This window comes from Chenopodium album, chromosome 11 (assembly GCF_948465745.1).
Source record: "Chenopodium album chromosome 11, dcCheAlbu1.1, whole genome shotgun sequence".
Taxonomy (NCBI): Eukaryota; Viridiplantae; Streptophyta; class Magnoliopsida; order Caryophyllales; family Amaranthaceae; genus Chenopodium; species Chenopodium album.
In genome coordinates this window covers 5,664,788-5,736,876 of record NC_137844.1, presented here as the reverse complement: position 1 = coordinate 5,736,876, position 72,089 = coordinate 5,664,788, and the positions used below count along the sequence as shown (strand labels likewise).

Sequence of the window (72,089 nt, the reverse complement as noted above, 5' to 3'; positions counted from 1 at the left end):
TTCTAGAATACACCTTGAGAATCACCGTCAGCAAGCCGCCGCGCCGTTACCGAACTCCACCGGAGATTTGAGAGGAGTAACAGAAGCAGAAGACGCGGCGAATCGGGATGAAAAATCAGGGTAGTTACCAGCGAAATCCTCATCAAAATGACCATTCTGCCCTTCATCGAAGTTAAGCGCGTAACTCAAGGGGTCATACTGAAACTTCCCGGGGGACTGCTGGTTGTGGTGGTGGTGGTGACGGTGGTTAGGGCGGCGGCGATTGATGCGGCGAATGAAGGTCTTCCACTTAGGACCGGCGACAATCTCGGACCATTCTCGAATCTTCTTGAGGGCGGTGAGAGGGCGGGACCACCAGCGGGATTGGTTGTCGGGGGTGCGGAAGCGGTCCCAGAAGGAAGAGGTGGGGTCGGAGGAAGGGTTTGCGCCGAGGGTGATGTGGCGCGGAGTGGTGGAGGAAGGAGAAGGGGAGGAGCCAAAGCAGGGGAGTTGGAAGCAGCAGCGGTGGCGTTGGTGGTGGTTGAAGGTGGTGGAAGGGGAGTCGTCGTCGATGATTACTCTCTCTTCGATTGACATTTTGTGTGGTGAATTTGTGTGGAGAGTAGAGGAGAGAGAGTGAAGGGGTGAAAGGGGGTTTAATGAGGGAGATTGTGTGAGGAGAGAGATAACTTTGAGGGTGGTTGTAACTTGTAACGGGAAAGAATGTACCGGATTACCGGCAGTTACCGGTTACTTTTTTTTTTGGTTGGGGGGGGGGGGGTTGTTTAAACAAGGATGGAACTCACTCTTGAAAGACTCCTTGAAACTAATTGAAAGATTTTAAATATAAAAAAAAAAAAAAAAAAAAAAAAGAAGAACAAAAACAAGGTGAAGTCGTTTTTTTTGGGTTGGATTACTCCATATTAAACTTCACAAACCACAATCCTCACACGATTACAGTAGTCAACTTCATGTCGGTTTAGTTCACTTTATATTTGCTTATCTGATTTAAATCGAACTTCTTTTTTTCTACTACGTAATATTAAAAATTATATCAAGTGAGATCGTATTATATTAACATGTAGTTTTTAAAAAAAAAATCATTATGAAATTAAAAATAATTAACTAAAAAAATCGTACAAAAATAATAAATTATGTTTAAAATTTATTGTTCTAATTTGTACTTATTTTTTTTAATCTATTTAAAATACAAGTACATGATACGAGTGAGCACTTAAAATAAATTGAAATACGGTGTATATACATAGCAGTATAGCATTATTATACCTATCTTAGGGCCTGTTCTTTTCAGCTTAATTTCAGTTCAGCTCAGTTTAGTTGAATTCAGTTCAGCTCCTAATTTCTTTCTCTCATAAACATTTCAATTCAATTCAATTCAGCTCATTTCAGTAAATCAGAATAGTTCTTTATTTACAATATGAGTTAAGCATATCAGCATATGGATAAGATATGTTTTAACAATGTGTTTTACTAGTTTATCATCAAGTAAATATCTCACTTATAGTTTCAAGATAGCATTGTTTCTCATGTGTTGAGCCTAGCTAGAAGTGGCAATTAAGTTTGGTTTAGATTTGAGTATGATGGCCATAAAGCACAATTTGTAAACCTATCGAATCCTTCACTCCACAAACTTAACTTTGATGGTTCCTTTCATTCAAATGGTAACTACACATTGGGAATTTGGGATTTTTTTTCACAAGACTATGCAAGATCTCTATGTCCGTTTGGTTCAAATTTAATTTGTCGATTACCATTTCAGAATTCTTGTAGTCGAATTAGTAGGCAGTAGCTCGCAATCTCTTTGTCGTTAACATAGAAAGAAATAGTCTTTACATCATCCATTTTATAAAGAGAAAATATTACTCCCTCAGTCTCCTTTTAATAGTCTCTTATGGACATTTTTCACGAAATTAATAAACACAAATAAGAATAGTTAAAGTACATTGAAAAAGTAAATTGACAATGTGTATGTAAAAAAGTAGAGAGAGAAAGTAATAAAAGTACTCGGGAAAACAAAATTTACATGAGAAAATTAAATTTGCACAAATATTGTTGCAATTTGGAGGGAATTAAATTTGGAGGGTATCTCTCATTATTTTAAAGAAATTAATTAGGCGGCAAATTTCATGACTAATTTAAATTGTCATACTGCTCGATCGTTTCATGTCTCATAATGAATTGCTTTTCATTTATTTAAGACAAGCTGACAAGTGAATCAAAAATAAAAGGAAAATTGTTCCGTGTATCGCTAAGGTTTTAAAAAATGCATCATGTATCCTTGAAAATTTTCAAATGCACCATGTACTCCTGATATTTGTAAATAAATGCACCAAATAACCCTAATTTTCTAACAAATGCACATATCATTGACTTATCAAACTAAAATCATGCCTACACACTGACTCACTTTTAGTATTTTATATTTATGTAGTAAAAACCGCCTAAAAGTATAAATTAAATCAAAATTTAAACTCCGTCGATCATTTTAAATCCTAAATTTCTGGGTGTTAGAATTTGCTTTATTAATTAAGTTTACTTATACTTAAATGATTTAGCATTAAGGTAACATTAAACTGTAATAATTTAATGCTTAGAGAGTCTCAATTTAACAAAATTAGCATTTATTGTGAGTCTAAGGGTATTTGATGTAATTTTATACAAACCTCAAGGGTACACGGTGTATTTAAAAGTTTTCAAGGGTATACGGTGCATTTTTTAAAACCTCGAGGATATATGGAACAATTTCCCAAAATAAAATTAGAATAGTGTACTCTATTTAAAAAACAAAAAACAAAGAATAGTGTACTCTATCTAAATGATAAATTGAAAAGTATCGTCAGCCCAATCATTTACTTAATTTTTTATTTTATTGGCAAGTACACCAAAAAAAGCCTCTAGTCTACGCATCTTCTAAGTTAAACAGTGGACCTACGCTTAGGCGTTATCAATTGCGAGAGAGACCAAAATAACCTGATGTTTATTGTGGATTTGTGGGGGACTAAGAGAAGGTATCAAGGTATATCTGATGAGTATATTTGAATAACAAAGCAAAGATATTTTATTTTAATTATATGATAGCTATAAAATTATTGTACTTGTATTATTATGCAATATATATCCACATACTCAAAGTCCCAAATTATAACAAAGCATATGCCAGCGTTGCATTTACTGGATGACAAACTTGATAATCATTGGTGTTAAGCTCTTAATTACACTTGGTTTTAGGTGGTTCGTATTGTAGTCAATTTGATTAAGGACTAATTCAATGATTAGAAGGATTATTATATTGATTCTTTTTGTGATAATCTACTTGTATTAAAATTGGTTTAGAATATCATTTTATTATATCAACGGGCTTGTATAGCTAAAGTTTTAGATTGTTTTAAGGGTTGGCGTTTGACCAAAATTATTATCAATATAATTTAAGAGCAATTAGCCATTATAATTACATTACAAATTGTTATTAAAGAAGGACAACAATTTAATTAGTCAAACTATCCAAACTCATACCTCATTACTTGGTATCCAAGTATGTACGACTTCTTATGTAATAATTATGTAGTAATGATGTCAAAAAAAAAAAAAAAAAAAAAAAATACTCCGTAATAATATGTAGTATACACCAGTTCGTATGCAATACAAGTATATTTTTGATTAAAGAAAATAGGAAAATTGTGATTAATAAATTGTTACACAAACAATATATATGAGTACAACAAAAAATTAACCTTATATATAAGATAATAATATAGCCAATAACATTAACTTTAAGGGTTTGTTCTGTTCACCTTATTTTCACTTATTTCAGGTGTAATGAGTTCAGTTAAGTTCAAATCAGAAAAAATAAGTTTCGATAAGGGTTATATAACACAAATTACAACTAAAATAAATTTTAATAAGTTGTAATTGTATGGGATGAAGTGTGAAATGGGCCGACATCTTAATAAATATGGATATGAACCCAACGTATCTATTGAATAGGCTGATATGTTCCATACAGCAGACATATCGGCTTGTCGGTACTCGGCACGTGGCAGCAATAGATTGACACTTGGCAAGAAAAGTTTTGCATGCTTTGTAGCCACCTGTCATGAGGTTTATTATAAATAGTAGGTTAAGCTCCATTAATGGTAAGCATTTATTACTCTCTCTCTCTCTCTCTTTCTCTCTCTCTCTCTCTCTCTCTCTCCCTCTCTCTACTTTCCCTCTCTTACTTATCTTCTTTTTCTTAAACACATTCTAACTTTATCATCGGAGTGGTTATCTCCGGATCACCCCGGGGTTAGCTAACTTCTGTCCATTGTGTAGGTTCTCAGCTTGTCGATAGGAGTATCAGGATCTTGGACTCTCGGGTAATCGCATCCAGACAAACAATTTGGCGCTAGAAAGAGGGGCAGTGATCACTTCTATCGCCTAAGAACCTCACATATAGAAATAGTAACAATTATGGCTGGAAATAATTGTTAGTTTAGATGAACTACTACGAGAGGGGGGGTGAATAGTAGTAGGTTCCAATCGCGGAACTTAAGCGGAAATTAAAAACAAAACACAAAAGGAACTTAAGGCACATAGCAATTTTACGAGGAAACCATCCAGTGCCTAGCTGGAAGTAAAACCTCGGCCCTATTGGGACTTATAAACAAATTCCACTATAATAGGCAACTCTCCTAGTACAACCTATTACACAGACCTTTGCTTCGTAAGTTCCTCCACGGACACTTACTAATTGATAAGAACCTATCCTATCAGACCTAAGACACACTCAGGCACCTTTTTCGACCCAAGACACACTCAGGTACCTTTCTCGACCTAAGACACACTCAGGTTCCTTTTTCCCACTATGCACCCCAAGGCACACTCGAAGTGACTCACTACCACTCAAATTTTAGAGAATTCAAACTCTTACACTCAAATGTGAATTTAAGAGAATTCACAATCTCACCCCAAAACCAATTACAACACAAAGACTCACTCTAACACATAAATGGAAAGCTACACGTGAAACCCGAAACCAAAATGATAAAGCTTAAACCTTTGGCAAACTTAATCTTAAGCACTAAGTGGTTTTCACGCTTTAAACTCTCATTTTGCTTCGCTGAATTACTTCTATATTTATAGAGGTTCCTCAACTCACCAAGTAAGGTTTTCGTAAATAAGATAAGTTAAACAGAAACCTGATCTTATCTCTTTAAAACCGAAACCAAAACAGATTTAGTTTCGCTTTATTTAAAAACCAAATTTTATCAAATTCGTTTTAGTTAAAAGATAGAATTTTATGAAAAAGATAAAACCGAGTTAAAACAGATTTTAAAGAATAAAATCAGATAAATTCTTTTTCATAAAACTTATAATTATCTTTTATGAATTGATTAGTTTGCCAAGCTTTATCTGATTTCTAATAAGTTCCATGTATAACAACCATTAACAAGTTTACATCAACCTACAAAACAAACTTATCTTTTATACAACTATAAGTTATGAAGTCCATCTTTTTCTGTTGATATCTCGATCTTTGCATGGATCCTTGGTTGTTGAGGCTTGCCCCAGCATTACACCGGAACCAGGTCGTTACAACCCGTTTTGAAGTCCCTGTAAGGAAACTTCGGGAAGTTCCATTTTTGGAACTCTTCTTCTGTCTTTACTTGTCCTCATGGACCTTCTAAAGTTCCTTTGTCTCAGTTCCTACTTTAGCTCCCAACGCTTACTGAACCTGCAAAAATCACAACACTAGAAAATCCTTATTAGATGGAAGTTTGCTCAATTCTTAACATCATCATCAAAACCTCATAAGGGTCAACAATAATGGAACACCTGTGGTTAGTAGAGTAATAAATCAATCGGTGACAACACAACCTGAGATTCAAATAGAAGATGAAACCCATACCTTGGAAGATAATCCATACCATATGCCGTTAACTCCGCCAAGGCAGCCGGAGACAGTAGTAGACGCTATGGTTGAGTTCACCCCAGAAGATTTGGAGATAGCAGCAAGGGTGATGAGTGCAATGAGTAGGAAAAGGAAGGAGGCCGAAACGGCTCGAGTTGGAAGAGGGGCGCCGTTAATAAATCAGGTTGAGCAACTCAATCAAGCAACAAACTCGCCAAGGCGTCGCCAAAATGAGTCGCCGGTAAGAACACATACCACATCACGGCGGACAGAAGATCAATCCTCAAGTCACACCGTCAGCACAAGAACTCAGCAGCAGAGAAGTTTTCAGGTTGAGGGGCAAGCAATGCGAACTGTGGTTCAGTTAAGAGCATCACCGTTTGCACATAGCATCTTGGATCAACCAATGGATAAAATCAAGATGCTGACCTGCAGGTATGATGGAAGAGGGGACCCGAGAAAACTCATAACGTCCTATGAGGGGCATATGATGTTGTACACCAATTCGGATGCTATTTGGTGTAAGGTTTTTCCGACTATTTTAACTGGGGCTGCAGCAGATTGGTTCAATAATCTGGAAAATGGAACGATAGACAGCTTTGAGAAGTTGACCGAGATGTTTGTGGGGCAGTATGTCAGCAACAGTGTGCGGCAAAGAACTTCAGGAGAGTTGATGGCGGTGGAGCAAAGACCGGATGAATCCTTAAGGGATTTTATTAGACGATTAAATAATGAAGCAAATACAATTCCAAAGTTGCAGCAAGAGATAGCTGTTATGGCTTTGATGAACGGCTTAAATGACTCTGACTTTAAGCGTTACCTCACAAGAAAAAATTTGCCGACATTGGCAGCCGCTTTTAACAAAGCTCATGATTACATTAGGAGTGAAGAATTGATGAAGACAAGTAATAAGAATGTAACTGCCGGTAAGGGGCAGTATCAATTTGAGGGTGCAACCTCTGGAAGTGGAAGGCCGAGAACTTCGACCCCGGGTAGGGGAGAGGGAAATCGGCAAGAAGTTAGGGCTGCAAAGCCACCTATGCGGTACAGTTCGTATACACCTTTAAATACACCTAAAGCAGCAATTTATTCGGTGAATCAGAATAGAGAAGGATGGACAAGGCCAATTCCGATGAAGGCAAGGTCGAGAGATGTCAAGAAGTATTGTATGTTTCATAGATATGTGGGTCATTATACTGAGGAGTGCACGCAGTTGAAAGATAATATTGAAGAGTTGATAAGGAAAGGGCACTTGACTCAGTACCGGCTGAATGAAGGAGGAAGTCAGCCACCATCTCGGCAGATTGAAAGGCAACAATTAGAAGCAAGACCGGAAAAACCACAAGGTGGAGTAGTTCGATAAGGGGACAGAGGAATGCCACCGTTATCAACAGGAAGAGTAGATGTGATAACGGGAGGGCCAGTGCATGGAGGAACAATCAGTGGAGCTAAAAAGCAGTTGTCTGAACATCGTCATTTGGTGTATGCCTTAGATGTTGACAGTCGTCCTCGGCCAGCTTCAATTCCTGACGTGCTGTTTACAGAAGAGGATGCCAAGGGAATTTTTTTCCCACATGATGATCCGTTAGTTCTGATAACAAAGATAAACGGGGCCGATATCAAGAGGGTTCTGGTTGATGGGGGCAGCTCGGCGAATTTTCTGTTTATGAAGGCTTTCAATGAAATGAAAATAGGAAGGCAATATCTGACACCAGTGTCTTATCCGGTTATTGGGTTCAATGGGTCAACAGTGAGGCCGGAAGGAAGTATAGTGCTACCAGTCAGACTGGGTGATGGGCCGAAAGCGAGAGATGTGATGGCAGAGTTCCTGGTGGTTGATGTGCCGTCGGCTTACAACGCAATTATCGGCAGACCAATAATCCATGATGTGCAGGCAGTAGTGTCAACTTATCATCTCACGATAGCTTATGTGTCGAATTTGGGAGCTGTTGAAAAGGTCCATGGAGGCCAGGTAATGGCAAAGTCTTGTTATGTAACAGCTTTAAAGAATCCAGTTAGGAATGGTCCGATATCGAATAATCCAAGAAAAGAAAAAGAGCCAACGGCGCAGGATTTGGCTATGAAAAACTTTGATGTAAGGCCAGAAGAGATCCCGAGGCCGTCACCGGGTGGAGAAATTGTACAGGTTGAGTTGCAACCAGGTGATTCGAGTAGGATAGTTAAAGTTGGGCAGACATGGATGTGGATATGAGATGTCATTTGATAAGTCTGTTGCGTGAGAATGCAGATGTTTTTGCGTTTTCGGCGAGTGAGATGCGGGCAATACATCCAGAGGTGATGGAGCATAAGTTGAATGTGGATAGAAAGTTCAGACCGATAAGGCAAAAGAAGCGCAACTTATCAACTGAAAAAATAGAAGCCATACAAGCTCAGATTAATAAGCTCTTAGCGGCAAGGTTTATTGAACCTTGCACATATCCAGAATGGTTGGCGAATGTGTGTAGACTTCACCGATTTGAACAAAGCCTGCCCCAAAGATTGTTATCCATTGCCCCGGATAGACAGGTTGGTGGATTCTATTTCCGGCCATGCTATGCTCAGTTTCTTTGATGCGTTCTCGGGATATCATCAAGTCAGTCTTCATAAGGCAGACAGGGCGAAAACGGCCTTTATAACAGATGCTGGTGTGTATTGTTATAAGGCGATGCCGTTTGGGTTGAAGAATGCAGGGGCAACATACCAGAAGTTAGTAGATAAGATCTTTGAAAAGAAAAAGGGGCGAAATGTAGAGGTATATGTGGATGATACGATTGTGAAGAGTAAGGAGAAAGAGGACCACATAGCAGATTTAAGGGAAACATTCGAGACGTTACGAAGATATCAGATGAAGTTAAACCCAGAGAAGTGTGTGTTTGGAGTTCGGTCAGGGAAGTTTTTAGGCTTCATGGTCAGTGAACGGGGAATAGATGCAAATCCTGATAAGGTGAATGCGGTATTGGAGATGAAACAACCGAAAACTATTCGAGATATTAGGTTGACTGGCGGAATGGAAGGGTTAACTAGGTTTATCAGCAAGTCAGCTGATAAGGCTTTACCGTTTTTCATGGTTTTAAGGAAGAATAAAACGTTTGAACGGGAAAAGGAACAAAGTGATGCACTGGAAGTGGTAAGAAACCACCTGAGATCTCTTCCGACGGTAGCAAGACTGGAGAGGGGAGAATTGTTACAACTTTACATCTCGGCTTCGCCAAAAACAACTGCAGCAGTGTTGTTAGTGGAAAGGAAGAAACAACAGATGCCGATATACTTTGTTAGTCATGTGCTGAATGCGGCTGAGCGCAGGTATCCAGTGATAGAAAAAATGGCGTTGGCAGTGGTGATGGCGGCAAGGAAGTTGAGGCCGTATTTTGATGCTCACCCTATAGATGTTCTAACGAGTCATCCACTGGAAAAATTGTTGCATAAGATGGATACATCGGGCCGATTATTAACATGGGCAGTTGAGTTGTCGGAGTATGAGATACATTATAAGCCCAGAACATCAATCAACGCTCAGGCCCTGTCGGATTTCATTGTTGAAACCTCATATAGTGATGAAGAGGAAGAGTTGGGAACTTGGCAAGTATCAGTGGATGGTTCCGCAACGTCAACAGGGTCAGGGGCAGGAATTGTGATAACAGCTCTAGATGGCAAAGTTTTTGAGTATGCAATGAAGTTTAAGTTCAAGGCCACCAACAATGAAGCCGAGTATGAAGCCGCAATAGTCGGACTTCAGTTGTCAATAGCGGTGGAGGCAAAACGGCTAGTTCTAACAACCGATTCTCAGTTAGTGTCCAGTCAGTATATCGGAGAATATGAAACACGAGAACCAATAATGATAAGATATCTTGAAAAGATGAAGCAGTTAACGGCACAGTTGCAGTATTTTGAAATCAGATTGGTACCGAGAGTGCAAAATGCACATGCCGATGCATTGGCAAGATTGGCCAGTTCAAGCTTTAATGGAGAGAACAGTCATGGTGGAGATCTTGAGGCAAAAGAGTATAGATAAAGAATCAGATAAGGTGTTGTGTATCAGTAACGGCATCCAGTGGTTTGACAGAATATTAGCATATCTCCTATATGGAGTGTTGCCACTTGGTAAGAGGGAGTATAAGAAGTTGCGAAAAGATAGTGTGTGGTTCATTATGCATCAGGGTCAGTTATATAAAAGAGGATTTTCATTACCGTTACAGAGATGCATAACGGATTTTGAGTCAGCCAGATTGATTGAAGAAATACATGAGGGCACTTGTGGCAATCATCTCGGCGCAAGAGCTCTATCACGAGAAGCAATGAGAAGGGGATATTACTGGTCGACTATGAATGAGGATGCAATCAGATATGTGAAAAAATGCGAGAAATGCCAGAATTTTGCGCCTGCAATCAATTTGCCACCAAACGATTTAACGCCGATACTTAATCCGGTCCCTTTTGCTCAATGGGGGATGGATATAGTAGGGCCGTTTCCTTCAGCGACGGGAGGAAGAAAATTTCTCATAGTAGGGGTGGATTACTTTACAAAGTGGATAGAGGCAGAGCCGGTAGCAAAGATAATAGCGTTAGAAGTGAAAAAGTTTATCTGGAAAAGTATTTTCACCAGATTTGGGTTGCCGATGGCAATGGTCTTGGACCATGGGTCACAATTTGATTGTAAGCCGGTCAAAGATCTTTTGGCAATGTATAAAGTAAAATTTGCATATGCGGCAGTATGCCATCCGCAGTCAAACGGCCAGGCATAGGCAGCGAATAAACAAATCATAGTGGCAGTTAAAAAGAAAATTGAAGATGTGAAGGATTTGTGGGCTGATTTGATACCAGAAATTCTTTGAGCAAACAGAACAACGGTTAGAGAAGCAACAGGGGAATCACCCTTCACATTGGTGTTTGGTATAGAGGCAGTGGTGCCAGCAGAGGTAGGGTTGCCGACATTCAGAATTCAGCATTACTGTGAAGATCAAAATGATTTGCTGTTGCGGCAACAGCTAGATTTCCTGCCAGAAGTACGGGAGAAAGCAGTAGTTAAATCAGCTGCCTACAAGGACAGAATGTCAAGAGCTTATAACAGACGGGTTGCTTATCACCCTTTGTGTAAAGGGGATCTGGTTTTGCGAAGAACAACAGCAACAGGAAAGGGGAATGAAGACGGAAAGTTGATAGCGAATTGGGAAAGGCCATATCGGGTTAGAGATATGGTAATGCAAGGGTCTTATTACTTGGAGACAATGGATGGAAAATCATTGAAAAATGTATGGAATACGGCGATACTGAAAAAATACTATATGTAAGTAAAGTAATGTAAAATCATTTTGTAAACAATGAAGTTGATATCAGTACAAGCAGTATCAGTGATAAATATAAGGAAGTTGCCAGAAAATTTGTTGGAAGTAGGCATCCTCCACTTAATAGACCACCGTTAAGTGGGACGGACAGCTCAAAACCGCTTCCGTGAAGTTAATGCACTTACAACCTAATCAGTTGTAATCATTAACTCGCGAGGTTGCTGGTTCAAAATATAATACCGGTAAAATCAATTCGGGTATATGCCGACAAGAGGCATAGCCTGGATAAATGATCACCGAGTGGGTACCTAACTGGCTATGAAAGTAAAGCAGTAGGTGACCGATATTGTACTCTGAGCCAGCAACATCATTCCCGGCCTAGTGTATATATTTGGTATTCAACTATATGCACTAGGGGGGCAGGAGATAGAGATAAGGAATGAAGTGTAAAAGGTAATGTAAAGGGCGAATGGCTGATAAGATTGCTTTAAATAGGAAGTTGATATGGCTAAATTTTTACAAAATTCGACGCTGACATGACTAAATTTTTACAAAGTTCAGATTTTAGCAAGTTAAAACTTGAAGTGGTAAAAACAGGAATAGCCGATAATTAGAAATGACATGATTGCTAAATATGAAATATTAGAGAATAATACAATAAGTTCACAGTAATTAAAGATGACAATCGACAGGCATCGCCACAAAAAAGGGTATATGCCGATAAAACAGCATTGTCAAAAAATAGTTTTGAACAAAACAAAAGATTACATATCCAAATTATAACTGATAAGGCCCAATTATGCAAGACCCACAAGAGGATGTCGGTGATGACTGCCCGCCCCTTCAAGCTTGTGTATCTTCAGGCACTGGGGAGTTCAAGATGATGGGATCTTTAGGGCCGTCATCAGCACTCGGCGCCAGGTTAAAAAGATCTTCGTCCGAGAACTTTTGTTCCTCGAAGCCGGAAGGAATCTTATAAGCTTCCTCGTTGAAAGCCTTTTCAACTTTAACCCAGTTCTCTCTCTTCCAACCGGCAGCATGGGCAATGCATCTCTGGGCAGCAGTCCATCCTCCATCAAAGCGGTCTTGAAGCCGTGTACAAATTCCTGAGATGCCAGATAGCGACCAACTTCTCTTTGTCGGACTCCAGGCTTTTCGGCTTCCAACTTCTGAACCTTGTCTTCAAGGTTGTAGATGGTAACCTTGGCGTCATTGAGATCCCTCTCAAGGGTAGGAAGACGCTTAATGGCTTGGTTCTTCTCGGCAATTTGAGTCTTAAGCCTATTGAACTTCCAGCTCAAGACCCTCCACTTTGGAAGCCTTGTCCCTGAGAGTTGACATCTCAAGATCATCTCTCTGCTTGGCTTCTTTCAGATTGTTTAAGGCCTTATCAGCATTGTCTAAGGCCGTTTGAAGTGCGCTCTGCTTAACAGAAGCTTGATGATGCTGCTCTTGATAGTATCGGTACATCTCAACAAGCTCAGTGCCAGACATAACGGCCTGGGGGTGGATAAGGTGAAAGGCAAGTTAACATTCCAGTGATAAAAGTAATAAATATAATAAAATTTTTAAATTATTATGATGAAAACGTAAGTTGAATACCTTCATCATATTATGCATATGCATGGCAGCAAGGGGGCCAATGGGACCAGCAGGTCTATCCACTAGGAGGGTCAGGTTACTTAGAAGCCGGTAACCAAGAGTCCCACCCTGTATTGGGTCATCAGTAATCATCGACTCATTCCGACAAGCATCGATGTCAGGTTGTCACCGGTCTCCAGAATGGCCGGCTGGGACAGAAAACCCTTTAATCACTACTTCCGGAAACCTTTCGTTAGGACGCTCAATCCATTGGTTAGACCGATAGATAAGGCCGGGAATGCTTGTGTCAGAACCGCCGGCAGTGGTAGGAGCGATTAATGCTGTCGGCTGACCGGAAGTGTTAGGCTGAGTTGGACGGGGAGATTCAGGAGTATTGGTGAGATCTTCAATCTCTACTCCATCTACTACCTTCTTAACGATTGGTTCAGAGCTTTGAACCACCTTTTTCACTTGAACCCTAGGAGAAGGAGGAATCTCTTTGCTTTCTGCCTCATTTTTCTTAGCGGCACGCCCTTCAGGTTGTCTTGGGTTGTTATTCTTAACACCGCCGCCTCGCCGGTTGGTAAGGGATGTCAGCCTCCTCTTTTTAGCGTTGTCGTCAGCCATACTTTCAGCCTTTCTCTTAGCACTGACGACAAGAGCGCGGCTACAATATGCAACAAGAGTATCGTAGGAAGGCTTAGAAGCTTTTGGGCAGCGCTTTATGACCCTCTTTCCGTCAGCTGACAACCCAAGTTGTTTGTTGTCCAACTTATCAATACCTAAAATTTTGAAAAACAAAAAACGTGAAGTTAAATCCAAATTTTTTCCTAAAACAAAGTTATATACATATGACAAAATAAGAAATGCAAAGGTGTAAAATTAGTAAAACTTAATGAATTAATACCATGACTATTGGTCCAGCAAAGGCCGACATGAGACAAAGGAGCGTTGCCGAGAATATAACTCACATTCGGCACCCACACCTTAGGGGTAAGACGGACTTTACCGTCACCATTATCAGATTCCAGAACGTCAAAGTGATTGACAGCTCTGAGCTCATGTTTGCTCTCGGGAATAGACTCGAACCTTGGATGAGGTAGGAAAAATGTTCTCCTGAGGGGAAAATCCTCATGAACCGATATGAAGAAAAACTTATCTTGCTAACCCTTACAACTTGACAATTTAGGATGGACGGTATATTTACGGGGTTGAGTATACAAAGACCACCACCCTTCCGATTGGCCATCTCTTTTTAGGGTAAGCAGTCATCTGAATGCATTAAGGGTTAAGGGATAATTCCTATACAACATAACCCATACCATGGCTATAACGGCACGAATGGTGGGAGGAGTTAACTGCACTAAGCACACATTCCAAGCTTTCAAAATTTTTGCAACAAAAGGGTGGAGAGGAAAACGAAGGCCGAAATCAAAATGCTTGGCATAAACGGCAACATGACCGGCAGGGCAATCCAACACTGAAGACCCTGAAGGAGGAATCGTCAACTCATACCCATCAGGGAGCTTGTAAAATTTCTTGGCACGAAGACAGTAATCTTTCTCAAGTGTCGTTTTTCTAAAGTTATCACTTATTTTAGCCTTTGCAACTTTGCTATTGGCAGCCAAGACGAGGGGTTGTTAGAATTCTGCACCATCAGTTTCAAAGTTATATCCCTCATCTAAACTCTTTTCCTGAATAACTTCTGCGGTCATATCGACCACATCTTCCCTATTCTCGGTATTTACACTACCTTCTTGAGTCTCATCGTCATTAAGAACAGAGTTAACGGCAGACTCATGCACAGGAGATGGTTGATTTCTTTGTGGGTTTGGAGGAGTTTCTATATCAGACTCAGAAGAACTCACAACTTGACCCTGCCCAGGTCTCTTACTGGATTCAGCTTCCTCAGCGGCATCACGGGCAGCTACATCAGGTGATAACTGGTGCGTTTTACTCTCGGCATAGTGTTTATACCTATATTGCTAACGTTAGTGCCGTATTGATCAAAATGCCGTTTCTCGACAAGGCTGCGTAAATGATAATGAACGCTAACAGGTTCAACGTCAAGAATTTCAGTGTCGGCAGGGATATCAGGATTGTTCGGGTTAAGAGCTTGTTCATAATGGGCAATAATTCTATGACGAATATAGGCACGATTTTGCTCCTTGGAGGTTAAAGGTTCAAAAGGGTAGTCAATGTTATCGGAAAGTGATGATGAATTGCCCTGACCCCTACCGATTTCTTTGCCTAAAGATTGTCTAATTACACGACGCCTAACAGTGCTAAGACCAAGCGCTTCTTCCTCAATGCTGTTCTCAGACATTTACAAAAGAAAATAACCCAAAAATCGAGCAAAGAAAAACAACATGCAAAATTAGAGTTAGGGTTTGAAAATACCTTCAACGAGAATCAGCGAAAAGAAGGTGACGAAAAAAACTTTCACTACCGCAAAGATAACGCAGAGAAGTTGCACAGTGAAGAATGTCAAAAAGACGCCAACAAATTTTCAGAAGAAATGTGAAGAGGTTGGTGAAATAAGTGCTTGAAGGAGAGAAGTGAAGGAAAATAAGATGTAAAAAGTAAAAAGTGAAAATGAATTTTTGATCTAAAAAGGGAAGTTGAAGAAACTGTTGAAGTGAAAAGCGGTTCAGAGATCCAACGGATGAAATAGAAATAACGTTTTAAAAAGCAACGGCGGGATGAATGACACGTGTCTCTAATTTCCTATTTTTCCCGCCCAATGAAATAAGGCCCTACAACTTCCACTTATCGGATTCCAGTAATTTTGTCAATTAGACCTTGTCTGCTATCCGCAAACAAGGTCACTTGGGGGGGAAAACGGAGTTTTTTCGCTCCCTTGAGGGAGAAAACGGAGTTTTTTCGTTCCCTTGAGGAGGAAAACGGAGTTTTTTTGCTCCCACTCTTTTTGTCAAGTAGACCTTGTCTGCTATCAGCAAACAAGGTCACTTGGGGGGAAAAACGGAGTTTTTTCGCTCCTTTGGGGGGGAAAATGGAGTTTTTTCGCTCCCACTCTTTTTGTCAAGTAGACCTTGTCTGCTATCGGCAAACAAGGTCACTTGGGGGGGGGGGGAAACGGAGTTTTTTCGCTCCCACTCTTTTCGTCAAGTAGACCTTGTCCGCTATCGGCAAATAAGGTCACTTGGAGGGGAAAACACAGTTCTTGGATTCCATTTTATTGTCATTGCCACAAACAACAATCTCCGGAAGTTAAATACAACGGTAAGAATATACAAGCCAGGAAATTTCAATGTAATGTTAAATTACAGCTTTCAAGAAGTCATCCTAAATTTTAGAATACATAATTTCGGAAAAACGCTCGAAAGAGTACAAGAAACATTATAATTATACCAAATCTATTTGTATTACACTTCAGTTCTGGAAAAATAAAGCCTGGACATGTCATCATATTTAGGGATAGGAATATTCAAACCCAGATTCCTAAATGAGAAGTATAACCCAAAGTTTGTTCAGTATACTAAAGTGAGAACGTCGATCTATAATCAAACGTCCTCACTTGGGGGGCTAGTTGTATGGGATGAAGTGTGAAATGAGCCGACATCTTAATAAATATGGATATGAACCCAACGTATCTATTGAATAGGCTGATATGTTCCATAAAGCAAAAATATTGGCTTGTCGGTACTCGGCACGTGGCAGCAATAGATTGACACTTGGCAAGAAAAGTTTTGCATGCTTTGTAGCCACCTGTCATGAGGTTTATTATAAATAGTAGGTTAAGCTCCATTAATGGTAAGCATTTATTACTCTCTCTCTCTCTCTACTTTCCCTCTCTTACTTATCTTCATTTTCTTAAACACATTCTAACTTTATCATCGGAGTGGTTATCCCGGATCACCCCGAGGTTAGCTAACTTCTGTCCATTGTGTAGGTTCTCAGCTTGTCGATAGGAGTATCAGGATCTCGGACTCTCGGGTAATCGGATCCAGACAGAAACAATAATGAGTTTAGATAAGTGAAAATCAGATAAATAGATTACAGATTACACCCTATAGATACTTACAAAAATTAATTTGAAATAGTTTATTAGTAGTTGGCAGCCAACCACTATAGAATGGCATCAATGTTGATCTGAAGTTCTTTTTTGTTTTTTTTTTTTCTTTTATTTGGGGAAACAAATCATTAGTGATATGAATTAATTTGCTAATGCCCAAGAACAATAATTCAAGTTTGCAAGTATGTGCAGTTATTAACTTGCTAACTTCACTATATGCAAGCAAGTGAACAATTACAAGTCTACAACCCCATACGACCATACGTGTTATTCTGAGAGTCATATCTCACAATTTGACAAATTGCAATTACTTTTTTTTTTTTTTTTTTTTTTTTTTTTTGAAAATACAAATTGCAATTACTAGTTTACTTCCTTTGCTTGGATTGCGACATTATAAAAAATACATCCCGCTAAAATACATTATTAGCTTATAATTCTGTAATAGCCTTGCTATCAAAAATAAAAATCAAAATATCTCAATCGCATATCATACATTTAGCAAAAACAAAATTTCTTTTGGCATCAAAATAACGAAGTGTATGGTAAACATTATGCACTCCTCAAATATTGGGATGTAACTATTCCAAAAAGTTAAATAAACAAATACCTAAATACCTATTCAAGCACAACATTTTTAATTCCAATGGTTGTTTTATTCTCCCTGTCTCGTAAACAAGTCTGTATTTATCCGACTAAACTAATTGTCATCTATGAACACAATTTTATGTTGATGAAGTCAATATTGCGTCCCAATAAAAACAATGTTGTTATCGTGTTTATGTGGCTTGTGGGACATGAATATAATCAACAATGTGAATATTTGCAATTTGCAACACTCAAAATTTTGGCTAATAGTATTAAATAAATACAATTAATTGTTTAAAATAATAATCTATACTAAAGAAAAAAGATTAAGAAAGAGAAGAATTCCCATTCTTGCCCAAATCCACAGATGATCTACAAGAGTTGGGAATAATAGCAAAACGAGAAGAAAAATCAGGAAAATATTCATCATCATCCAAATGACCATTTTGCCCCGGACCATCATCAAAGTTAAGCGCATAACTCAAAGGGTCATAATGGAATTTCCCAGACACATTAACATTCTTCCCACCTCGATTAAACCGACGAATAAAAGTCTTCCATTTGGGCCCAGCAATAATCTCGGACCACTCCCGGATCTTCTTAAGGCCCTTTAACGGCCCAGCCCACCACTTACTTTCAATCTCAGCCGTCTGTTGGAGCCTCTCCCACATGGATGGAGAGGATGATGACCCGCCAAGCCCGGATAATCGGGTCGGGCTGGGCTGTGACCCGAAACAAGGAATGAAAGAGCAGCATCTGTTGTTAGAGGAGAATGATTCCATTATCAATGCTTCGTTTTCGTCGATTGCTTGTTGTTGGACGGAGACCGGGAGTTCCGGTGTGTCGGTATCGGGTTCGGTCTTCTTTGACATTTTTTCTATCGGATACGGATTCCCTTTTCCTTTCCCGTCCATTGTGTCGTACTCCCGGGTGTATAATAGAAATTGCCGATTAGTGCTCGAACTTGGAGTCAACTATGATTGTAGGGGTAAAGGAGAGAGAGAGAGGTGTAAGGGAATGAATAGAGAGAAGGGGGGAATGTGAAAGATGATTTGGTGTTATTTATATACATGAAAGATGACAGTAGGATAGGAGCTGGAAATATTTCTATCTAGGCTTTGGGAGGTCGAGATGGGAAAGTGAGTGCACATCATATTTTCTACATATGTGCCGAACTGCCGACTAGTCCTTTTAGTTCGTTTGGTTAAAGTTTTGAAGTTGATATACTTTACTTGAGACTTGAGATTGATCTATTTTCAAGAGAGGAAAATAATAATAATAATCTACATTTCAATATACTCCCTCCGTTCTTTAATTATATGTCTACATTTTTTTTTTTAAGATCATTAAAATTAAGTGCATACGGAGTATTTCTATTTATAGATTGTACTTTATTCTTTTTTTGATGATTTGTTATTTTTTTCTTTTTCTTTTTTGTACTTTGACTTCAATTCCCAATAAATTCTCTTTCCTAATTTTCAACCATTTTTTCTTTCTCTCTATCTCTCTCTAACCCTACATACATATTTGTACTCCCAATTATTAATATTAAGAAATCTTTAAGTTTCTTAATTCCCGTGCAAAATGGAAAATAGGCATATAACAAAAGGACGGAAGGACAGTATATAATATGAAGTATAAAGTATCGTGTACACTATATTCAATATAATTTACATGAAATATAAAATTTCATAATCCAGTGATTTATTTATAGTTTAGGTGATAATGAGCTATATGGTGAAATATAAAAGGAAAAACACACTTTAATAATCCCAACTATTGCCAATTTACTTCTAATAATCCCAACTAACGTTTACTTTTTTAATAATTCTAACTATGCCTTGAGTTTGCTTCTAATAGACCCAGCCGGTCAACACCAAATTAATGACTTGATATCACAAGTAACCAATACACGTGTCAGCACGTGATTGGCCTAAAGATAAAAGAAAAATAAAAAGGAAAAAAAAACAGTAAACCCTAACAGCCACCACCCCTCCCCTGTTGCCACCGCATATCCTAATGACCAACCCCTAATAACCCATCGAAAAACAGTCGACCGTGTCCACTAACCCCCCCCCCCCCTAAACGGCCTAACGACCCTTCCCAACCCCCTAAACCACCCTACCCAGCCCACTCCCACCCGCCAAACCACCTAAACCTCCCTCGAAAACTACCTCTACACAACTGACCCTCCTCCCTTCCAAACCCTCGAATTCGGCTCCCTGGGCGGTTTCGAGGGGTGTGGGAAGGGAGGAGGAGCGGCATGACGTTGCTTTTTTTTTTTCTTTTTTTGGTTTTCCGGCAAAGGGGGAAAGAAGAAAGGGGAGTGGTTTAAGGGGTTGGGGTGGGTCGATTGAGATTTGTTGGGGGTTGGGAGGGCTGACCGGCCATTTTCGGGGGACTAGGAAGGTGGCCGATCGTTTTTCGGTTGGCTGTGGGTTGGCCGGTGGTGGAGAGGTTGGTTGTCACGATTGGTTCGATCTGTTTTTTTTTTTTTTTAATTTTTTAAAAATTAGGTCAATCACGTGCTAACATGTGACATTTAAAACACACACACACACACACACACACACACACACACACACACACACAAAAACCTCCTTTCAGCAGATAACCGATTTTTGGGTCTGTTTGAGGCAAACTCAGGGCATAATTAGGATTATTAAAAAATAAAGCTTAGTTAGGATTATTAGAAGTAAATCAACAATAATTGGGATAATTAAAGTGTATTTTTTCGATCATATAAATTTGCATAATCCAGTGATTTATTTATAGAATTATAGTTTAGGTGATAATGAGCTATATGGACTATGGAGTACTTCCCATAAACTTACAAAATGCTTGAGTATGTACGCAATTCTCATTTAAGAACCAAGGACAACCGTTACGAATTGAACCCCCACATCTATACTTATATATTAAAAAGCGTTCCTAAAACAGAATATGTTTCATGTGTCACCTTTTTCAAGTTCGACATGCCATCAATATGCGCCACATGTGATTATAAACATGACATGTCACTTTCACATGTATTGGGTTTGCATTTAAAAAATGCTTATAACAAGACTTGAACTCAAGACCAACAAGTCTTAAGTTATGAGTCTTATTACCATCTTAGCCATTTATTAATTGTGTTTTATTATCCAACAAAATTATAGTTAACTTAGATAAGTTAATTTGTGTCTTATTATACTATTTGTTGTAATGATTGAGTTCGACAACTAAAAAATGTTTATAGCAAGATTTAAACTCAAAACCAACAAGTCTTACTATCTAAACAGTCGAATTTGATTAGCAAATTAAACAAGTACAAACTAGCAACCCGGGGCATCGCCCGGGCCACACACTAGTTTGTACATGTATATGTGAGAAATCCACATTAAAGAAGATGAGAGTAGAGTAAAGTTATAAGCAAATTGGTTTAGAAATAGAACATTATTACTCTAGCAATTAAGCAACTTTCCTCATTAACAGATAATCTAACAAAACCTAAGTTCTTTTCTCTAAAATGTCTTCAGATTACAACATCTAAATACTTTGTTATTTAAACTATACAGAAGGTAGTAGACTTATTTTAGAGACGTTACAACTCAAAATTGAAACCTTTGATAATGAGTCCGGCTACATGAATCAAGATGTTACAAAACAGATTGGACTTATTATAAAGATGTTACACCACCTAGAATGAATAATAATGTGAATGGAACTGTTAACTTTATCAACCAGAATCAAGTGGATCACCTAGGAATCTTGGCATGCTTCGATTGATAAATTGTTTGCTACTGATTGTCAACAAAAAAAAAAAATAAAAAAAAAAAAAAAATAAATAAATTGTTTGCTACTGTCAAAAAAAAAAAAAAATGAGAAAACGCTACCGAATGATTCCCATGATTTATAATGTTATTAAAAAAGGACCTACCGAAAGGGGAAAAATAAAAAAATAAAAAAATTTGCCAGCTTTGTGGCCTAAGTTGTTCTTCATTAGGTAGATCTAATGATTGGTTATTAATCAATAATACAAAGCAACAGAACAAATGGCCGTTATTATTTGATATAGGCTAATTAAAAAAAAATTGAGGTGAAGATCTAAAGATTAGTCAAAGAGTCAAGTTACTTTTGATCTTTTATCCTCAATCGTGATTCATGCCCAAATCTTTAACAATAACCAACTAATTTCGTTATTAATCAGAATAGCTCAGTGACAAGACTCTTACCTAAATTACCTTCCTAATAATAAAAGTAGGATATAGTTTATTGGAGCTCAAGTCAAATTCATAATTTGTTATTTTGACAACCATACAATTAGGGTGCTTATGATGCGAGATAAGTTTGACTTTGAGGTATCTTAACTTGCTAATATTTAAGATTGAATTCAAGTTGAATCGAGCTTAATTTTGACCAGGTTTGACTAAATCAAGCTCAATAGAACCACTAGAATAAACAACGGATAAGGACATTTGCCTTACACAGTAGATAATAGTATATTTTCCAAGATTTTCATGAGGATACGAGTCACATTTCAAGTATCTAAACTCAACTTGTCAACATCTTGAATTGAGTTCGAATACAAGTTGAGACCACTCAAGCCAAGTTTTCAAAGTTAATAAGTTCAAGCAACTCGCAAATTATCTCATCATATAAACACCCCTACTACAGTCAAAATTAGCATAATCGTAACCACCAATTCACTATTTGGGATTTTTAAAATCATTATCGGTTCTTCATAATGACAACAAAGATACAAGAAGAATGAAGTGATGCTCCAATAATGGTTCCAAGGAACACTTAGATAAGCCCTCTTGCATACCCTATATTTGAAGTGGCTAACGGCTGGGCTATCTACCAAAATTCAAACCCCACCATTTTAATCCTTAGATAAGACAGTGAGGTGGCCACTCAATAGCATATCTTCTTGTAATCAATTCAATATATTAGCAATGCCATAAAAGCAGATAATATAACGCAACACTTCAACGCAATATAAGATATTTAATCACCTAAATAATCTCATATCGATGACTGACATCATAATAATATCTTTACAAAAATAAGCTAGCAAATATCTCAGAATATTAGGCAACCAAAAGGCTATTGGACAAGACCACTAATTTGGAGTAACATTGGAAGACAAGGATAGCTATATTTACATACTAGGTTAGACCCCATGTCATATACGAAATTTTTTAATAATTAATTTTAAATTAACATTGTATAAGTAAATTTACATATGTAAATATTATCATGGATTATAAAATAGCCTAATTACTAAACAGATATTTTAAAATATGCATTTGACTATATATGCATACAGAGTACATAAAATATTTTACTTATGTAAATAAGAAATTTTGTTTTATACTTAATTTTATAGTTGGCAATAAACATAAGGACACATCACATATTTTATTTATATACAAAATTTGTTTTTTATATGTTATTTTTTATTAAAAAAAAACATAAGGGACACACCAAGAAATGACACATGTCATTGCTGGTATCACTACAAGAAATAGGTCATTTTGCGACGGAAACCTTGCAACGGACTACAATTCCGTCGCAAAAGGGTTAATTTGCGAGGGAATAAATTCCGTCGCAACTTTACGACGGAAACAAACTTTTGCGACGGAAATTCCGTCGCAAAGTTTGCGACGGAATTTATTCCCTCGCAAAAGTTTGTTTGCGACGGAAATAATCGTCGCAAAACAATATTAAAAAAAAATATAAAAAAACATTTTGCGACGGATTCTGCGACGGAAATTCCGTCGCAAAAAGTTTTTAAATTTTTTTATAAAAAACTGAAGTTTCGCTGAAGGAGAGAGAAAAAGAAAACGAAGAACAGAAAGAGGAAAGCGTAGAGAGAGATAGAGGAAAGCGTAGAGAGAGAAAGAAAATCCGGCCACTTCACCGCCGCTGTCGCCACCGGAACGACCGGAATCCGGCCACTCACACCTACTAACGCCCACCCCCTCCGTTCACTCCCACTCACGCGCACTCACGCCCACCCACGCCACCCCCTCCGTTCAAGCCCACTCACGCCCCTCCGTTCGCCGGCGGTGTGCAGCCACCACACCACCCTCCTTCCGGCAGCCGGATTTCCGCCACAACACCCTCAAATCCCGGTGAGTATTCCACTATCCCCCTTTGTTTTTGTTTTCAATTTAATTTTAATGTAAACCCTAACTTTTTCTAATTATGTTTTTTAATTTAATTTGTAACTAAATTTTATTATTTAATTACTTGTGTTTAGTGTAGTGTAGTTTAATTTATATTGCAATGTTAGAATTAGTTTAATTTTTAAGATATATTGCAATGTTAGAATTAGTTTAATGTATGTTAGTTTAGTTTAAAATATATGTTAGATTAGTTTATAATGTATGTTATTTTAGTTTAAAATATATGTTAGTTAGTTTATAATGTATGTTAGTTTAGTTTAAAATATATGTTAGATTAGTTTAAAATATATGTTAGATTAGTTTAAAATATATGTTAATTTAAAAATACATGTTAGTGTATGTATGTTTATTTGAATGTGGGTAATTGTGTGTTAATTATATGTGTTTCATCACTTGCTTTAGGACCTAGTGAACCTATATTGCCACTTATAAACAATTTCAAGCCTCAAACTCAAGTAACTATGTTAGTTAGGTGTATTAAGGTCAAAAATAGGTTCATTAGATAACAAATGTGAGAAATAGGCAAGTTAGAACCAAAAACGCCCCATTTTCACCCAATTTTCCTAGTTTTAGGACCTAGTGAACCTATATTGCCACTTATGAACTATTTCAAGCCTCGAACTCAAGTAACTATGTTATTTAGGTGTATTATGGTCAAAAATAAGCTCATTTGATAACAAATGTGAGAAATAGGCAAGTTAGAACCAAAAACGCCCCATTTTCGCCCATTTTTTCTAGTTTTAGGACCTAGTGAACCTATATTGCCACTTATAAACAATTTCAAGCCTCAAACTCAAGTAACTATGTTAGTTAGGTGTATTAAGGTCAAAAATAGGTTCATTAGATAACAAATGTGAGAAATAGACAAGTTAGAACCAAAAAGCCCCATTTTCACCCAATTTTCCTAGTTTTAGGACCTAGTGAACCTATATTGCCACTTATGAACTATATCAAGCCTCAAACTATTGGTTCTCATTCTTTATTTTTATTTCTGCATTGTATATCCTTTGTTTGTTACAGGAGGCGTACCAACACAGACAGGAGGAATCAAGAACCCAGGGTTCCCAACTGTCTGAAAATGAAATTTTCTTTGAGGCGGCTGGTGGTCGTAATAAGAAGGGTCGTGTTAGAGGTCTTGGTGTTGGTGCTGACTTGTACTACGGCACATCTAGGGGACGAGGATCGGGTTCTTCCAGCCAATACGTACCGTCGGTCATAACTCAAATGCAGGAAAACTTCCACAAGGAGTTGAATGAGAGGGTGGAAGCAATTGAGAGCCAGATCGATAGCCGTGTGGCGGAACAGCTCGATGCTCGAGTGGAGGCTCGAGTGGCAGAACGGATGGCTGAAATCGAGAGGAAGAACAAGGAGTTCTTAGAGGAGTTAGCCAGTAGATTTACAGGATTGACCACTCCTTTCACTTGTTCTACGATTCAGCCTCAGATTCGAGACCCCAGGAACGACCCGGGTGGTGGTGGTGGTGGTGGTGCAGGCCAAGGACAGCCAGCTTGTGTTTAGTTAGGTGTCATTTTTCGATTTTTGTATATGGATGACATTGTAGTTTAAAAAATTATATCATGTACCGTACTTGGTAGTTACGGCTACGTGTTGTATATATTTGAATTATGTTAGGGCGTGGACTTTTTGACTGAAATTATTTTAAATGCACGTATTTTATTAAACAGGATTGCATGAATACAGGTTCCAGGAAAACAAAACAAAATACAAAAAAATTAAACAGGATTGCAGGAATACAGGTTCCAGGAAAAAAAAACAAAATACAAAAAAAAAAAAAATTAAAATTACAATAACTTTGCGACGGAATGTAATTCCGTCGCAAAATGGAGTATTTTGCGACGGATTATTTTCCGTCGCACACATGCGACGGAAAATAATCCGTCGCAAAAAACTTCATTTTGCGACGGAATTACATTCCGTCGCAAAATTTGTGACGGACTATTCCGTCGCAAAAGAATCCATTTTGCGACGGAAATACATTCCGTCGCAAAATTTGTGACGGAATATTCCGTCGCAAAATGGTTCCTCTTGCTACGGAATTTTCGTCGCAAATGTTGTTTTCAGCTACAACTACCTTTCCGTCGCAAAATCCGTCGCAATTCGTTTTGCGACGGATATTCCGTCACAAAAGGACTGTTTGCTACGAAAGTTCGAGCGACGCCATGCCTGTGACGGAAATCCGTCGCAAAGTCACTTTGCGACGGAATTTTGCCAGTTTGCGACGAATTATTTCCGTCGCAAAACGGCCCTTTTCTTGTCGTGTATGTCTTTTAGTATATAACTAGATTAATCTCGTACGATACACGATATTAGAAATTTCTTTGAAACATGGAGTATATATTGTATGTACTCATATTACTTAATTACCTCATATAAGAAACATAGAGTATGCATTGGATACAAATAGTTGGTTAAAAAGAAAATTAAATAAATTAAAGAGTATAGATAAATTGAGAGGAGGTGAAATTTAATTTTTAAATATAATGACATCATATTTTATTTAGGCGGGAAAATTTTTCTTGTAAACCTGCCATGTGGAGTATATGATGTCAGCGATTGCTATTTTAGTTATATTTATAGATATTGATTGATTTGACTATATATTGTGGAAGGATACATGCATACCGAGTACATAAAATATTTTACTCATGTAAATAAGAAATTTTGTTTTATACTTAAGTTTATAGTTGGCAATAAACATAAGGAAGCATCAAATATTTTATTTATATACAAAATTTGTTTTTTATATGGAATTTTTTATTAAAAAAAAATAAGGAACACACCAAGAAATGACACATGTCATTGCTGGTGTGTTTTTTAGTATATAGTATTGATTGATTGATTGATATACATACATGCGTTTCTTTTTATTTGCAATACTTTCACTTAAACATTATTCACATACTCCACTTTGATTGGTTTTAAAAAATTATACCTACTTAAGAAAAAAAAAAAACATAGTCATGTTAAGCTTTGTTAGATGCATCACTATTTATGCTTTGATAATTATGCAATTTTTATAACTTTTACTAATTGATTGATAATTAAAGATATTTGTGATTGAAGCAATGCATTGACAAGCCTGAAATGAGAAGCATTGCAAATAAAAAGAAAAATAGCATATTTACAAGTCAACGAGAAGGTCTTGTTCCAATAAAGAAATGAAAGAGGGTTAGGCAACTAAACTAAAGGTGGGGGGACAAGTACATTATACAGCTGATTTTAGGGTGTCTGTCTTTCTTGAGAGCCAAAGATATTTCCAGTTCATACCAAATCTCAAGCCTCATTTTCCAAGTGGATTTATCAATATGACAAATTTCTCACCCACATTTTTCACAATCTTTCTTTCATTTTTGTAACTGAAAAAACAAGAAAAAAGTGCTAAAACCCTGAAATTCAGGCCACTTGGAACAGATAATAATACTAAACTAAAGTTGCTTAGCATAGCTCTAAATTAATAATGAATCTTTTGGTCACATGAAATGAGAATCAAGTCTTGTAAGTTTGATTAATTAGCTTCATTTTATAATACTGGTTAAAGGTAGCAAGATCGTTTACAGGATGCAAGCGAATCACCGAAACCAGATAAATCATTATAAATTAAGTGCTGATCATGCATGAACAAAGACATGAAAAGGCGGAAACAGGATTTAGTCACTATTAGACTTGTTCAGCTTAAAGGAATTAAGTTCGGCAAGCTTGCAACATTGAGCTGTGCTGTACTTTTCTAATAGTGATTGGCCTGTTTCCTGGTTCACCACCAACCTGGAGACAGACTGAGATAAACCCAACAGATCTCAACATACAACTGACAACAAGGGCCGCCTTGGCGGTTCTCTGAATCTAAAGTGTCGTTTTCAAGGTGACATACAGGATGATCACAATAAATTTCACTCAAAGATCACAAACGATTCTGACATTGACATTGATCAGCTTTCTACAAACTATGATAAAACGCAAACTTGGATCCACATATAAAACAACCATACTTAGATTAACAACCATTGATAAACTCTGTTAGCCTCCCTAGGAACAATATATATATGTAGCAGAGTTATTGAGCCATTCTAGTTCTAGAGCATACATAAAGTTAATATATTAACACCATCACCCTAACAAATGATTCATATAACATGAGCTCATAGTAGGATGCAGTCACCACTAGTTCTGAGGCTTACCTAAAATGTAGCAGCCATTCCACCTGTACGAGTATGGACATTCCAGAACACTTTTGAAGCATCATCAGACTTTCCAGAGTCGAGAGCAACAGCAGCAAATATTGCACGGAAAGCACCACAGAGTATGGCAGGAGTGGTAGAGTTGGTATTGTGAGAGACTCTGACTATTTTGTGCAATCCCAACCGCATCCAATCCACAGCACAAGAGGACTCCACGTTACATGCCTCTGCTATCTCACGATTCAGAGTTTTTGAAGAAATATCCATATCATTTAGAAGATACCTAAAGGACACAGATGTTTCTATGATGCTCGTGCCTAGAATGCTTAGTGCTCGGTTGTTCTCCCCAGAAAATGAAGCATGGGTCATTGCACGTCGAAGAAGATCAATGCGATGAAAAGTATAGCTGCAATTAGAGAATTCAACCACTATTACTATTCCATGAACAATATGGAACTAATCATATAGAAAGAAAACTCAAATGACAACAGAGTACAAGTTTTTGAGCTAGCATACAGTTATTGATGATTGAGGGTTCATCCCATCAGTTTCTTATCAATCATCACATACTCTCTTCTCAATTCAAGAAACCTTACACTGACAAGCTCAAATTGTTTCTAATAAAAACAAAAGTCAAAATTTGAAGGGAAAATGTCTCATACTTCGTATATCACATCATCTCATTTTATAATATATCTTCACACTTAGAACCAGAAAATGAGAAAACGAATCCCAGTTCGGCTTTATATATCCATGAGAGGTGATGAACAAGAACAATTAAACATTGATGAGCTTGATGGAAATTGGATAGAACCAAAATTTCCACGTCTATGGCTCACCATGGGGGTCAAGGAAATGGGTTACGCGATCACCAAACAGGCTTCAGGTCATCCTCAAGCCACCCAAGTATGAATTGTATTCCAGGAGCCCGACAAGGCGACAAGCCCACAAAGAAAATGAGATGGAGGAACAATAAGAGGCTGAGAAATAGACCAGAGGAGCTACCATAGGTTATAAGTTATGATCACTCGAGTTCATGTCCTTAGTGATTTAGCTATATATTTGCTTGGTTTTAAGACACTAAGAAACCTGCAACAAAACTATAAAAATCATTGCTAAATTGTTAATATACAACTGCAATACACCCAATCTCATTCTCCTTCAACGGATTCCCGGAAGGTCCAACTACATTTCAAGAGATAGACAACATTTCAAAAGAACCATCAAGTTCTGAGCTGTACTTGCACAAATAGAAATCTTAAATCTCCTTAGTTAAGTATTTAACAAGATAAACATTACTTAAAAAATTAACAGCGAAGACACAAATTGTTTACTTGTTTTATACTACTCAGACTTCAGAAAATTTTCAAGAAAATCCACATCTAAGGCTCGGATACGAGGTTATATGATTTAAACAAGTCGTGTAAGTATCATAGATCACATTTAATCCCACCCACCCAAACATCAACATCAACGGAAATTTAAGCAACAAGAAACTATTCTAAAGTAACATATTTATTTGTTTATAAGATACATTTTTATAAAAAAAATTGCATTGTTGAAAACAACAGCAAGCAAAAACTATCTTTAATTTCTTGTTCATCTTCACTAGTTGGTCAGTCATGTCCGGTCATAGCGGGTCAATTAGTTGGTCAGTTATATTTGGTCGGGTCAATTTTTGACACCTCGAATTTTTGACAATCACCCATCAACATTAAAATTATGGTTGAACAAATGCTATAAAGAATCATGCTTTAGAAATCAATAACACTCATTTCTTTCTCATCTTAATCAATTTCTTGAATTAACTTGACTAAATAGTCAAAATTAATATAGATAGTTAGAGAGAGTACTCAATCTGCTTCTGGAGGGTTTCAAGTGCAGTAGAGAAGGGAGATTTTGTTGTGATTATATGCTTCTTGCTCACCAATTCATCAATCTGCGGTAAAAAATTAAACAAAGTAACTAACTTTAAGGAAATTAAGCTCATAATATTTCAGGGATTTAAGTGATAATTAAAGAATAATTTAACCTGGAAAGCAGCGGAAGTAGAGACTGTCATAATCAGAGTGAAGATTGCAAAACAAACTGCAATTCGACGGTCCATTTTCCGACTTTAATTTTATGTGTAGTGAAAACCTAATGCTTCTAACTTTACCTTACGCTTGTGCTCCCAAAAAAAAAAAACACTTTCTGAGGAAGAAGTGTACACTCTTTAGGAATAGGAAGTACGAGGTAAAGATGGTTCTGAGTTGTGGACTTGTGGGTGGTTGAGTTTTATGTCACTTTGTGTATTTGGGTTGAGTCCGGCAAATACGTATCAAGTCAACGTCAAAAATTTTAAATAATGGCCCAAAGAATTGTCGTTACTAACTCCATAGTTTTATCCAGATTCAGACCCCATATCATATTCTCGTAGTTCTTTTTTAATGTTGGACTGGTTGAATCCAATGTCCCTTTTTTTTTTTTTTTTTTTTTTTTAAGAAAAACTTTTATATACACCCACTTTACACTAATATTAGTGTACATCAAACATTATAAGAGTAACTTTTAGCTAATTTTAGGGTAATTTTTTGTCCTTTTTTGAGTAACTTTAAACATAATACAATTTTTATATAAATAAATAACACGAAAAGTTTTATAAAAGTAATTTAATTACATTCAATTACTAATAATTGATTTTTAGTCATTTAAAATGTGATTCTTTATTAATAAAGCGTAGATAATTTTTATTTGTATTGAGTTACTTTTATGCATATTGGGGTAACTTTTATTCATTTCAGGGGTAACTTTTACTCATTTTAGGGTAACTTTATAACGGATGTACAATATTTTATTGTACATTCGATTTTTTTAAAAGTTTGTCTTCTTCAAAATGTCATCTTTATTATCTTTACTAGGTTAGACCCCGTGCCATGCACGAAAATTTTTAATAATTAATTTTAAATTAACATTGTATAAGTAAATTTACATATGTAAATATTATCATGGATTATAAAATAGCCTAATTGCCAAACTGATATTTTAAAATATGCATTTGACTATATATTGTGGAAGGATACATGCATACGGAGTATATAAAATATTTTATTTATGTAAATAAGAAATTTTGTTTTATACTTAAGTTTATAGTTGGCAATAAACATAACGACACATCAAATATTTTATTTATATACAAAATATTTTTTTATATGGAATTTTTTATTAAAAAAAATTAAAAAAATAAAAAAAACATAAGGAACACACCAAGAAATGACACATGTCATTGTTGGTGTGTCTTTTAATATATAGTACATTGATTGATTGATTATTAAAGGCTTAGAGTGAATATTTTTACTTATATTTAATACCAAAGTATGTTACTTCGTACTATTTTGAAGTTATATCATACGAAGTATATATTACATACTACCTTCGTTTTTTTTAGTTGACACGTTTTGACTTTAGCACTATTCCGTCATTCCCCTTTGACCGTATTTTGTGCTTTATAATTAATGAAAAATCTAATCATGTGAGATCTTATTAGATTCGACACGATATATTTTCAAAATATAAACTTTTATAGTTTTTGTCTATCGGTAATTAAAGCCAATTAATGGTTGAAATTGTACATTGACAAATGTGACTAAAGAAACGTGTCAACTAAAACAAAACGGAGGAATTATTACTTTAAGATTATACCAGGAATCCCATTGCCTGTTGACTAAGAAAAAACTTCTATAACCCAGAATTTCTCCAAAAGAAACAAATGATTCTAAGAAAAATTCTTTAATTATGGGGGAATATTTACAAAGGTTACCATCTGGACAAAGATTATGAGGGCGGTATGAAGAACAGTTTATGTTCTCTACTGTATCAGAAGACTGAAGTTTCCCTGTATGAGAAAAATCCATGAAAGAAAACATATACAAACTATTTACTTTTTTTTTTTTTCTCTTTTTTGGGTTATCAAGGTAACCTAACACCCTTTATCAACATCTAAACCTCCAAAACCTACAGCTACACCCAAATCATACCAACCCCTAACCAAAAAAACTCGCGCATTCCTACCATATTCAAGAAATGTGGTGTATCTGTTTTGTGGCGTCCTTGGTGTCTCGCTGTCCTTCCTATCACTCAGAAATCAAGCAACATCTTAAGCATAGCTCTCGAAAGAGACTTCGGTTTGTAGATTGCACTCAGGCGGCTTCCCATTCGAAGCATATGCCAAACCTTGAAGCAGTCTCATCACATGCTTTGTGTCATTCAAATAGTACTTGGCTTTGCTCGGTTTTTGACCCACAGTGCATGCAAAAATCTCAGGCACAATACCCGAAGATGGTGAAGAAGCTTTGCTCAATATACTCTCAAACATGTCTTCATCTGACAAATCATCGCCTATACACAACAGGAAATCTGGTGGCTGTCCATCACTTGTCAGTTCCGATAGCACTCTCTCTGCCACCAACCCTTTGCTAACACCCTGCAAGTTTCAACCGAAAACTTATGTTAGCTGCTAATATTAAAGTTTGATGGAAGACACCCAAGTTATGACTTAAACAAGGAAAGGTTTTCAAGCAGCAATACTCCAATGAAAGATCAAAACTTATGTGTTTCCTAAACAATTTACTCACATTTCAGGAGCCCCAAGAAACTTGGATGGCTGATGTTACATTGCAGTAAAGATATTGCCGGGCAGAAAATCGTGCTCGTATACTCTATATGTTAATAATCTGTCCATTTATGACTCGGATTTTTTATTCCGTAGAACTTGTAATATCAGGAATACCAATGCAATACTAAGTGATTGAATATCTATGCAATAACCCTTATAAGTCAATTGTGAAGGACAACACATTCTTTTTCTAACCTTATCTGATGAGTAATTATCAACGGACTTTACCATTCCCCAAATGTACACATATCTTAAATGACTACAAATTCAATTCCATTTTTTAAAGGGTATCATTCTTTTATTTCTATGTATGTACAATGTGTATACTCTTTACCTCATTTATCTATAAATTATAGAAATTTATTTGTAATGTCTATGAAATGACAGCCTAGCAAATACACTTTCCACACAAGAATAGGGTATGATGGTGCATACCTGTGGCTTAACTTCAACAATATTGTGTCCCCTGGTAACAACAACAGGTTCATTAGCAAGGACATTTTCTAGATGATCCAACAATTCTTTGGCCTGACATGAACCAAAATCAGGGTCTGCATCTTGATGATGCCATACTACAGCACTCTCCTTGCTCTCAATGGTAGATCCATCTGTAGCCTCTGTATAAAGCTGCATCACAGGTTCCGCAATTTTTTTCCAGTCATTGTCAGCAGTAACCGGGCTTATCTCCCAATCACAGTTTTGGTTCCACCTACAATACCATCAGAAGAAATCAGGAAAAAAAAATAGCAATTGACTTGTGTAAATGCCTTGGTAGGGTACACAAAAGTTGGGGAGTAATATGTGGTTCAGTAAACATAGATTACATGGACCTGCTCCTACACTGAAACAGCACATTTTGGGACAAAAATTAGCTAGAATATTCCAGGTTAGGTTTTCAAATGCATCAAGTAGCTTGTCTATGGTGAATGAAGAGTCCATGTTATATAAAATCAAACACAATTTTAGGATAAAAATCGATAAGAGGAAAGATTATCACAATTTAACAGAATCAACAGAATTAAGAATTTACATTTAAGATGAAATATAGAAGGCAATCAGCATACCTTAAGAAGTATCCATGTTCAGCAGCTATTCCCAACTTCTCACAAGGGGATAACCATTCACTCAAAGGATCACGTCCCCTACCACTAACAATGAATAAGGTATTTTTTGGGTCATTGCAAAGGTTGTTCAGAATAGATATTAGCTCAGGACTAGGGGTTTTGACAATGGACATATCAGAGACAACAGTTCCATCATAATCCAAAAAAATTGCCCTTCTTTTCGTCTTCTTGTATGCAGAAACTACATATTCAACTGAGAGCTTTCTGAAGGAAGGAGAGAGAGCAAGAATCCTAAAACTCAACCCAAAACCAATTCCCCAGCAACGTTTGTTATAGTGCTCCTTACACGCCCGCTCCAAATCCTGCACAAAACTGCGGGACCAGTAGGCCACATCATGAGAGCTAACATAACGGTAATGCTTCTCATGTCTCAACTGCTTTTCTAACTCAGACATACTTATAGCCATTTTCATTGCATCTGCAACGGCCTCAATGTTCCATGGATTAACCCTGATAGCACCACTGAGAGATGGAGAGCAACCAACGAACTCTGAGACAACCAGCATACTTGAACGAGCTTCTCCCGTGGTAATTCCCAATGCCTCATCGATTTTAGGAGATCCTTGCCTGCAAATGACGTATTTATATGGGGTTAGGTTCAACCCATCCCTAACCGCATTCACAATGCAGCATTCTGCCATTGCATAATAAGCAGTTTTTTCATAAAGAGGCATTGGTCGATCAATCAAGATGACAGGTTCATATCCTGGAAAACCATATTTCATGTTGATCCTTTTGGTTATTTCATATGTCTCTGACTTTGCTTCTTGAACATCCTTCCCTGTACTTCTTGCAGGGTTCACTATTTGGACCAGGACGAGTTTTCCCTGCAAATCAGGATGCTGGTGCAATAGGTGCTCAGCAGCCAGTAATTTGAGACTGATTCCTTTAAAGATATCCATGTCATCAACACCGAGAATTATCTTTTTATTTTCAAATTGCTTCTGTATCTCTTTGACTTTAGCAGATGCAGAAGGATGGTTCATCGCAACTTCAAGGCGACGAAGCTGCAAACCCACAGGTAAAATCTTAACATACACTGTTCGGCCAAAATAATCAATCCCAAGATATCCTCGCTTGGACTCATAGTCCAAGCCGAGCAGTCTGCTACAACATGAGAGAAAATGCCGAGCATAGTCAAACGTATGGAAGCCAACTAAATCTGAGTTCAGAAAGGCTTTCAAGATTTCATCCCTTACAGGCAAAGTCCGATAAATTTCTGATGAAGGAAATGGACTATGGAGAAAGAACCCCAACTTAACCCTGTAAAATCGCCTTCTTAAGAATGTGGGTAGCAATATGAGATGGTAGTCATGAACCCACACAAGGTCATCCTCCGGGTTTAGTATCTCCACGACCTTGTCAGCAAACTTCTTGTTAGCTGAAACATAGGCTTGCCATAGCCCCCGATCAAAACGAGACCCATGATCAGGGGACATAGGTAGCATGTAATGAAAGAGAGGCCAAAGATATTGCTTGCAAAACCCATGATAGAATTTCTTTTGCAAATCTGCCGGGAGAAATGTAGGCACACAATGAAAATTTTCAAGCAAATTTTGGGCAACTTCCTCCTGCTCTCTGACGTCAACATCCACTTTCAAGGACCCCACATAAAAAACTTCACTTTCAGTTGAAAACCCATCTTTCAGATGCAAGTAAAGTGAATCTTCATCTAAACTGAAGCTCCATTTACCAGATTTAGCATCCTTTTGAGCATTTATTGGGAGAAAATTTGCTACTACAATTTTTCTGTCACGATATCCTGAAGTGGAAGCATCTGAAATAGAATCTTTACTTCTACTTGAGTCTGCATCAGGTATAACACCAGGGACCGTCATCACCTTAGGAAGGTTTCTGGGAGTCGGAGGTAAATCCAGATACCCTCCAGCTGCTAAATCCAGAAAGCTTGCATATGATCTTGATGCCATGACTACAAAATGCAAATAAGGTAACATAAGTTCAAAACAAAATCTAAATAAACAACAGCATAATTACAAAAAAGATCATGAACATTTACATGTGCTTATGATTAGTATCAAAGAAAGTGAAGGTGCCACACTAGAACTCGAGAATAATGTAGTTGCAAAGAAATTTATGACTGTAACTAGACTTTGTATTTTAAAACAATATCAACAAAACAAACCACGTGTGCCAACTAAAAATCTAAGATCAGATCCAATGATCTCTGCAGAAGCATTATTCCCTCAAAGTTAAGCAAACATTACCAATTATATGCTTTTCTCAATAGAGTGACTCCGTCACACACTCACACCCCACAACACAATTCAAAGGAGACAAAGAATCTTTGAAACTGCTAAAGATATAGCAAGAATCATTAAGTGAGTAATTCAGGCCAAAAGAGTTTCTTTAAAGGTAGTTAAAACATAGCAATCAATGTTGACATTACAGGAAAAACATGTTCTCTGATTGTCCAATATTCAGAAATATGTGAATGCATAGAATTCCCCCTATCCTTAGTACTATGATATGACTTAAAGAATGAAATGGATAAAAAGATACCTATGCATGCAAAATGAGTCCTATAAACTGCAATTAGTTATAAAAATTATACTTGTTAGGTTTAATCAAGACTTAGTTACTATTACCTTTTAAGAGGAGCCAATCAAAAATAGATTCTTGCAATTGGCACTAACATTATTAGTGAAATGTGAAGTAGCATAATCGATCAATACATCACCCTATTAAAAACTGAACTGATGTATCTAAGGAACATAAATAAAGATCAAGTAATTTTGAAAAGTACTATGGGGACGAAAAGAATATTACATACATGCTTAGATTTTCTTTACTTCACATACAAAGGAAATCTATGGCATCAGCTTCAGCATCACAAATTGAACATCAAAGAAGTAATTGTAAAGACAAATTAATGCACAATTGCACAGTAAATGGATTTATATTATATAATGATCAGATAAACAGCAAGAATTACGATTAAAAAAAAAAAAAAAACATAAGAAAGAAAATAAAGAAGAACAAGATTTGAGGGCTAACTCAAATATCACAAAAAGAGAATCCTTTCAAGTTATTCCATTCAAGCATCACAATCAGAAAAGAACCAGCAAATGAACAAGGGGAACATGGGCTATCCAAACAAAAGTACTTTGCACTTTACAAAAATTCAGACAGGAAACAAGCAAGCTACAGTATGTAGCAGACTTGCAAATGAAGATACTCGAAATCTCAAGTTACAAAGAAAATCCTATTTCAGAAAGGGATACCTCATAATCACCAAAACAACAATTAATCTTCCCAAAATCTGTATTATAAGTGCAACTCTTATCCTTCACAACTAACAGTCCGAGCTCATTAATGATCTCCGAAGAAAGGCCACAAACGCCATTTTTTCCAATCAAAAATCATTTAAGCATCTTCCTTTCATCCTTATCCTCACTCACTGTCAACCTATTACTCGCATAGGTTGCACAACACATTTTCCTTAAATGACTACAATGAAGGCCTCCTATCTTTCATCCTTATCCTACTTTGTGGAATAATCATACAAAAACGCAGTCAAGAAACTAGTTGTGCACATGAAACTTATAACAAATCAAGACACCTGTCTGCGATGCACAACGTATAGCATTGATTTGGTCTTGCATCACCTTAGAACTTGTTAGCAAGTCCGCATTTTTTCCTAACAAATAGACAAATCATTTCTATACACAGCATACAACCAGACAAACCATCCATTTTCACCCTAACAAATTGATATAATTCAATAAAAAAATAAAAATTGTTTCTAATTTCTTATAAATAAAAGACATTAGTCTCTTTCATAGCATTCAAACAAATGAAATTAGTTTAACAAATCCAACAAATGAAACGAAACCGGTTTCGAATCCCCAAAGGGCAGCTCCATTATCATTAGATTGTTTACCTGTTCTCTCACTAGTAACAGATCTCTTGGCAACCATATCCAAATATCTAATAACAAAGATTTTGTGGATATACTAAGCTGATTCTAGCTCTTTCTAACCCTTACCTACTACTATTAATTATAGAAACAGGATACATATATAAAGGGGTGATCTTTATTATTACTTCTGCCAAAAGTATACAGAAAATAATAACAATAGGAAATTAAAAAGTCGGCATTACTATCATAATGTACATTATCCAAAAGTTGGATCTTAGTCAAACTCTATCTTCTTCCTACCTAAAAAATCCCAAAAGTTATAAACATTATAAAATTAACTTTTCTTTTTTTTTTTTTTCTTTTTTTTTTTTTCTTCCTTTTGGGCTGCAAAAAACTAATACAGGAAGTACAAACCTTGTTTAAGTTCCTAATTCTACCCCACCCCTAAAAAAAGGGGGAAAAAAAAAACTACCAAGAACTAGATATTTCCTATTTCTTTTTACTTTTTTGTACAGGAGCACAAAGGATCATTGGATAGAAATAGACGGGATTTGATCTTAGGTCCTCGAAAACACGTAAAGAACTAAATTTGATAAAACAACAGCAAATAGGGAAACAAAATGACAATGTGGATTTAAGAGTTCTAATATACTTGAAAACACATCAAACATTTTTTATTAATTTTCTGTTTACATAAGAAACATCAAACAAATTATCAGTTCAACACTAAAAAAAAAAAAAAAAATACCCAGAAAAATAAGAAATAAAAAATCATGCAAACATATAAAAAAATTAGCAAACAGAATTCCATGATTTAAGGACATGAAATAACTGGGTATTTCAAGAAAAACAGAAATTTTAAAAAAAATGGGGATACCTGAAAATGATCCGAAAATGGAGCTTGAATTAGCTGAAGCAATATAAACAAACGATTACCTTTCATCAATTTCTACACAAAATTTTATAAATTAAGAAGATTGCTGAAGACAGAGAGAAAGGAGGAGAGAGAAAGTGAAGATCTTGGTCAAGTTAAATTTATACTCCGTATATAAAATAAAAATGGAATACCAAAGATCAAAATTTTTTTTAATTGGGGTTGGTTACTTTTTGATAAGAAGAACAGAAATCCTGAAAAAAATAATTAGGGATTAGTATAAGAAAATAAAATAACGAAAAAAAACTTAATGGATAAAGATTGAAGAAAAAGAAACAGAGGAATGAGACAAGTGTGTGTATATATAATGAAAGTGTGTTAGGTTGAGAATGGGTATTTTATTTTTTAATTAAAAACTTTTTTTATTGTTTTGTGGTTCTCTTTTACTAGAAGTATAACACTTTATTAGAAATAAGAAATTTTAATTTGGTTCGGATGATATCTCGGGTTATTACGTGTTTTGCTTTCGGCAAGTGATGGGATTTTTTTTTTAAAAAAAAAAAAAAATAATAGAAATAGAGGAGAGGGAAGGTTGCGTTTGGAATTACAATATTCAATTGAATGAAGGCTAAAATGGGATATGGATGAGAGGGAGAAAGTCAAAAAGGATAAAATCAAACATATTTTCAGAAATTAAATTTAAAAGAAAATAATGTGGTTGAATCGTCTTATTTGGAAGGAATATTGGATTGCCAGGATTGGATAGAAGATGGAAGAGCGTTATATGGTCTAAATGGGACCCACTTTAGTTAGATTGTGTCCCTTACGTTTTTATGTGTAGTTAATACTTACTACTTGTACTCACCATTACTCGTTTTTACAATGTATGCTTTGATTTTCTTCCTCATTTGCCCTCGTCTTTGTACTTTTATTACGAAAATGCCCTTTTAAGAAAATAATCCTAGTCCTAGTTTGTTTTCCTAAATGGCAATTTGATTTAGGATGGAAATAGCTTTAACTTAGAAGAGGAATGGTAGGATGTTAAGTGATTGTTCTCAACAAGTTGTAAGTTTGCATAAGACGACACGTTGGCTACTCTCAAATCTCAACTTGTATCAAGAAATTTGCTTCAAAAGGTTTTAATTTTTTTAACTAGTTTTGGCATTCGAGTCTTACATAATATGTTACCAGTTTGGCCAAACATTATCTTAATATTGTGATTGAATCATTTACTCAATTGCTTTACTAACCTTCATTAAAGATATTGATATTAAGCCTCAAATATCATAAGAACAAGGTAAATACCATGTTTCAAATTTCTACTCCATACTGTTAATCATTTTAAGACTCAATATTTTTTTGTTATAGTAACAAATCTTGATATTAAAAATTTATTTGAATTCTAATTCTCTTGATTCTATTAAAAAAAATAAAAAAAATATCTCTTGATGGAAATTTTTATAAAATATCATTAAAACTACAATAAGTTCAACACTAATATGTTACCAGTATATCTGATCTTTAAAATATGGAGAATACTGAGCTAATCTCAAAAAAAAATAGTCAGACACGACATGATGGTAATTTAAGAAGAACAATCTTTTTTGTTTTTATAGTATTTGAAATCCAAATTGAGTGACTTAATTAAAGCAATTATTGATGGTTTTGTTTTGTTGTAAAGTTGCTTGAAATTCCGAGTAAATACCATATTTGCTAATCCATTATATTGTGAATTTGTACTCAACTTTCTACCCAAAATAAGTAGTACAAGATACCTTAAATTATTTAATTACGGAATAAAAAGGATAAATTGGGAACACAAATATAGTACTCCATAATTAACATGAAAAAAGTGCTCAAATTCATGAGAAAGCGTCATATTTGAACTTTGAAAATTCATACCACCCAATAGTTTTACATTTGAAAGAGCATGAAAATGGTATGTTTAACACGAATCCACTATGATTTGATGAGTCTTGGTCTAATAAAGAAGATTATCCATCTAACAATCCACTTAACCCTATTCTATCCTATTTAGCTATTCTATATCATAGCCCTTGTTATACTCTAGTTTTGTCTTTATTCATGTAGTTTGAAAAATTACTAGTACTTTAACTTGACCACGTTTTATTTCTTTAATCTTTTGACCTGTTTGTCTACTTTCAATTTGTTGGCCTAATACGAATACGACCACGTAAACCTAGCTAAAATAAGGTTTACTTGTTTACCAAACCAGCTTAATTTTCTAGGAATTCTAACTACTCATACTAATTAACTAGCCAGTCTTTTTTAAAAGCCCAAATTGTTACAATACCAATTCAATGACATGATGACAACTATATACATAAACGAGTATAAGATAGATAAGAATGAATATATATATACGTAAATTATCAAATAGTCATTTTTTATAGTATTTTTTTTTTTTTTTTATAAATTTGCATATTAACCATGCTAACATACGTAACTCATCAGTGCGTACTGTTTTATTTTGAATGAATTAACAAATATTATCATAAGATATTGATAAGTAAATTCATTTTCATTACCATTAAGCAGAGAAGTCGTACCTTTAATGTATAACTTTAGCTTCAAACGTGTGTCGTGTCCATTCAATAAAAATAATAGCCAAGATTAATACGGAGTACTAAATCGACTAACTCAAGTTTTCTTTTTGACGAAATTTAATAAACTAGCTCTTGGCCAATAAATATATTACATGTCCCCATTATGACAAGTAAAGAGCTATATGCCTATATATATATATAAATATATAGCAGCAATATCGAATACGGATGTCATTTTATATACAAAAAAGTTGTCGTTTTGAACCATATATCTTAACATACATTAAAGTAGTTGTCACTATTGTATAAAGTAGTTTGAACCATGTCTTGGATATCCTTGCTGTAATGCACAAGGTAATTGTCGTTACTAGCAATTAGAATATTAATTTTATGCATTAATACATAATGTTACACTATTATACTATATTTCATGCACTAATTCAGATAGTTAGATGGATAAATATGTACGAGAAGATAATAAGATTAATAAATTTGCTATAAAAGGTACGTAAATTTCTTGTTCTTTTTCAAGATTATGCAGCTTTTTTTTTAGGGGTTGTCCCAATCTTTAAAAGATTCTAAATTAATAGATCGATGTTTAACAAAAATGACTTATGATTTTGGTGCTTACTAGATAGTTTTATATCTTGTATTTGCATGCATGGAGCCATGGACCACAATTTAGCACGTTTGTTTGGCTAATCAGATAATCGCTAGTGTATGTAATCTGGGATGATTCAGATCTATCCGATTTAATTAATTTTTTCAATTGTAATATAACTACACTTGATAATTAATAATCAACACATAATTGCTAGATGTAATTGAAAGTAGACACGTGTCTGTCCACCTGATAAATAGTAAAGAAAAATATTTCTTCGCTAAATAAATATTAATTGCAACAAAGGGTATTATTTGTGAGATATTAAAAATTCCTTTGTTGCAATTAATAATTAATGGATGAAGTAGATAGTCTTATGGATCGATATTGTATATGTCAATCTGATTTAATTCAACAATTAAGACTTCTTTTTTTGGGAGGTGCGCCGGTGGGGTGGGGTTGGGGGATGATCCTTACCCGCAATTTATAGTACTATAGATAGAGAAAAACCACATGCATATGAAGGGTACGTAGTATGTGTCCTTATCCGCAATTTATAGTATTATAGATAGAGAAAAATTACATGCATATGAAGGGTAGTTTGTGATACGTAGTATGTGATGTATGATAATTGAAGTAACACTATGTTTGGATAGAGAGAATTAGAAGGAAAGGAAGAGATGAGAAAATGAAGGATACACCATCCTTGTTTAGATACCTAATGTAAGGAGGGAAGGGGAGGGAATTGGAAGCTAGGATCTATTTTAATTTCCTTCCCATTTAATAAATCAATCCCTCCATTGTTGTAAATAGTTGGAAGGAAAATGCAAAGGTCATCCTCTCCCTCCCCTCACTTCTTTTCCATCCCTTCCCTCTTTTTAATTCCCCTCCTTTTCCCTTGACGTACTATTGTTATCCAAACATAGCGTAAATGTCTATATTAGTATCCATAATTGCTTTTTCTTTTTTCTTTTTTTTTTTTTTGAGGAAAATCCATAATTGCTTCTTTGTGTGTTATATTACCACTAAATTTAGACATGAAATAATGTAATTTAATTACCATAGATATTCTTATATAATTTGATGTATAATCAAAACTATCAGAGTATATACAAATTCATCATCTATATATATATATATATATATATATATATATATATATATATATATATATATATATATATATATATATCTCCCTAGTTTTTACAACATTTCTACTTTTTACGCATGTCAATGTATTTCAATTATTAGTATTTTTAATATAATTTTGTATATATGTATAATATTGTACTTTTATATACCAATTTTAATGTATATAATATCTGGTTTGATTAACGACATGAGCAAATTAGTCTATAAAGATAGACTAGATATATGGAGTATCCATGAGTCCATGACTATGGCTGTTCTTAGGCCTTGTTTGGCAATTGGCTGTTGGCTGTCGGATGGTTTAATTGGCTGGTTTGACTAACTGTTTGTATTGGCTTTTTTGTTGGCTATTTGACTTTTTATTAGTCTAAAAACATGTTTGGTAAAATTGGTTGTTAGATGTTATTAGTAACTTAGGTAGCCCAAAGCTAAAAGCTACTCCGAGTAGGTTTTTCATTTTGGCTTAAAAGAAGCCATTTACCAAACACAAATTTTGGATGTTTGACCAAATAAAAAAGCCAAAAGCCAATCAAAAAGCTAATGAAAATCCATTTACCAAACAAGCCCTTAGTCTAACTGGATCGTAGCTATGGCCGCTACATGCATCTTTCAACGTGTATGCATGGTAAATGGTAAAGATTGACTATGTGATATTTAGGGGTGTTACTGTTAGTTCTATGATTGAATATTTAGAGCATCTTCAATGGTTCAATTGCAAGGACTTGCTTGCAATTAATATAAATAAATTTCCCAGCTACATACTTACTATTAGAGAATAAAAATTGAGCAACATCCAAGCTACTGTAGCTCAAACAAGCTACATGCTTGATTAAAAAAGAGACAAATAAACTCCACTCATATTATAATATGTGTACAATTATTTATTTTTTAAAAAAAATTTACTTTTTTTTCAAACAAGATGTTAGTTGTAGCTTACCATTGGAGCACTTTGTTGCTAAAAAGTGTTGTAGCTTAAAAATCGATGTGGAAAAGCAAGCTACAATGGCATTGTAGTTTGCCATTGGAGATGCTCTAAACATCTAATATATGGTTCTCTTCAGATTATTGGACTATGGGCTTGTTCTCTTCAGAGTATTTTCAGTTCAGTTCAGCTCCAATAAGTTCAATTCAGTTCATAATTTCCTTCTCTCATAAAATATTCAGTTCAGTTCTGCTCTAATCAGTTCAGCTCAATTCAGTCAATCAGAACATGCCTATATGTCTATATGTTATATTCTCAATGCATGCATATGTTTGTTAAAGATGTACGGAGTATCGGTTGACCTACAACAGTATGCACTAGATGCTACATACATACTGCTATGCGTAGCATCCTCCAAATATGGTGGTTTATTTATTTGGTAGTTCTAAATTTGTTGTCTCTGAATAATTGGATGTCCATGTATTTTAATTTTACCAATGAAGTACAAAGTATTTATCAAATTCCTAGTGGAGCTTTTTTTTGTTTTTTTTTTTGGTGAAACAATTCCTAGTGGAGCTTAAACCTAATACAATCTACTACTTCTGTATCAATCTCTAAGGTGCATGTAGCATGTGTGTTCCAATGATCTTGATCTTTTAATTAATTGAGATTTTTAGAGTGGCTGATCCTACTTGTCTTATTTCAATATTATCACGTGGATAGAAACTACTGTTGCTGATGTCGTGGTTTTCTGGAGAAATATCTTGTTGATCTTCTATATATCCTCACCAATTATATATTCTTTTTACAACTGATATGTGGTAGCGTGCTTATACAGATTTATTGTGTGCTTAATGTAACATACCCCCGTAAACAAAATTTGAGATCCAACAAAATCATAAATTCGTAAACCCTTGGACTCATCTTATGAGACTCATTGTCTAATATGACAATATGTATAACTAACGACCTGTTTATATTAGACCCTGTTCTGTTCATCTTATTTCCACTTATTTCAGGGTTAATAAGTTTAGATAAGGGTTAATAAATTCAGATAAGATAAGTTCAGGAAAAATAAGTTTAGATAAGGGTTAATCAGGGCTACCATGTTTAATTTATAACTAAAATAAGTTCTAATAAGAGTTAATATGTTTAGATAAGTTAAGATAAGATTAGAATAAGTTCAGACAAGTAAAAATCAGGTGAATAGAACACACCCTTTACTCTTATATATTTTAGAAAAAACAAAATAAGCTCATAATTTCAGACAACAGAACTAAATAGAGCCTACTTGTCTAAATTTTGTATTGAGACGCATACATTGAGACTTTATTAGCACCCAAAATTGAGATTTAATGTCTATTATTTGAGATTTGTTCGTTGTCTTGCATATGAAACCCGTTATCAAACCTCATAATCCAATACTTCGTGTATGAGATTCACTGTGTGTAATCACATCAGCAAAATGACTCTATGACCAAAATGATTTTATGCGACATCTTTATTATTCTATGATCAAAATGATAAATTAAGTAGTGAATGTAAAATGATCTCGATGTCAATCTCTTGTAAACATAAATTAGGTTGTCGTCAAATTGACTTTTTTGACGTATTATTACTAGAAGAGGAGACGACATCAACAGGGGATATTAAAACAATAAGATGAAAACAAAATTCATTGGTTGAAACATTTGTCAAGCACAAAAGAAAAGAATGCGTAAAATTTTAGAAAATTTGATCAATCAGATTTTGTCAAACCAACAGCACGACCATGTCAGAATTTTAGTGCTAATCACATTTTAGAGCTAATCGCAATTCACAAATACTGTAGTTACATTTATACACCACTCCTAAGGCTAGATTTATGCATGCTATATTCAAATGTGTATCAACATAAATGAAGTTATAGACCATACATAAATAATGTTACGGATAATTAAGTGACGAGCATTGTTGAGTTGAAGGGTCAAATTAGAGTTGTTGTAAATTTATCATCTGTTGGTACCATAAAAGCATTAGAGAAGTTATTGATAATGTCGTGCGACTTGTGCCTATCCTGATCGAATATGTATGTTAGGCTTCACAAAACAAATACAGTAAATTAAGTCCTAAGTACATTATCAACACTAAATTTGTACGGAATTAAAATCTGTAACAAAATCACATATCAATCCATATTAGTAATAGTCGTACTACACAGACCAACAGTTGAGCAGTATGCGTGAATGAGCACACGTAGTGAATCAGTTGATAACAAAAATCCACTGTTTTTGCTGTAATCTAACAAATGACAGCTGGTTTATTACCTCAAATTCAAACCCTCATTTCGAGAGAGACCAGAAATACTTGAACCAATTTTTCAAAAAACGAAAACCGAAAATTAAGGAGAGAGAAAATAAAAATAACCGACACTAGTTAGCATGCGGCTGCTCGACCACGCAAGTAGAAAACCTGTACAAAAAAGAAACGGTAACAACCAATAAAAGAAACGGATAAGGTGCATTTATGTCTTTCCCTTTATATTTTTCACTAATTGCCCTTCACGTTTCTCTTTACTTTTCTTCACTTTCTCACTCTCTAAAATATCACGCGCGGTGGCAATTTTGTAATTATGTGGAATATTCATGGGTAAAATTGGATAGTGGATTTAGAAGTGGATAAAAGCTTTCCAATCTGTACAATTATAATGTAACTTGAATTCATGAGTTTGTCTTGGTCTATTCTCCACATATCCCTATCAACTTACTTTTTCCATATATCCGAATCCCTATTTTATCATCGTACGGCAACTAATAATAAAATAAAATGTCATATCATTAAAGTTATCTCTCCACTCGCCACGTTGGATCATAGTTCTCCATGTCATTTATTTTAGTTTGGTTTTGGTTTGCCATCACGTCGTTGCCATAGTTTTAGGTTTAACTAGTATCAGTATTGTGGTGCTACACTACAAATCTACTATTGACATTTTCTAGTCGACATAAAATTACTTTTGATTTTTTTATTAATTTATTCCTTTGTATATTTTAATAATTTTATATTCATTGTATAATAATATTATTATACTATAATTTGCTTATTTGACAATATATCTTTAATCAATAAGAGTATTATATTTAATTTATTTATTACTCGTAGTTAAAATTATACTCGCATAAGTTTTTTTGTGTCAAGTTTATTTCAAACTTCTAAAATGGATCCATGCTAATAATTGATTATAAATAAAGTAGACTACCCTTAAAGTTATGTGAATATATAAAGGCAAATACCCTTACCATATTGTTCACTTATTTCTTTAAATAAACTCTTATACCTTTGTTTAATATGAAAGTCAAGCTCTTCCCTACTTATGTGGGAAGACCATTTAATTATATTTTGTTTTTATTTAAAAAAAACCGTCATGAAACACGTAGAAACAATTGAGCATGATTGTTGAAATATGCCTTGCTAAAGAGTAGGGTTGTCAATTCCTAATTCGATCCGAACCCGACCTAAGTTAATGAGAGAAATCTGATTTCGACCCGACCCGAACCCGGCCGAACAACCTGAATTCGACCCAATTTAATCCAAATATCATATTTCATAATAATATTAAGGTTTACACTATTTTTGATTTTTTTTTTCTAAGCATAACCCGAAATCTTATCCAAATCCGACCTGTTGACCCGAATTACCACCCTTACCGAGTGAGCTATCATACGAAGGCTGCCGGAGAATTGTTGAGCTGGAATTATAGCTCGCAGGTGAGTGAGCTGTATATAACACGAGGGTTAGTTGAATTAGGTGCACATGTAAAAAAGAGTGACACATCGGCCAAGCACGTGTGAGTGCACAAGTCATGACGCAGTGCGTATGTGCCTCTGAAATTGTGTGTGAGGTTGAAGTTTGCGCTCACTTCTAATTAATTCAGTCTATGATTTTTAATTTCGGCCTGTTCCGATTTACTGAACTGAACTGAAATGAGCTGATGAAAGAAGAAAATTAGAAACACAACCGAAATGAATTGAAGTGAAGTAAATTGAACCGAATTGTTTATAATAGAAGAAAATTAGAAACACAACTGAAATGAATTGAAGTGAAGTAAATTGAACTGAATTGTTTATAATAGAAGAAAATTAGAAAATGAACTGAAATTAAGCTGAAGAGAACATGTTCTTAGCATGTTTCGTGTTTTATTTTGGGAGTAAACCATACTAGATATACTTCCTCTGGTTTATTCTTAATCTTCAATTTCGTCATGTTGTATCTCTCATATCCCGTAAATAACATTTGACAATCTATCAAGTAATTTGTGTTATGAAGAAACAATCTGACTATTTGCATGAGATAATATTTGAGTCTCTAGCTATTATTACGAATATATTGAATTTTCAGTTTAACGTGTTTATATTGTTTTGAATCTATTTTGTTGACCTGTAATTTGTATTCCTTAAGAGCAATAAAACTTTTCCTCTCGCTTGCTTGTAGACATAGTCAATACATTGTTAAACCATGCAAATGTTTGTGTTATATAATTTGTTAGTTTTATTTATTTTTCTTCCATATGTTATAACAATAATAAGTGGTGATACAAGTAGGTAGTATAACAATAGTAATTAATCCACACATACACATATGCATTTAACAAAAAAAAAAAAAAAAAAAAAAAAAAGGTATTCACATCTAAACAGACAAGAGAAAATATTTTACGAGCAGTAATCTTGTGTAGTTCGAAAATGGGCTATTACAATCAAGCATTAAAATGTATATACAAGTATATTACTCCCAAAAACCAAACGAAACAAAATAGACTTGATATATGAGCTACATATTTTGAACAAAAAAATCGTATCACAATTTATTTAAAACACGAAGTATTCGGTAATAAATTTAATTCATGATTTAAATCCCTCGAATTGACATAATGACTAAAGACATATTGACAAAGACAAGAAACTTAAACAAGGAAGCAAGATAATGTACAAAAATAAAAAAAGACGGCATTGAAGAAATAATTAAGAAATTAAAAGTGGGAAGAAAAATAGCACTATTAGCAGCATGATTCAAATGTGTTAATTAGATTGTGTTTGAAAGTTGGGTGGTGTTGAATTTACGCACTTTGATTCTCTTACATCAAATTGTAGTTGAAAAATGCTTACCTTATCGGTTATCACCTAAATCTAATCTTTGTCGCATAAATTGTGGTTCGCGTGCGTACGACTGTAGGATTATGATATATTCCCACGATCTTACAATCATCGTCTATTTTGACTCTTAACGAAAATATTTCTATTAGCTAGAGAGCAATATATATAGCATCATAATTAATACTCCGTAGTAGATTAATAAGGAATATTCACTACTCCGTAGGAGTATTAATTTTATGATGAGAATTTAATATAGACCATGGAGCACATTTAAAGTAGAAAGAAAAACATTCAAAGTATTGAAAGAGTAGTTATTTAAGCCATGTATGTAAGTTTGGTTCAACTTTATTTTTGCTAATCTAATTTGTTTTGAATTTTTTTTTTTCTTATCTTATCTACTTTAAACTTATTCCTATTTTAACTTTGATCTTAATTGTATGCTAATCTATAAAGAAGAAATATTTCAAGTCACTGTCTTGTTTAGTTTGTAATAATATTTTATTTAGTATGTAATTCTCATAATTTTTTCATTACGAAATCAAAGATATAAAACAACATATAAAATAATAAAGTATGATTATAACTTATTTTTTCTAATCTAGTCTTATTCTTGTACATAATTGTAATTGGTTAGGTATTTAATTATATATGTAGATTTTTTAGAATTTGGTTAGCCTTGTGCTTTTTAACTTGTTAGATACATACGGGTTTTAGTTAGGTTCGTTGGTCTAATCAGTTCACATGCTTAGATATTTAAGCAAACACATTATAATTAATGTGTGTGCCTAGCTTGTGAATTGTGACACACAAAGATTATAAATATTGAGGTAATTCGGAATCCTCCAAATCCTTGATCAAAAGTGATAGCTAATTCAAACTTGAAAATCAACAAGTGGATCGGAATCCACCATATGTTCATTCAAATTTGATTTCATATAATGCATTTTAGTTGTCAAAGATATAGCTAAAAAGCAGTAGAATCATAGTAATTTAGTTTGACCTATATCTTATGATATATATAGTTGTAGATATAGTAGTAGATCGACCAACACCAAAACATAGATGAATAAACATGATGAAAGTGGTAGCCCAAAGAAATCTGAAATAGATTCGTATCAAAGAGATAAAGATAAGAAGGTACAAACAATGATAGTCAAAACGGTGGGGATATATACATTCAGGCATATCCATTTGTCACATAAATACTTTGTAATAACTAGTTGTTGGATGCGCCCCCCCCCCCCCCCCCCCCAACGTTTGGATATGTTGTGTGGTCGGTTTGTTTTTGGCTGCTACGTATCTAAGTTAAAGGAGTACTTGAAATTATGAAGTGATGTCGATTGTATGAATGTAGTATAGTTTAAGGTAGAGTGGTATGTGTGATGGAGTTATTAACTGAGTTTAGGATAATTTTTTTTCCTTTTAGTTCATTGTTGAGGGTACTATTTTGCTGTGATAGGTGTTAAATTGTTGAGAATTGTATTTAACAGGAAGTACCTTTGTTGGACATTGAGAAGGAGTTGTAAGTGTCATTGGTCAAAGATGTATTAAGTGATGGTTTTTGTGTATTTAATTGGAGGTTAGTGTTGAGCAATAGTAAGTATGAGTATTATTTTTTTTTTTGTTACTTTTTATTATTGTGTAATTGCCTTTGCTGTATATGTTTTGAGTATTTATGAGAGTTTTATGTAATGCTTGTTTATGTAGAATATGAATTATATTGTAGGTAGTAAATTGTTTTCTTGTTGAAAGCAACTAAAGGAAATGTATTGAATGTTGTAAGTAGGTTTATTTGCTGCTATGGGTGGCTTGGGTTTTGTATCTAAACTTTATAGTCTAATATTGTACTAATATCTTTTATGATATGTTATTTGTCCTGTGTAAAGTAGTGTTAATAATCAGAAGTAATACAATAAAACCTGCTAGTATAATGTTGTCTGAAGTTGTTTGAAGCATATAAGTAATAATGACAAAGTAATGAAAAAGCAAGTACCATAATAAACTTATTTTATATATCATTGTAGTCTGAAATAACGATTCAGTACAGGAGTTCAGATTTCATACTAAGGCAATATATGCCATTACTGCTATGTACATTAGATAGTTGCTAAGCTAGACTATCTTCTTACATTGTGCCCAAAATACTAATTTAGCTGCATTTAAGCTTAGCATTACATACTACCATGCATATGAGCATTGCTATATACAATATTGGTGTTTATAGGGAACAACTTTTATGGCCTATGTTCCTTTTAAACACCCAAAAGATTTATGCCTTTTAATAAGTAAGGCAATATTTATATTAGAAACTACTGGATCATACTTACTACTGAGATCAGGTCATTAGGATATACTGCCTATGTACAATGTGGGCTTCCTTGGAGTTCATTCTTTGTCAAGAGTGCTAGTAGGTGGAACTTCTTCTCCAGTGGTTTCTTTCTTATCAGCTTGAATAGGAACATCTAGTTTTGCCTTCTTCCTAGGATCATGTTCCATAGGTGCAGCAGTTAGTTCTGAAGTAGTGTCAATGGATGCTTTGTCCTTGCTGATGCTTCGTTTACGGGAATGCTGTGCCCATGTTGGCAACATTCTCATTGAATCAGGTTGTTCAAAGCTTTCTGGTTCCTTAATTTGAAGGGGCTTGAACATCAGTTGTTGTGGTACTGGGTTGTTAGCAGTGTTGGTGTACTCTTCAACTTGAACAAGCTCAGCAAATGCGGCATCATCAATTGCATCAGGATCTTGGCTGAAACCAGGTGTTGTTTCATACTCACTAAGCAAAGGTTGCTTACCATGAGCTTTCACTTCTAGATTAAGTTCATGCTGAACTTTTTCCAGATTTTCAATTGAGGCTGCTTCTTCATTTGTGGAACGAACAGCAGATACTGTATGTGCAGTTGTAGGTTGTGAAGATTCATCTTCAACTTCAATTGCTTTCAAAATCCATATGAGCACATTGTTTGATGACAATTCATTTGTCGGACCCACTTTAATGAAGAAAGGTTTTGTTGAAATAAGTGCTGCTATCTCTCTAAAAGCAATTAAGTTTTCCTGTATGTAATGGATTATAAAGGTATTTAAGTGCCAAAAGATTTTTAGTGAATTTATTTAGAATCTAAAATGAAAGTTAATGTAGCGAATTGAAAATAATTTATGGTAAAGGTAAATCAAATTGCAAAAGTAATTTTAGAATGTATCTAATTGATGAATTCTTACGGTGTTCTTAATGCTGCATATTTCAATTGCTGGCCTTCTGAAGAGTCTTTCTGTGTCGTTGTTGAAACAAGTGAATGCCATTGTACCAGTGTCATCTTTTGCTTCAAACTTGAAAGTTACTCTGATTATGGTAGATAGCATTAGCGGATAAGCAAGTCAAAGACTACAATTAAAATGGATTAGAGGTTAGGCCTATTACCTATAAGCGGAGTAACTATCTCCTTTCCTGCAAGAAGCACAAGGAAAAGGCGTGCCTATACGAAGATTAGTTCGTTTACCGCAATTGACACAACCAGCATATGCATAAACTTTGCTCAAGTTAGGTTCTGGAATAGTCACTTTGATCCAGAATGTTTCATCTTGTTCAACATTTTTGGGCTGTAAATGTGTTTAAGTATTAACCTTGGTTAGTAAGGTACAGTGATATTTGCAGCATGATATAAATGTTATATCAATATCAGTAGCTGATTATATAGTTTGAAGGAAAGTAACCTTTTTGTTCCTCAAATCTGCTATATGGATGATTGTTTTCTCAGCACTTGGATATCTGATATTCAAGACACTTGCTTGCCTATCCTGCAATACTTGTGGGTATAACTTGACCTTGCATTGGAAGAAAAGAATGACTAATTATCTAGTGTGCATACAATTACTATTTAACAATGCAATGCGATAAGTGTAAAAGAACTACCACTCGCGAAGCATATCTGCTCTTGTTCCTTCTGGTTCGTGGATAATTCGAGTTGACATAGTAGTTGTCAAAGTAAATCCTGCATAATAGATTTGTATCCATAAATAAGCATATTATATGTTGTATACTTTGATTTATAATTTAAAGTTATGATGATCAACCTCTTGCAGTCAAGGCTTTTAGAGCAGTAAATCCAACAACATTGAATGTTGCAGCCCAATTATTTAGTTCATTGCAGGCATTGATGGTAAGATCATTCCATGTAGAAACTGTCACAGAACGATCTTGGCTGGTGCAAGGAGGAAAATAAAGGTTAATGATATGATGTATCTATATATAATATAAAGAATCAAATACAATTGCAATGAAATTCATGAATAGGTGAACCTTGAGTCAGTGATGACTATTTCACGAACAGGACTTTCACGGCCCCGAGAATTGGGAATCATTCGTGCTTGTTCTTCAACAAAAAGGGCTACTGCAACTACATCTAAATTATGTAGGAAGAGATTATATTAGAAAATTGTAAAAGCATTAATATATTGGAGATGAAATTATATATTGATGTTGTTTAAGATATTACCATATCTAGCATCAGGTTCGGGTGCCCTTGGAATACTTGCTAGGGGCTGATATTTAGGCAGTATAGGACCAGTTTCAGTATCCAAGCGCTGCACAACAGTCTGATGTCCGATTGTCATTTGATATGGAAGTTCTTCCAAATTGATCTTGTATTGATCATCAATAGCAGAAATAGGTGCTTTAGAGATTTCATATTTTGCAGTTGTGTGGAAATCATCGTGGTAAGCTTGTACTTGTTCTCCAAATAAAGCACAACGCATCTTATTTTTCTGTTAAATATGTAAATCGAAACAGATGATCATTACAATCATAATGAATAAGTATTTTTCATCAAATACTAAAACTTGGTATGTGTTTTTTTTTTTTCATTTATTGCTACTTATTAATTTTAATTATTGAGTTCATAATATTGTGAAATGGTGTGTAGATGATATGGTTAATTCTTCTTTACCTTTTTTTTTTCTTTTTCCTTTTTTTATCTTTCGTTTTATAGATATAATTTAGAGTCCAACTTAGTAATACATGTTGTGTACATGGAATGTGTATGAACATGCAAGTATTTTTTGTGAGAAATATAGCCATAGAAATTATGCTACATATAATAATGCATCAAATCAAATATGTTTAAAATATCTAGACATATTGTGTAATAGCTAACAATTTTAAGGAAATATATCAAATAAGTTGGGGCTATCAAGATTTCAATGGAATTTAAAATACAATAAACATATAAACTTGATTATAGTTGTAAGAAATTGATACCTTCTCATCTTCAAGGATCAATGTCTGATGTAGTGTCCCTGATTTTTTTGGAGAAGGTTGTGCTCTACCTTTTTCAACCACTGTAACTTTGACTCTATAATCTTTACTCTGAGGAGTTAGTTCATCCAAGTATACTGGTTCCAGCTTCATAGTGCACGAGGTTAAGGTCAACTTAGTTGGATATTTTTTGCAGAGCTACAAATAAACAATAGGTTAGATTATCAATTACTGAAGCGCCTAAGAATCTGTACATGCTTGATGATTTAGAAAGGGGAAAATATATTTGCATGTTACTAAGGTCTGATGGTGTAAGTGGTGAAGGTTTTTGAAAGGAAAAGTAAAGCTAAAAATACAGGAAATGATAAATTATCTTACGAAGTGATAGATTATTCATAAAAGTGCTAATATATATATATATATATATATATATATATATATATATATATATATATATATATATATATATATATATATATATATATATATATATATATATATATATATATATATATATATCCAACACCTTCAAGGAGATAGTATTATATTGTTGTCATTAATTGCATTTTAATCGTTTCAAAAAAAATTGCATTTTAATTGTTTACTTCACATGGATAATGCAAATAGAGAAAGAATCATGTAAGGCAAAGATGTTTAAAATTGTGTAGACACTGAAGAAATATGTAGTGCATGTAGGAAGCAGGATCTGAACTACTGACAAACCAAACCTTAAAAGAATATGGAGAGCATAGGATGAATGCAAGTATGATACGTGTATAATGGTTAGCTTAATGTGCAGCATGCAAATGAGAATGAAAACAGAAAGCAGGGAATTCAATAGCATGAGAATCTTAGCATGGAAAGTTGTATAGCAGACATGTATAAAGAATAATTTGACATAAATGTGGATATTAAATAACTAACAATGAAGCATATTCCTGTCAAATAATTCAATTCAACGTGTAAAATATTCTATAAATAAAGAAAGAAATTAATGGTAATTGAAAGGTAGAAGACATACCTTTATCAAAGAAGATTTCTTAGCAGTTTAAGTGGTAGTTTGAAAGCAATAAGTACTTAAGTATTTATAGGCAAAAAGAAGCTATCATAGTCGGTGCTCTGTAGCAACAATTACTGTTAAGGACTGTAGCAGCCATACTTAGTATATCTAGCAAAAGTAGTGTAGTACATCTTTCTAAAAAAAATAAAATAAAGTAGTGTAGTACATAAGAGGTAATTGCTTTGCTTGTTTGACTGGTATTTTGCTTTTCTCTTACATTTATAAAAATTTAATTGAAAAGTTACAGAGAGTAGGTAATGTTTTAAAATTGTGTTTATTTTTTGTGGCTGTAAAATAAATAAAGTACAAGATCTTAATTTTTAAGTAAGAAAATTATCTAGCAAAAGTACTTATACTAAATACAAATTTTACAAGTGTTATATCTACAGTTAACTTGACCATTCTTTATGTTGCTTGTAAAATAAGATATCTACTATTGTACTTGTATAATTCAACTCTCTTATTTTTTTTATCCTTTAACATAACATTTAGCCATCCAATTTCAAAACAATGTAGCCCAGCCCATTGGATATAGCATTTTATCATTGTGAGTTGCACGTAAATTGGGCCTAGGTCATACCCACATTGTAGCTATTAGCTGAGAAATAAATAAAATAAGAAGGAACTCATAAAATACATTTATTATATAAATATATTCATATAAGCTATATTAACTTATTTGATTGAAACTGAAAATTTAAACTTCTAATCTGCACTAATACAAGCATGTGTTCCTATTTTACCTTATATAGCATTAATATTAGCTATTTAATCAAAAATAATAATAGCTACTTAATCAAATACTCTTAGTCTGTAGAATACTTATTAAAAGTACAATATGTTCTTACCATAGCAAGCTCCATACATTACAATTTCAGACTGTTTTTATTTACCTTATTCATAACATTCTAACCTTCAGTTTGTGCAGAATCCAAAATCAAGAGACCCTGCAATGTAAACCAGTAATTGTCGGAATTAATGTGTAAAGCAACACGACTACACAATTTAAGATGAAGAATTTGTTAGAATATGCTTACATGCTCTATATATTAATATACTTGAAGAATTTGTAGTGCATGTAAGCATATGACTTCTTTTAAATTTGTAGTACATGTTAGCATATGTTGGATGCCCTTCCTCAACCGATGTCTCTCATATGCAAGCATAAATTCTTTTTAAGATAACGAATTTGATAGAACATGGTTGGACACCAGAATATTCTGATTTTCAAATGGCACAAAGCTCAACAGAGCAAATTAGCCCATCCCATTGTACATCAATCTTCATACACCTAGCATATGTTTTATGTTCAGCAGAACAGGTGTGCTTACATAGTTTCCTTCTTAGTCTAGTCCAATAAACTTGCATATTAATGATTACAAGTAGAAGTATGTTTAATTTCATTACTTTTGGAATAATACGTATATAATATAGTCAAAAGATGTAACGTCATCAGACTAAATGTCCTAGTTCTTATGTCTAATTAAGCATCAATCAAGTGATGTACTTCAAAACTAACATATACAGACAGCAAATGCCTCGTCTAACCCAAACAGTTATCAAAACTTAATCTCTAGAGCTTTAGGAAAGGAAAATTGGAGTTCTGATACTATCAAAGTATGAAACTATTGGCGTGCTTAAAATCCCTCATTTAGAATAAAGAAAAGAAAAGGCTACTGCATCCTTGTTTGGTAGCCCCATAACATGGGCAGCAGATAGCACCTGAATTTTACTGCTAAATCAAGACAATCAATTATATATGACAATCAAATCAACCAACTATGACTCTTCAACTCTTGGTTAGTTACCAAATGAAGACAATCAAATCAACCAACTATGAATCTTCAACTCTTAGTTAATTCCAACTAAATATAGCATTCCAGCAATTTACAAACTACGAGAATAATATGTACAGCCAAACTCCTATTAAGTTATCCAGTTCCTCACAACTCCCAAAGCTTACTTAGAGTAACCATTAATTAGTTCAAGACATGATTTTTACACATATAAATTCAACTACATTAATAACTAATTTTAAATTCATAAATTTGCAAAATTATAAATTAAGGGTAAAAAGTAAACCTGATTGCTGATGCAGTGGGTGAGGTATAAATCAAGAAAAAATTGAAGAAGATCCGCTTCAAAATATGGTGGAGAGCATAATGAAGTACCAGTTTCCATCACATATTAAATAATACCAGCTAATCGCAAAACTTCATATGACACTACATTTTTAACACAATTTTGTGGATATTGGTCTGGTGGTTTAGCAGAAAAGACCTGAACATCTTTTGCTTTCTTTGCACGAGAGAGTGCAACATCCAATTGACCATGAGAGAAGCAAGAGCGAGGTAAGTATATTGACACTTGATTGAGAGTTTGTCCTTGAGACTTATTGATTGTCATTGCAAAACTCAACTTGATAGGGAACTGCTTCCGTTCAAACTGGAACGGATAATTAGTTGAACTTGAAGGCCTTAGATTAATTTTGTGAATGAACACATGCTTTCCTTTATAATGTCCAACTGCAATTACACATTCAATCACATTTGGAAAGAATCTTTTGCAAATGAGTCGAGTGCCATTACATAAGCCTGATGATGGTAAGATGTTCCTTAGCAATATCACTGGGAAATTCTCTTTCAAGACAAGTTCGTGTGGACTCATACCTCCTGGACAGAGTTTGTTCATAAACTCTGTGGGATATATACTGCATGTATCATTTAGCATAATATCAAAACTCTTGTACGTGACAATGTCACCGGGGAACTTGTCAATCATAACTGAATTGATAGAATCAACATCATCATTCATTAGAGTTAAAATTGCCCTTGTTATGAAAACATCATCTACAAAGCCACCTTGCATGATTTCAAGGAATGTCGTTTCTGTGAGATTAGCTATTAAGCTTGTGTCATCTTCGAAAGAATGTGCAACTTGAATTGGCAAATCAACGAATGAGATTTCAGTGGACTGTAATTGACCATTGCCCAAGGCAAGTAAGAAAGAGGAATATGCAAGATCATCTCGTGCTCGAATGTTCTCTGTAAGTTTAAACTTTATGAATGTCTCCCATAGATGTGAAGTGACAATACTTGTGTCTACTGCCTCTTTCATTGTTTTTTGAGGAACAACTGGTAGAACTTGTCTGAAGTCACCTCTAAAGACAACTATCTTCCCACCAAAGGCAGTGGTTGTGTTACATATATCTTGTAATAATAAATCAAGGGATTCAATATTTTGCTTTTTTGCCATTGAAGCTTCATCCCATATAATTAATGTGGTTTCTCTTAGAAGTGCTGCTAAACTACTCTGTTTAGGAACAACACATGCTAAGGATATGTCACTGTCAAGAGGTATTTTAAACCTTGAATGAGCTGTACGACCAGAGGGAATATTTGCTGCAGCAATACCTGAGGTTGCTGTGGGCAATACAATTTTATTCATCAAGCGAATCTCTGCATACAAGGCATTATATAAGAAAGTTTTTCCTGTACCTCCAGGACCATCTATGAAAAAAGCACCTGATTTCCCTTTTGTGACAAATTCCATGATACATTTGAAAGCAGAATTTTGTGCAGAATTTAATCTGGATCGACATGTTAGGCACTCCTCTGGAATAGGCGCATCAAGAGCATCTATAATATCCTTTGTTCTTCTGAAACCATCATCAACTTGGCTATTTAAATGATCTAAGCCAAATGTAGATAATGATTTTCCCATTGCTTCAAGATGTTGTTCAAGAGACCTAACAGTCAGCTGATGGACTTTCTGCATATCGTTTGGAAATCTGTAATAAAAATCCTTAGATAAGGAAGGGAAATTTTTTTTCCATAAACCAGATGGATCACTCACTTGACAAAATATGAGCACTGTTGCAAACAAACGGCGTAAGGCTACTGGGTGTTGAACTTCAGAAGCTTCAGTCAAAGCTAAATCTGCTACATCATCTTCTTCTATCAAGCCTAGTTTAAGAGCAGCCTCTTGAAAAGTAGGACATACATAACCATTTACAGTTCGTAAATTCTCAAAAGATGTAGGACTTCTAACGTTCAACAATAAAAGGCGCAAGAAAAAACGTTCACCTTCTGCGGGGTATACAAAAGCCAATCTTCCTACTGCATATCTGTTTGTAGCTCTGTCAGTCCATTCTTTAGCCTTTGCATCCCATTTGAAATGTTCACATAATTCACTGTATAGATAACCAGTACCACCTTCTACTGCAGCATTCATTGCAAAGAATTCGGTTAGCTGAGTCCTTGAACGCTTAGAGTCAGATATAACAGTGTTTAGCCTCTCATGTGGCCAAAGATGAACCGTATGCATATTGGGAAGATGAACTTGTAAAGGCAATACTGATGGAGACATCTCAAACAAATCAAAACCAAATATTCGCCAAGCAGCTTCACATGGAGAAACCCATCTTCCTGACTGATATTGTTCAATTTCATCTACAGAATCATCATCAGCAGGGCGAACATTATAAGAAATCCTGTCATGTCCCTTGTAAACATACTTGTAGAGATATTTTACTGCCTTGATTGTAGAGCAAACTTCGACATTAATATGACAATCAAACAACATAGACAAATAAGGATTGTAAGGAATCACCCATTGGTTGTTTAGCTGTGCACCACGAATAGTGACATTTTCCCCCGTGTTTCTTCTTCGGTATATAGGATAACCATCCTTATTTGTACTTGTACAGATGCATATGGTTTAGGGAATTTATTCTTACAGCTTAGTTTTTGCCCTTCCTTCCGCATACATGGACAATGCGGATTTAATGAGCCACATGGACCATGCATCATGTGTGCTAGAACAATCTTGCGAAGAATAGGGTTATAAGTATCTGGAATTTCAGCACATACAAATTTATCATAATCAGCAGGACAATTAACTTAATTCTGGTTTTAAGATTATCAAGAAATGAGCATGTGGAAGGCCTCGTTTCTGAAACTCTACGACATACACCATAGCTGCAACCGTACCAAATACCTTTTTCTCCATAATTTCTCTTTTCAATGCAAGTAATTTTATTCTGAAGATCCGTGCTACTAAATCAGGACGATCTTGTGCTGCTTCACCAGGTGCTAATTCAGACTTTATTTTTGGCCAGTTAGCGTTGCATGTCATCGTGACAAACAAATCAGGCTTACCAAATCTCTGCACCAAAGCCATGGCATTAAGATACCGTTTTTTCATATCCCGAGGACCTCCTATGAAACTTGGAGGCAGGATTACTCTTCGACCAACATTGTGTGCTTTAGTTTCTCCACTATCTAGAGAATCAAGGATTCCTTGATATAAATCAGCTCTAATGGTTGACTGGTTATTGCGTAGATAGTCGAGCCTTGTATTCTCTATCTTGACATACATGTCAACAATGTATTGTTGTAAACATCTACCGGCTCTGAGCAAGAAATTGTTAGGCCGTATTTGCAATCTATATGCATAATATTCTCTTGGAGAAATGAATTTATCAGCACGTGTATGCTTCTTCTTTGCCCCTGTAATTATAAATGCATCTTATTAAGTAATAGAATATAATAATACACTTGAACATAAATATAATCATGTACTTACGTATTTCTTCCTGACTCAACAAGTCTTCAACAGTGTGGACAACGCATGACATTATTGGATTAGGGGTATAAACTTGCTTGTCTTCTGTCAGCATGAGATGTTTTCTTTAGCCCTTGCATCCAACCACATTCTCCACGAGGAAATAACAATGGATATTGTAATGGATCATAACACCCATAGTTGTGATAGATTCGATGAGATTCACAAGATTTACCAGATACAAGTATGTGAGGGCTTAAAGTATCACTTGATGAAGCACTGTCTGGCCAAATAACAGCAACATCATCAACAGTTGGGGCATTGTACACACGTTGATCATATACTGTATTTTTATTCAATACAATACGTGTGTCTTCAGCTACATCTCTTTCTTTTAAAGAACGGAAAAATGCAGCATATGGATTCTGCTGAGAAACACTCATAAGAATATCAATTATATCTTGCCTTAATTCTGGAAAAGACCCAACCCTATTCTCAGCTTCACGTTGGCCATCATAGAAATACAGTTGCAAGTATTTAGGTGGCCCATCATCAGGTAATAAATCAGGTACAAAATGATATAGTTGGCCATGCAACTTGAACACATAAATGCCCTTGTATGTACTTGCATCAAAGTTTCCACCTATGGAACTAAATGCAAATAGATTATTATATAACCGAGCATACTTTCGAAAGTGTACAGCATCTTCTTCCAGTGATGTGAATAAGCGAATAAGTTCGGGAGGGTACTCATTTACAGCTAGTTGGATATCTCCATCACCGCAGCAGAAATGGGCGGTCTCACTTTCAAATTTTTTAGCGCAGCATTTTAAACAATAATGAGGTGCACACAAAGTATGTGACTTTTTGGGTAGCGGTTGACCAATCATCGCAGCAGGTATACCTATGTACAATACAAGATATAAATGGATGTACATAAAAGCTTCTAAGATACAAAACAAGGCAGAGTAGCTGTAATTTTAAAACATACACTTTTCTTTCTGTTTATGGGCTTTTTTGACCACCTTCTTAGCCACAGTAATACCTTTTCCACTGCAAGGTAATCAAATACACTTAATATATAATTAATCTAATTATCATTAAATTTGATATTTATATACACATACCTCTTTGCATGTATGCTTCCATTTTTTTCAATGCATCGACTACGTTTAGTCAACTGCGTCTGAGATGTACTACCACTTTCTTGTTCACTGCATATTTACAAAGGCAATAATAATAATAAAATTTAAAGTTTCTCTTCTTCTGCTCTTCCTCCATCCCTCAGATGTCGAAAAGAAAGGATATTAAATGAAGTTGAAGGCTATGATTCTAATCAGTGCATAAAGTAGATGTAGTAAATTAGAAATGGACAATGCATGGCATGCAGAATTTGCATATGCAAAATAAACAACGTGCACAGTAATTTGGGTAAGTCTATAGGCAAATATTGACAAGTTTTGAATACAAGTACTTCTCTGAGTAATGCTTAGCCTCTAAATTATAAGTAAATATGAGACAAAGAACTATAACTAATAACAATAGTATACCTATATCTGAAAATTTCAGATGATTCTTCAAATGAACGTCTTCGTTTAGATACTCTTCGAATAAGCTGAGTTGAATCATGTACTGATGGACTATATGTAGAAGTTAAATTGCTGTAGTTAGTATGAAACATAGAAATAATTGTAATGTAAATACTAATCATTGTTTCAGTACCTAACAGATGATGATTTAGATGAGTGTTGTGCAGCCTGATTTAATCGTTGACAACTCTTACGAGATAACCGTGGTATTCCAGAATTACAATCTACCATACAAAAGGAATTTCCAATAAAAGGTTCACATTATTGATATCAGTATAGTCCATAAGTATAAAATTTTTTTGATATAATGAGTGCAAAACATGTAAAGAACAGAAGGAATTACCCATTATAATGTAATTCTACAAAGTGATTACTGAAAAGGCAATTAAGCTATCTGCAGTAACCTAACAACCATAAATGATTTCAGGACTTTATCATCTACTTATATCAATGAATATAATTTCAAACAATAAACAAACACCATTAAACACCAAGGGCACAAGTACAAAACATAGTGAATAAGTACTTTTTCATATAATTAAGGAAATGATTACATGATTTCAGAGCATGCTCTGCGTACAACTTCCTAAGAAAAATAGGCTTCCCTTAGCAAAAGGTAACATTACATTAATAAGTACCCCAACCTTCCAAAAAAAGCAAAGTAAAATTAACAACCAAAGCTAAACTGGCTATCTTCCAATACATCTAATTTCAAAAGGGAAGCTAATAAGACCTAAAGCTTATTCTAAAGCCATTGAAATACAACAATGACATACTACAACAACATAAATCTAATCTAACTTAGGCTTCTTAAAAAGTGTTTCTACTTCAGGAATATCAGCCTCAGCCACCAGGCCTTCAGATGTTCCAATTCTCAAGGCTGTTGGGCGATAAACATTTCCAACATTGGTTCGCTTGATTGGACAAGGAGGAGGTACTTCACTAACAAGGATCTTTGTTACCTCATATGTTAGAGTGACACACTCAGCATTAGCAGCAACGTCTAAAGGCTCAGATTGTCTAGATTGCTCTCTTAGACAATCAAGATGTTCTCTTAAAATGAAATACTTCTTTTGAACCAAAGAGCATTCTTCACTTACTTTTGCTGCAGTACCATAGTTAGCATCAACTATCTCTAAATTATATTGGCAGGAAATGTAAAACACTAGTCTCTTTGCCACCTTCTGTTGAGCAATGGCTGCTGTTAGACAAGGTTCGCTGAAAATACACTCCTTCCTCATGTTAGTAGGTGGACAAGTCACCACAACCCAGGCTATGTAACCATGGCCATCGACCCAAGTATATTCAACAGCAGTTGCACAAGCACCAGTTTTCCTGACAACAACACCTAGAAATTGTGTACAGTCAAGTGAAACATCAGCATAGTCCAATGCTGAATGCGTTCCAGAGTCAACTCTCCCAGCAGGTCTACATGACCCCCTCCTCTCTTGTACTAATTCAGCACATTTGTGCTTGTAAAGCCTAGTACAGAGCTGATACATTTTAATTCTATCGTAAGTGAAATCAGCTACCGAACTCCAAACCTAGAAATCAGTCTATGCACAGCTTTATGAGCTGCCCTCTCACGAGTTTCATCAGCTGAATCAACCTCTCCACCGTAAAACAGAAACCCAAACCGACTATTTGGTCGATTCACTCGCACACACGCATTATGCTTCGCTACATCTATGAAGCCATAAACTGGTTTTGAAAATTTCAACCAAGCAGTTATCTTTTCCAAAAGAGGCTGGAATGGAATGAAAACTTTGCGTGGTGCTACAGCCATAACCTGTAACGGGAATAACCACGTTAAGGACTATGAGTAAACGATGAATGACCCTTTTCATCATGGCTTTTTCAAAAGCATAAACTACACAAACAAACTTATACAAAAGAAAAGTAAAAACAAAATCTTAAAACCACCCCCCCTCCTCTAAAAAAAAAATTAAAAAAATAAACCACCAAAAAGTAGAAAACAAAATAAGCAGAAAAGAATGTTTATCAAAATTTCTATTCAAAACATTTGCTTGTATATACATAGATATACAAAATAGGTAGATGATAGGACCAGTAATTACATAATTCCAACCTTAGCATCATTCATGATAACAATCTAAGTGAATTTACCCATGGAACATAACAGTAAACATACAACACAGTCTACTAAAACCAAAGGAAATGGGAATTTGTACAGGGAATAGACCAGTCATTAAATAAAAGAAACTCAAAATCAGTCAAAATACTACACAAATGAAGCCTTTTAGAACTGTAAGAAGAACACATACCAAATAAGAATCACACTACAATAATAGAACAACAACTCCTACACAAATCCCTGCCATGTAAAGAAGAAACAATAATCAGCTACTTATTAATCAGGATTGCAACAACAGCACAATCTAACAGTATTTTTTGTTGAATGTATGGATTTTGTGTTATATTCAAGTGATTTGTACTTCCAGATTTGTCCAATTCGGATAATGCACTGGTCAAGATAATAAAAGTAGAGATTTTAAGTAAGCGATGTTTAATGTCTGAATTTGCAATCGTTGTCCAAGAAATCAAAGCATATGACATAGAACCAGCTTCTAGTTCGGTGCAAAAGTACAAGCACTTACAAATAGAACACTGTCTGAATTTAAATCCTGATCTACCAGCAACCACAATAGAAACATGCACAAGCTCATCCAACACCAGACATCTATATATATATATAAAGAGTAAATTCCCAACCCTAGCTAACAACACCGCCTTAATTTTTTTTTTTTAAAAAAAAAATAAATAAAAATAATTCAGTCAAAGTAATCGTACAAAAGTGCTACTACCTAAGTCACCTACTCTGATAATAGGCAACACTAAAACAAAGCAAGAAAATATGGAATTTGTCATTGGACAAAAATTTGGAATTTGCAACTTGGGACCACCAACAACAAACACAATGCTAGCTAAATTAACAACTAACAATGAAATATTGTTATTAATCTATAATTAAACCAAAACATGAACTATACCCAAATAAAACATACAACAATGAAATCCATGTCCACAAACCTCGTGACTTACGCGGCTGCCTGAGCCTCCTCCACCATTCCTCTAGCAATTTCTGGCGACCATTGAGCAGTACCACTGCCATGGCAACGACTTCCATTCTTCTGAAGACACCTCCCTACCTAACCCAGACAATTGGTTGTGAAAAAAAAAATAGTTGCGTAATAATAAATTTTTTTAAATTCATTCATCAAAAAAGCAGCTAGCACTGACCAAAGATGCAACGTGGCCCATAGAAGCAGCTGGCAACACACAATCCACACATACTACTCGTATATTACTATCTCATTCACAAGAAAAGGGAAAAAAAGGGCAAATTGGGTAATATATTATTGTTGGGGGCAGTAGAGTAATAACACCAAGAATCACTGTTCATAAGCACAGTAGAGAGCAAGTTGATGGAAGTTTTAATGTTTACTAGGGGATCCTACGCGCGCGATGCGCGCGGTATAGGTAGTGTTTCAAGTTAAGTTATTGCAGTTAGTCTTAATACCTTATGCATGTTTGCATATATTTTATTATAACTATTTGTACATATGCGATTAATATGTTGAATGTCATGTTTCTTAGCAATGCTCAAAACTTTAGCAAATTACTGTAGAATTGGTGAAGGAGTTGTATAAAGTATTGAGCTCTAGACATGGAAATGTTGCTATATTTAAAGCACAGATTGAAATGGTTCAATTAGCAGGACATCACATGTCTATATTTTTCTTGTATTCATATAAGATACCAATACACCTCACTTTAAGTTTTAATCGGTTAAAGTTATGATCGTAATAATTACAGTAAATTTCATTTAACAATGATTGCCTTGTAAATAATTTATTTTATAGAGTAAATTAATATTATAAGTCATTAATTTATTTTGTTAAACTTACAAAAATAATGAAGTTATTTTCTTGAATCGGTAAAAAATGCAGTGGACAAAATGGACCAACCTCAAAAACTAATGGTCTGTTCTCATACGATTATTTTCAGTTCAGTACAGTTCAGCTCTAATAAGTTCAGTTCAATTCAGTTCAGCTCTTAATTTTCTTCTCTCATAAAATATTCATTTCAGTTCAGTTAAGTTCAGCTCTAATAAGTTCAATTCAGTTCAGTTCAGTTCACATATCTTAATGCTTTCGGAATCAACGAACATAGTGTGTCCTAAGTCGGTAGCAAGATCAGAAGGCTCCAAGAGCCCTGGATAAAGATTGAAATCTTGAACTAATCAAAACTCTCGTTCAAATCAGTTCAGCTCAGTTTAGTCAATGAGAATAGACCCTAAGTTAAGTGGAGAAATAAGGTCCAAGGATCAATAACAGTAGATGTTGAGTGATTGACTGTGTGAAATTGTCAATCAAGTTCATCCCCAATTCAAATTTCTACCAAGCTAGTCTTCAGTTCAAATGAGTAAAAACTTGGGCAATTATTGCTTAGACCTTAAGAGTCATCAAACTAACTAAACTATCTCAATGACATTAATACCGCAATCTCTTGAATAACTTTCTGGTTATTGTATTTGACCAACCTTTGTCTTAGCTTCTGTTATTATTATTATTATTATTATTAATTTTTTTTATTTTTTATTTTTTATTTTTTTGTTAGAACTACTCGTATGATATTTCGGATTTCACTTTCATGAACTTTTTTAAATGAACCAATACCCTTGTGAACTTATATCAAAATCATGGACATCGATTTTCTCTTACTGTCCGAAATATAACCGATTCACCAACCCACACTTGAGCCTGATTTTTCATATATCAATTTCAGTTTCAACACAGTTGCTTTTGCACTATATTGGACAAATATTTGCTTCCATAGTTTCTTGTGCTTCATATAGGAAAGAATGTAAAAGCAAAACCTCTCTTAATCATACTTATGAAGGTTAGGTTTTAAAAAAAAATACTTATGAAGGTTTGAATAATTAAAGCAATCCTAAGTTGATTATACTGACAAGTGAGCAATTAAATTAACTATAAAACCCATGTTGTGAAATTGATCAATAATAACAAATTAGCAATAAAATAAATACATTGATTATTCATAAACTACTCATACAACATTAATTGAGGTATAAAGGTAATTAAACATTTTCAGGGTTAAAAATGTCCTAACATTATTCATAAGAGTATTTTCTAAAATAAATACATTGATTTTTCATAAACTACTCATACAACATTTATTGGGGTATAAAGGTAATTAAACATTTTCAGGGTTAAAAATGTCCTAACACTATTCATAAGAGTATTTTCCCACTTTTTATGAGGTAGGGCAATAAAATAAATACATTGATTATTCATAAACTACTCATACAACATTAATTGAGGTATAAAGGTAATTAAACATTTTCAGGGTTAAAAATGTCCTAACATTATTCATAAGAGTATTTTCTAAAATAAATACATTGATTTTTCATAAACTACTCATACAACATTTATTGGGGTATAAAGGTAATTAAACATTTTCAGGGTTAAAAATGTCCTAACACTATTCATAAGAGTATTTTCCCACTTTTTATGAGGTAGGGATATGGGTTATAGATAAAATAGAAATATAAAAAACAATAGTATGAAATTGACCAGAATTAGGCTAACACTCGTAACACCCCTCATGTTGCATTGCATGTAAACAGCAGCAATCACAGGATCAACAGAAAATTGGGAGTAGGGAATTTCAATTGCTTGCCAACTTATATGGAGATTTTGGTCCTCTTTATTTTATTCATGCTGGACCGACACTATATTTTGTGGGCTCTCCTTATTTTTGTGGGATTGTGGGGTAAATTTGATTTAATTTTTTGGGTTTAAAAATAAAAATAAAATAAGTTTGTACCGAAATATAAAAAGAAAAATGAGGTGGCAAATGGCTGGTGAAAGGTTGGCGTGTGATAGCCGCGTGGGTAATTGGTCCACTGTCAGGTATTGACCCAATGACCCATGGCCCATCACATTCCATCCTTATCCACTTTAATTGCACTGCTAATCTTTACACAAACTCCGTTTCACAATAATCTTAAATTAAGTACGATCTCCATCAAATTACGATACAACAAAATCTTATATGTGATTGGCCACATAGTGTGGATAAATGGGTAATTGTTCACAATACACAATAATCCTAGTTATCAGAAATGTTTAATAAGGTAAATAAATGAAAAAAAAAATGATGAAATAAGAGTAAAAAATAGGTTAAAAAGATATATTTCATATATTATCAAGTATAAAACGGATCAAAGCGATAAATAATTTATTAAAATCATTATGAAATGATGAAGTACTAGATATGTGAACCGTGATGTGTTTTTATCTAGAAATTGATATCCTTGATTAGCTTATAGCCCCATACAAATAATACAACCACATTCTTATTTATGCATTTACAAAATATAAAAAATGGGGTACAATTGTATGGACCAATTTTGATTTGACAAAATGCAATTTTTTAAGTTGATGTTTGACAAATGACACTTGTATGACTAGTTTCTTGAGCCATTAAAATAAAGCGTTCTTTTTTGTATTTTACTCTGTATGTATTTTTGATCAAAATAATGTATAGTAGGAGTACCATGCATTAGTAAATGGGATTGAAGATTGAGTATGGCATACCCTTATTTTTGCTGAATTGAAATTATTTTTACTAAAATAAAATTATATTTGCTGAACTTAAATTATTTTTATTGAACTTAAATTAATTTTACTGAACTGAAATTATTTTTGTTGAATTGAAATTATTTTCACTGATTTTCTATTATAATTCTTATTTAAGAAAACTGAATTTTACTGAACTGAAATTATTTTTACTTAATATTATTTTTTAAGGTGAAAAGAACAGGGCCTAAGAATAATACATAATGTTGACTATATTTAATTTTAAATATTACAATAATTGAAGTTGATATTCACTTAATATATTGATCTTTAGAAAAGAAAATATATATAATGTAGGACCTACCTTCAAAATAAATAAAATAAAATAAAATAACATTATCTCACTAAAAGTTTTATATTATACTCTTATACTCGATAATTTGGAGTAAACTTGTATAACAAATATGAAAACATTATACAATTCCAAAAGCTATTGATTACAAAGTAAGTACTTATTATAGAGTACATATATACGATCTCTAACTAACTAATTTATAGTACTTACTATGATTATTCCATACTTATGCATAAAAGTATCAAAAATAAAAACCATGAATCTTATTTTTGAAAGGGTATTATTTTTTTTTTTTAAAAGTGATAATAATTAAACAAAGTTGTTTACTACAAAGGGCATATTCACTTTAGCTTAATTTCAGTTCAATTCAGCTCTAATCGGTCCAGTTCAGCTCTAATCAGTCCAGTTCAGCTCAGTAAATGTGAACAAGCCCTAACAATTATTTTCCTCCTAATAATCATATAACTAGTATATAAAGCTAAACTTTTAGCCAGGTTATGAGACAGTGACACTTGACATTCCAACTTTTTTCCAATCTAAGTGTCGCGTCATGTTGGATAGATTTAAATAAACTTCATAAGATAAAAAAGTTAGTTTAGAATTCTATTTGGAGAGAATTTTAAGATAAAATTATTATTTTAGAATTTAATTTTCGATAAAATACCAATATTTCAGATGTATAAATTGAATTATAATTTTATTTAAAAAATTATTAGATTATAATTCTAAAAAATTATCATATGAATTTATTTTTTATATCATAATATTTTTTTTTGAGAAGGAAGTAGTTTAAAGAGTAAAACATCCATTTATAATATATACTAATCGGTTAAAATAATATACTTCACAATTTAATATAATTTTATTATTATGTAGACCTGTCAATTAGGGTCGGATCATGAGTTATCTCGAATTGGGTCACTTCAGGTTACGAGTCAAGAAATGTTCAACCTTTACCCAAAGTTTTGAATTCGGGTTAACTCGATGAGCTTTGAACATTTATTTTATTTAATTTATTTTTTGCTAATTTTTTATTTTTTTTAATGTATTAAATTAAATCGAACATTTCCACCAACATTATTATTAGTCATTACATGCCTATTAGATAGCAAATTGTCATAAAAACACATCAATTCCCAACTAATTTTGTATCAATGATATATTTTAAAATTTGACATATAGATTAAAAATTTATCTAAAAATTCATTAAACAACACAAGTATCGCACGGATACAAAACTAGTACTTTTATTTAAAGGTTTTAAAAAAAAAAGTGGGATTGAAATAGGGTGGGGGACCACAAAGAGGGTGATGGTAATAGAATGTTCCAGGGGTTTGAACTGCTTTTTAAGCTCATCCACTTTTCCTAACCATAAACATTGCTGACTAACACCGTGACATAACCATATGACAACACACTCACGCTGATATTGAAATTGTTTCCACTCCTTTTTTTTCTCTTTTTCTACGAAATGGGCCTTGTATGCTTCTCATATGGGCCTCTATTCAACATGTTTGTTTTGAAACTTGAAAAACTGCATGTGAGATATCTTCAGAATTCAGATAATCATCTACTTGAGTATAAATCATAAATACATGTTTATTTTAGATAATTGACACAATTAAATTTAATATATTTTAACCATTGATATTAATATTAATGTACATAATTAAAAACTACTCCACACTATTTAATATACCTTATTAATACCTATGCAATATTTTACGTTCTAACATTTGGTTTTGATTAGTAAAATACTATATTCAAAACAAGTTTTATAAATAGTGAAAAAGTAAAATTATTTCAATAATTTTGGAATGAAGAGAGTTTTATTGATATGGAATTTGAGTGTTGTAGGACTACTAACCATTGCAAGATGGTGCTCAAGGATTGTAAGATGGTGCCAAGAATTGGGATTAAATTTCATCTATACCATCTTTCCTTTTGTGACTCCTCATAGGTAAAAGTTGAATGAGCTTAGAGCCTCAAGCAAAATAAGACTATATTAGTTCAGTTAAAATAAGGTCATATTAGTCAAAAGTTTTATAATATTCCTAATGAATATAAGTTCAAACAATATAATTCTAGACAAAATACGTTGAATCAAATAGAGGCATATGTTAAATAGATATCTTAGCTCGAATTACTAAATGGTAAAAAATTGAAAAACAGAAATGCCGCAAGGCAATAGCTGATATAGTAGTCCGAAGGTTGTAACGAATGGTCGAATGGATGTTTAACAACAATTCAAAGGAAAACTGAAGATATAAAGATTATACCATTGTCCATTGCCCAGCAATACCTGAATTATGAATATTGCTTATTTACTTTGGCCTAAAAAACTTGTGTTGGCCCATTTGTCAAAATACCAATAAAATTTTCACGGCCTTACGGGCAACAGGTTAAATACCCGGTTGCAAGATTTCCTTTATCTCCTATTCTCCTCTCAAATCTCATAATCAAAGATCAAATAGATTAACTTTTTTTTTTTTTTTTTTGACAAGGGATACAAGCAAATTACATATTAATACTAAAGCAAATAAAATTAACCGTTGTTTCTCCCGCTATTTGATAGACTAATGAGTATAGACTAATGAGATTCATCTAAAAAGTTTTATATTTAAAAATGTTTTTATAAGAAGCTGATGATGGCATGTTGCTCTATACTGTATATTTGCATCACTTGTAAATACATGACCATGCACATTCAAATTACAGAGTTATACAAAAGTTAAAACTTTTTGCATTTACTGTTGAAGTTTTTTTAAAATCAAAATCTAAATATCGTTTCAATTAATAAAAGTCACCCAAAATTCAAATATCATTTCACGAATTAATAAAAGCCACCCCAAGGTACTCCTAAACCTACACATTTTATGTATCTTAAACAGTTAAAAGTCTTCTAAAATAATCACCATTGTAAAATTTGACTTGGTGTATATTCTTTACTCCCCCTATCACACAAAATACCAAATAAGCACTTGATGACAAAGTTGGACAGAACCG

General features: G+C 34.3%; 5 protein-coding genes across 6 annotated transcripts in view; all 5 read right to left on the bottom strand.

Annotated features, from left to right (window-relative positions):
• The window catches only part of LOC145568358 (uncharacterized), a 1,091-nt gene extending 359 nt beyond the window's left edge, over window positions 1–732 (bottom strand). The window contains exon 1 of the mRNA XM_081627789.1: window positions 1–732. This exon is cut by the window's left edge and continues 359 nt beyond it. Coding sequence (XP_081483915.1) covers window positions 28–576 — 549 coding nt within the window. The 5' untranslated portion in view covers window positions 577–732 and the 3' untranslated portion in view covers window positions 1–27.
• Window positions 733–27,466: 26,734 nt separating this feature from the next.
• Window positions 27,467–29,991, bottom strand: LOC145568357 (protein NUCLEAR FUSION DEFECTIVE 2-like). The gene is made up of 3 exons (XM_081627788.1): window positions 29,776–29,991; window positions 29,597–29,682; window positions 27,467–28,149 (listed from the first exon to the last, which is right to left on the bottom strand). The coding sequence occupies exons 1-3, from the start codon at window positions 29,848–29,850 to the stop codon at window positions 27,744–27,746; spliced, it is 567 nt and encodes a 188-aa protein (XP_081483914.1). The 5' UTR covers window positions 29,851–29,991; the 3' UTR covers window positions 27,467–27,743.
• Window positions 29,992–31,495: 1,504 nt separating this feature from the next.
• Window positions 31,496–38,607, bottom strand: LOC145567236 (putative alpha,alpha-trehalose-phosphate synthase [UDP-forming] 9). Of its 2 annotated transcripts, none has more exons than XM_081626494.1 (4): window positions 38,279–38,607; window positions 33,462–35,451; window positions 32,833–33,106; window positions 31,496–32,205 (listed from the first exon to the last, which is right to left on the bottom strand). In XM_081626494.1, exons 2-4 carry the CDS (start codon window positions 35,447–35,449, stop codon window positions 31,879–31,881), a joined length of 2,589 nt encoding a protein of 862 aa, XP_081482620.1. In that variant the 5' UTR covers window positions 35,450–35,451; window positions 38,279–38,607; the 3' UTR covers window positions 31,496–31,878. The 2 variants fall into 2 exon arrangements, with proteins under 2 accessions (XP_081482620.1, XP_081482619.1); XM_081626493.1 differs by lacking the exon at window positions 38,279–38,607 and adding an exon at window positions 37,423–38,104.
• An 18,528-nt stretch (window positions 38,608–57,135) lies between these two features.
• LOC145566138 (uncharacterized) lies at window positions 57,136–59,532 on the bottom strand. Its single transcript, XM_081625666.1, has one exon. The coding sequence runs from the start codon at window positions 59,530–59,532 to the stop codon at window positions 57,136–57,138; it is 2,397 nt and encodes a 798-aa protein (XP_081481792.1).
• Window positions 59,533–59,844: 312 nt separating this feature from the next.
• LOC145566137 (uncharacterized) lies at window positions 59,845–62,449 on the bottom strand. Its single transcript, XM_081625665.1, has 7 exons — window positions 62,446–62,449; window positions 62,236–62,326; window positions 62,064–62,174; window positions 61,641–61,727; window positions 61,505–61,566; window positions 60,608–61,417; window positions 59,845–60,458 (listed from the first exon to the last, which is right to left on the bottom strand). Exons 1-7 carry the CDS (start codon window positions 62,447–62,449, stop codon window positions 59,845–59,847), a joined length of 1,779 nt encoding a protein of 592 aa, XP_081481791.1.
• Window positions 62,450–72,089: the final 9,640 nt, after the last annotated feature.

Bases quoted from the DNA above. Each gene is read 5' to 3' on its own strand.
- LOC145568357 (XM_081627788.1), bottom strand. From the start codon at position 29,850: ATGGACCGTCGAATTGCAGTTTGTTTTGCAATCTTCACTCTGATTATG. The intron at 29,683-29,775 runs GTTAAATTATTC...TTTTTACCGCAG, and splicing joins CTACTTCCGCTGCTTTCCAG to ATTGATGAATTGGTGAGCAA. The intron at 28,150-29,596 runs GTACTCTCTCTA...CTCTAATTGCAG, and splicing joins ACCCTCCAGAAGCAGATTGA to CTATACTTTTCATCGCATTG.
- LOC145567236 (XM_081626493.1), bottom strand. From the start codon at position 37,459: ATGGTTGCCAAGAGATCTGTTACTAGTGAGAGAACAG. The intron at 35,452-37,422 runs GTAAACAATCTA...TGCATTTTGTAG, and splicing joins TGTTACTAGTGAGAGAACAG to TCATGGCATCAAGATCATAT. The intron at 33,107-33,461 runs GTATGCTGATTG...ATGGTATTGTAG, and splicing joins GAACATGGATACTTCTTAAG to GTGGAACCAAAACTGTGATT.
- LOC145566138 (XM_081625666.1), bottom strand. From the start codon at position 59,532: ATGTTGTTTGATTGTCATATTAATGTCGAAGTTTGCTCTACAATCAAG.
- LOC145566137 (XM_081625665.1), bottom strand. The intron at 62,175-62,235 runs GTACTGAAACAA...TACTAACTACAG, and splicing joins TCTAAATCATCATCTGTTAG to CAATTTAACTTCTACATATA. The intron at 61,418-61,504 runs GTATGTTTTAAA...TATTGTACATAG, and splicing joins CCATAAACAGAAAGAAAAGT to GTATACCTGCTGCGATGATT.